At 36.8% G+C, this 66,669-nt stretch overlaps 3 protein-coding genes across 3 annotated transcripts; 1 reads left to right on the top strand and 2 right to left on the bottom strand.

Moving 5' to 3' along the window:
• Positions 1 to 10,243: 10,243 nt before the first annotated feature.
• marchf4 (membrane associated ring-CH-type finger 4) lies at positions 10,244 to 33,033 on the bottom strand. The gene is made up of 5 exons (XM_038268152.1): positions 32,690 to 33,033; positions 31,664 to 32,378; positions 16,253 to 16,408; positions 14,706 to 14,898; positions 10,244 to 10,853 (listed from the first exon to the last, which is right to left on the bottom strand). Exons 2-5 carry the CDS (start codon positions 32,093 to 32,095, stop codon positions 10,432 to 10,434), a joined length of 1,203 nt encoding a protein of 400 aa, XP_038124080.1. The 5' UTR covers positions 32,096 to 32,378; positions 32,690 to 33,033; the 3' UTR covers positions 10,244 to 10,431.
• Positions 33,034 to 39,196: 6,163 nt separating this feature from the next.
• On the top strand, positions 39,197 to 51,055 carry smarcal1 (SWI/SNF related, matrix associated, actin dependent regulator of chromatin, subfamily a-like 1). The gene is made up of 17 exons (XM_038268171.1): positions 39,197 to 39,772; positions 39,850 to 40,183; positions 40,556 to 40,606; positions 40,699 to 40,953; positions 41,042 to 41,092; positions 41,175 to 41,358; positions 41,567 to 41,717; positions 43,523 to 43,684; positions 43,793 to 43,858; positions 44,383 to 44,523; positions 44,795 to 45,013; positions 46,321 to 46,391; positions 46,575 to 46,677; positions 47,751 to 47,933; positions 50,278 to 50,378; positions 50,527 to 50,623; positions 50,706 to 51,055. The coding sequence occupies exons 1-17, from the start codon at positions 39,488 to 39,490 to the stop codon at positions 50,904 to 50,906; spliced, it is 2,655 nt and encodes an 884-aa protein (XP_038124099.1). The 5' UTR covers positions 39,197 to 39,487; the 3' UTR covers positions 50,907 to 51,055.
• A 3,266-nt stretch (positions 51,056 to 54,321) lies between these two features.
• nme9 (NME/NM23 family member 9) lies at positions 54,322 to 65,393 on the bottom strand. Its single transcript, XM_038268165.1, has 16 exons — positions 65,214 to 65,393; positions 65,020 to 65,077; positions 64,319 to 64,422; positions 64,140 to 64,211; positions 63,566 to 63,682; positions 61,272 to 61,350; positions 61,036 to 61,118; positions 60,841 to 60,933; positions 59,435 to 59,589; positions 58,950 to 59,146; positions 58,246 to 58,390; positions 58,065 to 58,172; positions 56,736 to 56,887; positions 56,504 to 56,648; positions 54,643 to 54,909; positions 54,322 to 54,478 (listed from the first exon to the last, which is right to left on the bottom strand). The coding sequence occupies exons 1-15, from the start codon at positions 65,244 to 65,246 to the stop codon at positions 54,651 to 54,653; spliced, it is 1,800 nt and encodes a 599-aa protein (XP_038124093.1). The 5' UTR covers positions 65,247 to 65,393; the 3' UTR covers positions 54,322 to 54,478; positions 54,643 to 54,650.
• Positions 65,394 to 66,669: the final 1,276 nt, after the last annotated feature.

Below are 66,669 nucleotides of genomic sequence, written 5' to 3'. Positions count from 1 at the left end.
CATCAGTGGGACTGTTGATTGTTTATTCCATGATTCTATGATGAAAGAAACAGCACTTAAAGGTTTCCTTCTATTTCAATATCCTGGTCATGAACAGACATCAATGGGTATGCGAATACACAAGTTTTTGTGTGACTTTAAAAATGTCACCTTTTCAGGGGGAATTGTTAGGATAATTATCATTGATGATGTGTGAGTTCTTACACCCTAATATTACCTGCCTGTTTAGCGTCAGAACTCATTCTGTATGTGGCAAAGATTTGCTAATGAAATGGAGCCATGTGCTTGATCTAAAAACAAAGTGTAATATTTTGATAAGCTGGAGCCATGGATGTCTTCGCATCTGCAAATGTGTATGATGTAATGATGTGAGGATGTGGCAGACTGAAGATGTATAAAATGCTTCTCTTACTGTTTATCGTAGCCGCGTCACGAGAAATGAGCCCGGTTGGCAAGCAGCTGCCTTCTGTGACCCTAAACAACTTCTCTGATCTGAGTAAGATTACAATTTCTATCAAAACCTGTTGTCATGTCTCCTGGTTATTTAATACATATAAGTTATGAAGTGTTATTTAAAGAGTTTGTGGCGAGTGGTCTCTTTTCAGGGAAAAGAACCAGAGAGAGAGAAAGCTTCAAGGTGTAAACACAGAGCTTTCAGTTCACAATGGATAAACTGATAAGAACAAGTAATTTATATTTTTAAAGTCTGTTCAGGCTATTATAAAAGCTCTGCCTTTAGCATAACAAGGTAAACATTTATTAGTTATAAAGCCTTATCATACTATTGGCTTATTTTCACAGCGTCATATTTTGCTTCATTACATTAAACACAGAAATATATAAAAATTATTGCATTTAATGCTGACTGATTGTTTTGATTTTATTTGTTGCTGAGTATTTATTTTTGAATATTTATTCCCATTTCTAAGTTTCCCAAGAGGAACTCTGTGTTATCTATTCTCAGTCTTTTTGCTTGGGGGCCACGTCTACATTGAAGATCTTCATCATGACTTGCAGCCACAGTTTATTACCCTGGTTACTGTGGCTCTCCATCGTTACGAGGGAAAGCAAATTATAGCTGACAAGTTACGAGAGGAGGGAGATGGTAATATTGTCGCATGGTGCAGGACATTTAGAAGGCTGTGGCCTACATTGTCTAAAAAAAAGGGGTCACTCAGTGCAGTCTGATGTTGACTGCCTTCAGGAATGCATTGGTCCGTATCGATGTTTAGAGACAGAGAGCTCAGGAAGTCTCTCATCAGGGGCTCAATTAGAGATACACAGCAATACTGACCTGCTAACTGAGCTCTGCGGCTGTTAATAGATAATAGACTATGGATGTATGTGTATGTTGGGGAGTGCGGGGGTTATTTCCAATGGGATGCTGAGTGAGCTCTGGAGCGATTAGGAAAGAAAGCAGACAATCTAAGAGCCTTTTACCTGGGAGACACTATAAACATGAACACTCACAGCATAAAGACTCTACTTCATCAGACAAACAGCCAATATCATTTTAAAAGCCTCTGATGATATGAAAAAGAAAAAAAAACAACTAACAATAGTATATTAAGGGATCAATAAAACAGGAAAAGCACCATAACTATGTAGATTTTCAGCATCCATTAAAGCTCCCATCCTCTTTTGAAGGTTATATTTCCTGAGGTTTAAATGTTTACATCATCTGAAGCTGGGAATCTATATTTTTTTCATTACAGGTCAAAAACCTGTTAACATTGAATGGCTATGTTCAATTATTTAGGATTTAGACACTGGAAAGTGTCATTATAAAAAAAGTAAAAGAATAAAATGTAACATGTGAGGAGCCATTGAGGGAGATGATGAGAACAGAATGTGCTTTTATTTTTGAAGGACCAGACAGTACTGGCACAGCTAGTTTAGCAGCGAGGGAACGAAATGTTAATTATTTAGCTCTGAAGTGACCCAGAGTAATTTAATACAATGTTCATTTGGACAGACACCTATTTGGTTTTAGCCATTAACAGTGCACAATCTGCAAACAGCTATTAAATCTGTTATAATAATAAATACATAATTTACAGTAAATAATGGACAGCATTGGATCTCCTGACAGGAATCCACCTGTAGTTAATACACACTCATTCTTATAAGATAAATATTGTATGTATGATTATAAAAAAGATCCCTAGTCCAAAAAGAAGGAATATAAATACAAATCACCCTGATAGTGCTTTAGAATAGCTCATTTGCTTTCAGTAGAAGCAACAACTTTGTATCCAGACTCTATAAACGAGCGAAAAAAGCATCTCTATTTAAAAATAATCTCAACAATTTGCTCCTCTATTCTCCTGTGCATTCATCATCTCCGTTAATGTGTGAAAATAGGGCATAGCGATGCGAATAGCATCTGTTTTTCTTTCCTCGGCAGTCACCACTTCTGACGCTAAGAGTGGCTCAGCAAGCAGCAGCAGCTACACTTATCTGTTTACTTCCACTCATGCATTATTTATAGGCCGCATCTACTAATAGCAATCATGATGACCTTATCGAATGCTGGTCATTAGTATGCGCAGAAATATTTAAAAAAGGGTTGGGGTGGAAATCATACATGTAACATTGGTTGTTTTCTCTAAAGAAAAGGAACAAGCTGGAGGCATAATGGACAAGCTCCCTCTGCACAGTGCTGTGTGTCTGACATGATGATGGTCTACAGTGTCAGGATCTCAGACAATTCTGCAATAGTTGGCCTTATCACAGATGAGAATAAATCAGAGTACAGACACTGCACAAAGGACAGAGCCATTTCCTGAAGAATGCAGGGAAAACTGAGGAGCCAGTGATGGGCGTCCAAAGGAGCAGAGCCACCATACTGACTCTGGTGAATATCCATGGACATGACACCGGGATATTTGACTCCCATAATAATCTGGTGTTCACCCTGACATTACACAGAACTATAGTCACACAACTGATGGAGACTGAAGAGCTGCATCCGAGAGGAACAAAAGAGCATTTTTGCAGATTCCGCCTCATAGTAAACTTTCTCCACTAACAACAAAATTGAAAACCCATCCCTGCAGTTTTTTTTGCAGTGTTTTTATTTCTTGTTTTGTTTGCACAGACATACATGCACATATTTGATATTTTTTAAATTAATCTACTCCCTTACACACTTTTCTTATACAGTAAATATTTTGTAAAACTTCACAATACTCCAACTTTAAAAATACAATGTTAAAATTGCTCTTACTGTACAGTCTATTATAAGTACTACACTTGTGAATCTGCATGCTTCAATTTCCCATTGTTTTGCACTGATATTCCTGAATTTCCACATTTGGAGAAGGATGTTTATATTCTATTCTATTCTATTCTATTCTATTCTATTCTATTCTATTCTATTCTATTCTATTCTATTCTGTTCTATTTGAATAGAAATGTGGTAATTGTTTGCAGGTTAGCAAGATCTTTAATAGAGGCAAATGCAAAGTTTAAAAAGTTATAATTATACAAAGATCCTTAAATATTCCTTTTTCAGCTTCTGCTTCTGGTCCTTTTGAGTTGTCTCTTTAAAAATACATGGGCCTCAGCACTTCTAAAGGTCTACTACAGCTCAAGATGAATGTGAATTGTAAAGCACTGAAGCTGTATGTGCATTAATATGGTCATGTGAATGTGTTAAGAAGGGTTTTAATAAACATAGCAGAAAAGCTGAAAAGATGAGAATTATGTTACAGGATCCACACTAAGAGATGATTTGTTAAATTTACTTCCTCCACGAATACAAGTGATTATTATTTTTGGCATTAAGTTAAAAGAGGATTTGGTATTTTAGATGCTCCTTTTTTGCATGTTGTCGTAGGCAGTATATAAAGTAGCCACCAGGGGGGAACAAATGCAGCATAAAAACATGTCACATATAATCAATTCACTGACAGATGAAAAGTCCTGATAGGTTATGAAAATTTTTGCCTTCCTATTTATTCCTCTCCTGTAAACATCTCTTTTAGAGAAAAAGAAATCATAAAGAATCAGTTCTTCTTTCTTTTAATGACATAAAGGTACTAAATGCTTGGATGATGCAGTCTCTGTTGTTTGCTTTGTCATCCTCACAATCTGTCCTGGGCGTGATTCTCAGCTCCAGATTTCCTGTTTGTGCGTGCTGAGCATTCCTCAGGGTCCTTCGATTTCCTCCCACAGTCAAACTGTAAACTCCAAATTGCCCATATGTGTGTTTTTTAGAAAAAAAAAAAAACATCTGATGAAAGCTTGATCAACCTTGAGCTGCCTTTGACCCTGAATAGGGAAAAAGACAGACAGAAAGCATATCTTTGCTTCCAGCCGCTGAAACCAATCAATTCATCTCACCTGAACGAAAAAAAAGTATCCTGAAATGCTCCTTTTCATCTTCAGAATCAAGAGGTCCAGAGAGAGAAAATACTGTAGGCTTTGTGCTGCTCAAATCGCACGTTAGTCACATGCAATTTATTCACTTTTCAAAACCAGCTCTCATTCTACCCAGAAAAAATCATTTTATGTTCAATTTTCTGAAATGATTACAGGGTTTTACCTCAATGAATGCCATGGAATTGCTTGATGCTGAAGAATATATTACATGCATGATAACATTGTTTTTGATCTGAATAAAGCAGAATTACTTCTGAGTAGGACTAAAAGATAATAGAACAAATATCAGGTGCTGCGGTATATGAATAGGATATATATGTAGAAAATTGTAAATAGTGAAACAATGTTTTCTTATGTGTGGAAATCATGGAAAGTCATAGTGATAACCTGAATATCTAATCAATCTATATATATATATATATATATATATATATATATATATATATATATATATATATATATATATATATATATATATATATATATATATATATATATATATATATATATATATATATATATATATATATATATATATATATATATATATATATATATATATATATATTTATATAGATATATATAGATATATATGTGGAATTAGCTGGAGGATGTCTGCTAATTGCTGAATAATACCACCTAGTTTGGTCACACAGTTGTTTGATATAGCTTGTTGATTCATGGCTGTGCATGTACTGTAACTGCAACAATGCAGACATTTTGCAAATTGTTTTAATGCTGCCAGAATGTTTAGCATTTTGATTTACATTGTTTGGATAAATTGTCTTTCTTCTATGTGATGAACATAAGATAAAGTGAATTTGTGACAGAATATCTGTCTATATTGGGCTTGTTTTTCAGATGCCAAAGCTAATTCTGTCAGACAACACGTCTTTCCACCCGTCCGATCAATTGATAAAACCCCATTTGATGCTTGACTTATAAACTCAAATCCAAACTGCTCTTCTGGGGTTTTTTTATTACCCAACTCCACTAGTTGTATATTCTGCTATACATGACTGGAGTTCAGCATCAAAAATGTAACATCTTTGGCAACGTTTGTGTTTTTAGTGTTCTAAGCTCTTCTGGTTCTTTTTTTTTTCTTTATCAGTATTTTGACATATTTTCAATTTTAGTCAGTCTGATTATTGCTTTCCTGAGCTTCAAACTTTACTAACTTTAAAAACTAATGTGTGCAACTATAAGGTGTACTTTATTCTCAAACTGAAAGCCATGGTGATAAGCGCTACCACAGAGTCTGAATTTCTTTATCAAGAGGATTATCTTCTGAACTTAGCATGAGGACAGGATGTTATTTTGCTGAATAATGATGTGACGCTGTTCATTTAACCGTCGTTTTTATGAGCTGTATCTCATCATATTCTGTCTATGCGTGAATTCAAAGAGACCTTGTGCGAAGAAAAGCAGACCCAAACAGATTCATGGTGAACTCTCTGCAACCTGCCAGCTCCTTGCAAGATTTTTCTGTGTAGCAGCTCCCTCCTATTGATATGAGCGCTTCAGGGCTTAAATTATTCAGCAGGAAATAAAGGTGCAACCTGAGTGTTTGCAGATAATTCACCCCTGGAATTTGATTACAATTGGAACTGGCAGGTTTGAAAAATAGTATAGAACCTCATACATTTTGAGAATAATTAACACTACAAGCTAAATTAAAGACAACAATACATGTTGTGAACATTTTGTATACATCCAGTTATGTGTAAATATTGTTTAGCTTTTATAACATTGTAGCTGTTAATTAAAAATATATTTCTGACCCTCTTATTTTGATAAGATTATCTTCCCCTCTTAAAAGAATCTCACATAGATGGAAAACACAGATAAAACATCAGTTATCTTAATTAATCCTTATCATCGTTTTTAAGATAATGATGTGCTTTTATGTAATGCAGGTTCTTAAAGACCTGAAGGCTTCTGAAGTGAAGCTCATAAAAAAGCTTATATCTGGGACCAGCTTAAAGTTTATTTTCCTGTAATTTAAAGCATTAAGAGGGATGTGGAAAAACAGGAGTTAAGTATTTCTTCGTTAGTCATATAGTTTTCGTGCATTTCTTTGCATTTCTTATTCAAAATAAATATTAACTCTCTTTAAGAAGATGTTGAACAAAAAGATAAATATAATTTTATAGAAATTTGAATTAGGGTTTACCTACAGCAAAAATAAACACAAGAGCATTTACATTCCCCTGAACACTTCCTTGTTATTTTAAAATGCCTTGATTTGCTTATTATATCCCTATAATAATATTTATTATGTGGAAGATAAATGTTTGTTTGATCCATTATATACTGTCATTGTTCATAGCTTGACATGATTTTTTATACCGTATGTTAAGGTATTAAGAGTCCTTTTATAACGTACACATAGGACATTCTTCAAGCATTTTTAAAAGTATGTAGTATAACTGTATTCGTTTCCTGCTCCATATAAAGTGTATTTTCATACATAGGCCATCTTTAAATGTGTAAGATCAATAAAATCCAAAGTGTGCTTTGAGAATGATGCACATACGATAGTAAGGACACTGCAAAGCGTTTCTTTTGCACTTTGCATCAAGGCAAAACATGGGTGATATCAATTTCTCCTTATCACCATCACTGTATTCTGCTTTGGGGATGTTTCCAGCAGCATTTCTCCTCCTGCAACATGCTTCAGAGATCTAGTGCCCCCTGAGATAAAAACCAATCTCTGACATGAAACTGGAGCCGTGAGGAAATATCAAAGAGCATAACTGAATCTGAGAGTCAAGAGAGGAGAGTGGAAAAAAAACAAAAACCCTTTGGCTTTGTGAGCCAAATTCGAGCCTGAATATCAGTCTAATGGACTGTAAGTAACACCACTGCTGTGGAGCAGCTATATGAGTCAGGACACAGGCTGAAATAAAATTAAACAAACCAATTATTACTTCCTTTCATGAGGTTTTCCGCAATTTATTACATATTGTTTAGATTACTGGAAATGCTCTTTTTTGTGTTTTTCTCAGGCTAGGTGGTATAAATTGAGACTTCATGCTTGCTTTGTTCATTTGCAAAATGAAAAAAAAATAATAATAATAAATAATGATTACAAACAAAGTATAAGAAAGAAAGTCCTGTATAAAACAGTGAATTTGTCTGATTTTAACCTCTTCTATCAAATTCATCTTAAAACATGGTTTGTAGCCGTCTGAATAATTCCCTGCCATACACTTTACTCTGCTGTGCCTGCCTCTGATTAAACACTAAGGATACAGAGTTTTGGAAATTATTCATGCAGGTATAACAAATCTAAAAGAAATTGTTTAAAGATCTTGGTCTGGAGACGGGTAATTGTGTACATATTTAATTTTGTTTTTAGGATTACCTGTATAATGTTTGTTGGACGTTTAAAATGTTTCAAAGAAGTAATAGCTGCCTGATTTCTTTCTCTGTTTGTCATGATCTGTGTCCTTCTGGACCTTTTGGTTTTGTGTAAGTTTTAATTTTGGGTCCTCAGTTATGCTTTATTATCTTATTCAGTATTGTCAAGATTTATATAATTTTTGAACCATTAGTGTTAGTCTTCCTTGTTATATCTTTTCAGCATTTTTTTCTATTATTTATTCTTTAGTCTAGTTTTAGTTGGCTATTCTTTCTTTTATCCTTTTTTTTTCATGGCTTCAGTTATTTACAGTTCCTTTGCTTATCTTCTAGTTTTCCCCTTGGTTATTCCTTATTTTTTAGTCATTTTTTATTTTATAGTTACAGTTACACCATGTTTCACCTGGTTACTCTTTGTTGCCCCCTAGTGCCCCTTTCGTTTCCCCTTAGCTCCTTTCTAGCTGCTTCTGTACACACCTGCTCCCAATTACTTGATTACTCCACTCCTTGTTCTGTCTCCCACATATAATCCTCCTATGAAGTTGCTCAGTGCTGCGTTCTTTTCATTTCTTCTTGTATGTTTCTCCTGAGTGTCTCTAGTTCTTGGTTCTGGAGTTCCTGGCCTGTTTATTTCTGGATTTATGCCAACATTAAATGCAAAATCTATATCTCTGCCTCCTCAACTCTGCATTTGGGTCCACAACAAAGTCCAACAACCTTGACAATGTTGTGATGTTTCTGTAACTTTTAAGTATTTAAGATAATCCAACTGGATTCAGTTCTGATTACTCTAAGTAATAAAAAAGGGAAATTATTAAAACAAAAAACATCCAAACCTATGAGGCAGTTTAATGCTTAAACCTCTTAAACGTAATAAATGGTTATGCTACCTTTGACCATGAAAAATACTTTTAAATGTTTATGATAGCTTGAGAAAAAGTTTAAAAATATCTTCTGATCACTTTTTGCCTACTCTTTTTTTATTTTATTTTGCAATATTTGGTGGTTCACAAGCTTTAGGGGCACATTTAAGGTAAAATTTTAGCTCAGGCTATTCTGTGACCTTCATTTTGTTTCCTTTAAGCATGTCAGAGGGTGACTTGCTAGGTTATGCATCATCCTGCTGCATAACCCAGATAAACACATTGTCACACACTGATTAAGGGACATTCTGTGTTTCTATTGTCTACTAGAGAGCAGAATTTATGGTTCTATTAATGTCTGCAGGTTGCCCAGGTCTTGAAGAGGTACCATCACATTGCCATCACCATGTTACACTACAATATTTGTTTATTTGAAAAGCTGTCAGTATTGCCCTATACTCTATAATTTAAAGAACTCTTCCCTCTTCACAAGTTCAACTTTTGCCTCATCTGTTCCTTAATTAGTATCCTTAAGTTTTGAAGACCATGGTAATGTTTATTTGGGGAATATGAGATGATCCTTTGCTTCTGTTTTGATCAGCATTGGTTTTGGTGTTTAAACTCCATCATGGATGCTGTTTTCCTCCGCCTTTGTTTGCTGAATTTCACATGTTGTTCTTCACTCTTTTGTAACTTCCTAGACATGTTAAGATTGCACTCATATATTAATTTGGTTAGGCTGGTCACTCCTGGGAAGGTTACCTACTTTACCATGGTTTCATAGTTATTGACTCTCATTGTGGTCTATTGGAGTTTCCAGCATAACTTTGTAATCATCTCCAGACTGATGGATGTAAACAGCTTTGTTTCTCATCAGGGCATAAAATGTCAACTTTGAAATCTTTTAGGCCACTTTGTGTTGGGCATTGGTTTTATTTAAGTGATTTTGTATTTAATTGGTTTCACCAAAAATGTGTTTATCCACAAGGGTATAAGCTAATATTACACATTGGGCCTTCCTCTGAATTTTGCCTTAACAGATAAAGTCATGCGCTGGAAACTTTTTTCTTTATCTAGAAACTTTTTTTTAGCTATCTAGAAACAATCATGCTCGACAGGAAAGGATCTTTGAAGGGAAATTGTTTATAGACTGTATCTGTATACAGTATGACCATCAGAAGTTCTGTCATCCTAGTATGATTTGTGTTAAAATCCTAATTTAGTCTTCTTCAGCTTTTGCTAAGATCCCAAACCCTTAAAAGCTGATTATATTTTCTTTGCTGAAAGTTAAATAAAAAACATGGGGTTATGCTCTTCTCTCATTTTTCTTTCTTTGTTGCCTTGCAGACAGAGTCAAGGCAAAAATGTTAGCAAAAGAGGATGAATGAACTGCTGGATCTTTGCTATAGCTGCACTTTAAAAAGTGATGTAACAACTTTTAATACTGAATAAACTGTTTTAATATACTTGAATGTTTTATTTCGACTGTTCAAAAGATCATTTTCTTTCAGCAACAATTTTACAAACAAACTCATATATCAAAATGGAGCAATCTACAAACCAATTACTCAAGAATACTCCTGTTATTTTGAAAATTCACTCCCTAATGATGAAAAAAGCTTTTTCCCAAGCAGTTTGCAAATCAGACCACTTTGACTTTTATTCAATCAATGTCAGGACATTAAAGATGCATTTCAAAATAAACAAGAACATGATGTCAGTCCAGTGCAGTTAAGACAGCACTTCTTCAGGTCTTTTTCACTGCCAGCTGGTTCAGAAATCTCTCAGCTCCGTGTTGAATAAGGCCTCAACTGACTGCTCAGACTGTGGTTACCCTCATGACCAGCTCTCTTGTGCTATTGCTGGGTTGGCTGCGAGCCTCCGGCTGCCTCAGGTGGCTGAGTAGGTGGAGGATGTTGTAGGGACAGTGTTGGTCGGGTACCGTGGTGCCGCTCTCAGGATCTATGTGTGCTCCGAATTCCCCTGGGGCGGTCACAACGGCTGTGGAAGTGGAGCCATCAGCTGTGGAGGCCACCACCATCAGGGAGGAGTTGGAGGCAGACGCTCCAATCCCATTCTGGTAGCCCTGACCGGGCTGAGACAGAGTCCTGTCCACGACAGCTTCCTTCAGGTCGTCACTGTCCAGCGATTTGTCATAGTTCAAAACCTTCCACTGCTGGTTGACGGCCTGCCAGCGGTGAAAGATGCGAAACACAGAGGGTCCTTCGTGGACAATTAATGCTGTGGAAAAGAGAGTTGCAGGGGGACAAAGTCAGTGTCTGGCTCTAGTCTTAATGACACCACAGAGTGATACCTCTGCGGTGTTAAATCCAGCAGAAACTTTAAGCCGACACAGTGGCAGAACAAAACAAACTCATTCTTCAAGCACCTCCCCATAAAGCCGAGATAAAATCTTTATTTGTACCATCAAGTAAAGCCACAGAGTGAACTTACGACACTGCAACAATCACTGGTGTTTCGGATTTAGGTCGACAAAAAACGATGCATCTGCTCTCTGCAGTTGTTCGATAACATTGTATCTTTGCCCAAAATTACTTATTGATTCATGTTCATTGAAGTCAGTATCTGGAAAATTAGAGTGAGCTTTGCCAGCAGTTGCCTGGAACCAGTGGAGCGGGGGGTGGGGGGGGGGGGGGGGGGGGGGGGGGTTGGGGGGGGGGGGGGGGTGATTTTGGGGCTTAAATCTGGAATGGTTTTCAAAAGCCCTGGATCTATTTTTTTTTAATGTTTTTTACATTTTTATTACAGCCGAAAACCCTTTTGACCCTTCTGGGTATTTCTGTAAAATACATGAAACTTCTAAGTTGGACATTGTGTACATTATATGCTGAATTTGTTTACTATCTTGCATCCATAACTGTGCTCCATCAACAGTTTTGGTGAGTGCACAGTAAGGGGGCTTGCACAGTGCCTCCTACTGCAGCCATAAGTGTTACTGTCTAACCAATGGGAAAGCTTCTTACATGAGAAGAGCAGCTGTGATTGGTTTAATTGTGTTTTCAGTGTACTCAAGGGCCTGAAAAGTCACAGAAAAGGTAGATACAAAAAGGGAAACCTTTAGGACAATGTTCAGGCCCAGAAGGGCCATGTTAAATGTAAATTGAGATGGTATTGCAAAATGAAAATACAATTTTAAAAAGAATTTGAAAATTCAGTATAAAAAGAAAATGGAAATGTAATAAAGTTTAAAAATTTTAAATGTGTGATTAGGAAAGGTATTTATAATCAGATTTGTTATTTAAATCGGATATTCGAATAGGATTTGAAGAAAAATGTTCAAATTCCAGTATTTAATAAAATTCACTGTAATATTCACTGTAATAATTTAATTTTAAATTTACAATTAGAAAATGCTTTTCAAATTGAAATATTAAATTTGAAATGGCTGTTTTTCTTTTACAGGGACTCTCTCTGTGTCCTCCATCATAAATATCTTACACAATCAAACCCCAAAGGGGGACATTTTATCCCCTTTGGTTTTGAAATGCTTGTAACTCTGTTACAATTAAACCCTGGTTTTCACGCTCACTTCACAACTTTTCCTAAAATGGATCCGACTTTTTTGTTTTGTTTTAGCTTTTAGTTCAAAAGCAGATCAGGTGAGAGAACAACTAGAGAGTTTAACTTGATCATGTGCCATATAATATTGATAGCAGTAATTCGCTCCGGTTTATGTATGAATGCAGCACAAAAAAGGACAGATGAAGCAGCCAGAATGAGGAGACAGAGGCAGAAAAAGAAGCTGGTAAGAAATTGTGAAGACAAGACCTGCTGCATGTGGCTTTTTTAGAAGCTTGACTTAAAATACTGTTTGGTTGCTCACAATATACAGTACAGTTTAAAGTTACTTTAGCTTGAATTTTGATCAATAACTGTGGATAAAATAGGTCCAATTGTCTAAAGGGGTGATGGACTGGTGACCTGTCCAGTGTGTACCTGCCTTTGCCTGATGAATGCTGGGTTAGGTTCTAGCCCTCCTGCAACCTAATAAAAGGACCAGGGGTTCAGAAAATAAATGAATGAATAAATGAATGAATGAATGAATGAATTAATTAATGATTGAATGCATCAAAGAGCAGTTTAACAATTTCTCTAAATTTTAAGAATGTTATTTTCGTAATCGAGTAGTAGTTTGAAGCTCAAATATCTGATCATTAAATGGTGTCTGAAGTCTGAATCAGCAGGTTTTGTTCTCCAGCGAGCACCAGCCTAGGATTAGTTCATTATTATTGCATTGGGGTTAGCAATCTGTGGGGCAGGGTTCAAATCCATGTCTCATAATGGACACATTTACCTTAGTTTGTTTTCTGCTTTTTAAGTTATGATATTTGAGGTAAATTAAGGTGAGGCCATACTAAAAAAATACTAATTAATATTAGTACTATTAGTGATGGTAAATAGCTTGGCAGGTGGTATTGTGGCCCCATCACTCCCTAATATGCTCAGATTTACATGTTTCTCTAATTACCCCTATAGGGTAAAACATGTAAAATTGAGAACAAAGAGGCATGTACAGTAACTATATCATTGTTTACAATATATGAGTATGTAAGATCAAGTTTCCACTTTTAAACAATCATATTTTTCATGCTGTACTGATCGATCTTCACACAGTAGCACAGAGAGGGAAACAAGAATGAGAACAACGCCTTCATTATAATGAAACATTTTTTTGTGCTATGCCCCTTATGATGAAAATATCTAGCTCTGCCCCTGCTTAGAGCCACAGGATGCTCAGGATCAAGTGGTTTAAAGGCAAACCGAAAAGGCACCGTTTTATTCCTTAAGTTAAAGACAGTTATTTCTATGTGTTTGTTCTCTCACAGGATGTTGCTGGGTGTTTAAAAACATTTTGCCTTATTGATAATTTATAGATCAGACCATAAGAAAATTTACTTAAGATTTCCTTTTTTGCAACTAAAAATCTGAACTGTGTTGCATTCATTTGTATATAGCCCCCTTTACTTTGATACTCTTAATTAAAATGCAGTGCAACAGATCACCTTTCAAATTGACATCACCTAAGCGCATTACAACCTTTTCTTTTGATAAAATGAACGTAAACATTTATTATTTTCTTTTCCTTCACAGTTAGGTAATACTTTCTTGGTTTTAGCTTCCCAATAAATTGCAATGATAAAAGAGTCATATAACACCAAGACAATATAAATTTGAATGTGTGTAGTAAAGTGTTACCGCTCTATAATGATAATAGATCTTAGTTATGATGTATCATTACTCCTTAAACCCTAGATTGGAGTCGTTACTTAACTGTGCCTCTCTACTGCTCTCTCTTCTCTGGCTAATCAGGTCTCTGCTCTTTTACGTCTACCAGGTGACAAGTTAATCTCTGTAAAGTGCCAAGTTAATGACTGCGCAGTCAATCCTCACCACCAAACCGGAGACAATCAATCTCCTCTCCCCCCCGCCTCACCCTCAAGCTGTCTTCTGCAGCACAAGTTGGAGTTTTTTTTAAATGTGGCATTCATCCAAAGCACATGGACCCTCGAGCAGCAGAGACGGAGAGCCAGCTTACAGTACAGATGGGATAAGTTTCATTTTGGACACCCACTCAAATTCTGAAAGAAACGATAAAGATGCCTCATTGCACCTTATTACCTCTGATGTTATGACAGAGCACAGCAAGCCTCAAAAGTTTCCCCAGACTTTCAGGCTGCAGCGTTTTATTAGAGATTGAAATGGGGTTCAGTTGCTGCAGGGTAGGAGTTTTTTCAACATCTAGCATTCATGTTTTATTAATTAGATGGAGTTTGATGCAGTGTCTTTGAAGAGATTAACATTGTATTTGCAAAAGTCCTTAACTAGCCAATGCAAATGGATATAAAGCAATTGACTGTGGTGTATAGATTAATTGCATTGATTCTCAAAAGTTTAAATGGTTTGCTGCATTTACAAATATTGGCTGGAGTCTGAAGCGTTTCTGACATTTAACTCTGCCTCTTAAGCACACCTGGATTAATGTGAGCAGACTGGAAGCGCTCAATATCACTCTGAATCCATGTCTGACACTTTAGAACAACAAACATCGATGATTCCTGTCTGGTTCCTCACCGATGCAGACGACATCCATGAAGCCGTACATGCCGTAGCATATCTGGAAAAGCAGGTCTTGGCGCTGCCAGCGAGCCGACGGGCTGAAAGAGGACCAGACCAACCAGGAGATGCTAGCCATCAAGAACAGGGAACCCAGTATGGCTGCTGCTATCTGCACTTTCTCTATCACAGTCAGGGAGATGGCCTGCCACTGCAAGAGGACACAACACACTTTAAGGCTTTATTTTTCTTTACAGGCCTCTGACTTCCCTGAAAAAACAAACAAACAAATGAAATAACAAAATAATAATAAATAATGAAATGAATAACCACTAGTTCAAAAGGAAATTAACTTATTTGGGACGTAAAACACTAAGAGAAAACATCAGATTTATCTGTTAAAGGTTTGGTCATGAGTCATACTTCCATAAAGGAAGTGGAAGTAGCAACAGAGAACTTTATAACTGATTAAATATGACAAATTATTTAGTTAAATCCAGGTTATTAACTGACCTGATTCTTAATGCAGTTTGCAAAACAATCAGATCATATTTATATCCAGGATTATATAATTACTATAAGGAAAATGTATGTAAGTAAATCACATACAATCAAATTCAATAAAATTTCCAAATGGAGTTAAAGTCTACTTTCATACACCAAAAAAGATTGACTACTGTACCTAAGGTAAACCAGCTAACGATGTTATGTCCACGACTTTACAGCAGGTACGTCCTTCTGAACCAGTTCATTTTTCTAATTCACTTAAGGTGAGAATTATAAACATAGACCTCACTATATAGACACAGTCCTGCATAGACATGTATATAGAATTGAATATAGAATTTTACTTTTATTGTCATTACACTGTCAAGTACAAACCAATGAAATTAATCCTCTGCATTTAACCAACCAGAGCTATGCCAGAAACTTGCTGGATGTGGTTTCTCTGCAGCTTGCAGTAGTGCATGTATCCAAATACTGTTATCATTTTTACACTCTGTAAAAAGAACAGTTTAAATGCATTCTGGAGGACCAAAAATAAAACATTTTTGCACATCATGATTATATGCCAACTTCCTATTTCACCAGATCTATTAACAAGTCCCAAACTGTCTTTCTGAAGTAACTTTTACAACAAAGTCACTCAATAACGCTCCCTAACACTACCAGAAGCTAAATCCAAGAGGAAACTGTTCTCTCTGTTTTAGGGATCAAAGAAGGAAAGACTTGTTCAATTCAAAAAGCCATTTTTTTTCCCTTTTCAGTTTATGATCAAAGCAAAACTAGAGCTGAAGCTTTTTTTTTTTTTTTTTTTTTTTACAGTGCCTGAAAACTGAGTTTTTAACGATTAACACCGACAAGCACTTTGATACGAAGGCAAAATCTGCTCCAAATTGAGACAAGGAAGAACAAATATTTTAACACCAAACATGCACTGTATTTGTTGGGGTGGTGATAGCATTATGTTTTTCTAATAATGCCTGATCTGTAAGCATTTGTGGAGAATGTGATCAAATCTGATAGGTGCTTTTGTGGAGGTGCTTTTTGCTTAGACAGCTTACCTGTAGTGGGTTCTTGGTGCTGATAGCAATGACCTGATATTTGTAGTAGCAGAGCTCACAGGCCCAGGAACCCCTCTCACTGATCCATTTGATGAGGCATGGCTGGTGGGTGCAGCGGACCGATCCGCTGCAGCGACACGGACTCAGGAGCTCTCCCTGCAGAGGAAACAAACATTTAGTCAGGAAGGGTTCCCAACAGATACATATATCTAGATGTTTGTTTCTTTAACACTCTGAACATCGGAATACAAATACCATCTTTCTGGATTTTATTATCTTTAAGTTCCAGAAATCTGATAGATACATTTGGTTCCTGTATTGAAAGTGTGCATGAATCTCACTGTTTGCATTTGGGGATTTTACGGCCAACATAATCAGCACTATTTCAAAATCCCTAACACTTTAACATGTAAAAGCTGTAAAAGTTTTCCTCAAAAATAATTATGCACTCCTCAAAGCTGAGTTTCTGATACGCTGGTGATGATTCTCAGTCATCTAGGTCATAGTCATTCCAAGAAGTTTAAAAACAAACCACTGGACTTTGTTTTCCAAGTTTGAAGACGTTTCGCTTCTCATCCAGAAGCTTTCTCAATTCAAAATGTCTGGATTAGCATTGAGTTCGAGATTTATAAAGTAGCCCAACGAAAGCCTTGTTATGGTTTAGAACAGGAGTCTTTAACGCTTTCCAGGCCAAGGACCCCCAAACTGATGGCAAGATGGAGCGGGGACCCCCTAATTATATATATTGTATGAAATTCTGTTAAATCAAACTGGTCCTATAGTCACTCTATTACAGATGGAGTCATTTAACGAAAGTATTTTAGCCCTGGGATTATTAGTTTATTTATTGTTTCTGATTTTGATTCCTGGTTGATGGGACAGGTGTTGTGAATGAAATGGTGCCCAGCTTGAAACAGCTCCTGTGTGTCGCTGAATGTGTGGATTGATGACTGAAAGACATCTTCTGCCTCCATTTATGTGATTACTAACAGATTTACTGTGTTGAATGCATGTTAATGTGTATCTAAAGACATTTCAATTAGTGGAAAAAATTTCAGGGGGCAATATAGAAAAAAATTCTCATGTCATTGAGCTACACCCAGTCATTCTATTACTGTGTGTTAAAGATAAATTATTGTATCCTAAATGTATTTATGAAATTCAGCCTGTTTTCATCCATACTTGTAGAACTGGATTTCGCTGTTCTAGATGTAAGTCCTTTAAAGTGGTATCAGTATTGTGATTTTTTCTCTCATTATCATAGGAGTACTGAAGATAAAATTTGAAGTCCAAAAATGAGACGTGTTTTTGGAATTGTTATTTTTTCCTATTTATTCTTACTGCTGTTTTTATAGGAAGCGTAATATACACAAATCATTTAGACAATGTGTTTACATGTAGTTATTGTGCCAACTATAGCTTCATGCTCATCCAGGAAGAGTACATACTGCGTCATCTTAAATAGAAAATATTTTACTAATTATAAACAGACTGCACTGATAACTGGAATCAATTTTAACTATATGTAGCTCTGAATCTGTATTGATGGGTGAAATTAACGTTTTATTTCTTAAGACGACATACAGAATGTTATGAATTAGCTCTATAAAGATAAATTAAAGTGAATAAATTTAAAACTGAGCAACTTAATGTAATTGGTGCCTGGGGTTTGCCATTACTTGGTAAAGTGTCCTTTGAAGACTTGGATTGTTTTTATGGGACTCTGATGTGCAGACTGCGACAAACTATTGCTCAAAAAGCCTGCAATGGATTTTTAAATGCTTTTATAATTGCTTTTATTGTTATCACCATAAATAACATAAAATATTGTGATAAGCTTTTAGGTCCATGTTGTGGAACCCTATATTAGGGTGCGTATTTCTATCAGCTTTTCAGATGTAAAAACCTTCCTTTACACAGCGGTCTACGTCTACTTATACCCAGCTCACCTATCCTTCATAGTGAGTCACACTCTTTCAACCCCACCCTCCCTTATCCCAAGCCTCACCTCACCTCATCTATCTTCCTCCTCTTCATCCTATCAACCTCATCCCTACTTTCAATTCTCATCATTCTCCTCTTCAAAACAAACATTTTCTTCTCTTTTCATTGCACGTTTATCCAGACTTTAGGTTTATTTTCAGGCTTGTGTATGGGAGTGTATGGGAACCCCAATGGATTCAGCAATTTTTTTTTTAGAATCACCTGGAGAAGAAAATGTGTTGTGGATAAATTTAAAACATGCTGTACTTCCTGGTTATGTAAAGCTTGACTGAAGCCTGTGATTCAGAGCAAGACGCTGCCTACAGTAATCACTGACAGGCAAACAACAACAAGTTTTCTCATCTTATTTACTCAGCCCATTATTACCCACCTACATGTAATATCCTGAATCGCTAGATTACAGATATATATCTTAACTCCGGCTTATTGATTTCACGAGGGCTTTCACTGCGCTTTAGATACAGGAAGACACATACTCCCATATATAGAGCAAGCTGCCGCCTGCAGCACAATTCAGGTGTGAAATGAAAGATTTGCCTTACACCTACTTGACAGGCAAGATACTTGATTACTGCTACAGTTGAATATGCAGGATTAGCCACATAAAGCTTTATAAAGCTCAACTAAGCTTAACTAATCTGTAAAATACTGTGCTAAACTTGCACTGATTCAGCAGCTTGTTAAATGAATGAAGTGTTTGACGAAGCATTAAAACCAGTGACAGATAAAGAACAAAGGACTGGTTAGGAGTTGCACAATGTGACTGAATATATGGTCTCCAGTAGGACATTTTACATCATGACTGCAAATGCTGTTTTGAAACATGACAGTTGGCAGATCCAAGAGTCATTAAGCATCAGACAGGGGAGCGGAGATTTGATTAGTCCAAATAGGTTACGGTCATGTAAAAATTAGACCATGAAAAATCCTTTTTGGAATACAATGTGCTACAACTCCTCTAATTTAACTGAGAAACAAACAAAACTATTAGGGGGCAAATATTTCAGCTACAACAACCTGTTCGTATCCAGGCTTCATTGATCCCTTATCTTGAAAGTATTTTCCTGCTGCAACTTGGAAAAGTTACCCAAATCTATCAGATTGTGAGGACATCTCTTGCCTAAAGCACCCTTCAGGGTATCCCCACAGATATCTTTCAGATGTAGTTCCCCTGCAAAGCAGAAAAACCTATGTTCCTCCCATGAAGTCATTCCCTTTTGGATTTTGAGATATGCTTAGACTTAATGTTATGCTAAAAAATACAAATCCTCTTTATCTCTGCTATGCATAACTTCATTTGCCTTTTGCGAAAGAAAAAGGTCCCATCTGAAGGATGTACTGTATTGGGATCATTTTGTCCCTTTATTTCTGTTTTTTGTGGACTTAAAGAATTAATATTGTAAAAGGGTTCATCAAGGAAAACAAAATACAACAAGTGAACTTAATATGGGTTAATCAGATTTACTATAACTGACAACATTAAGTTAGTTATTCTTTTTTAAGCCTTTCAAAATCAAGTATATCATAAAATTATGCATTTAGCACCATGGTGTACACGTTTGTTAAAGAATATGGTTGTTTACTGGCTAAGTGCTGGCTAAATATCTGTTTCATTAGTTTTTTTCTGGTAACATATGTTCACTCATTTTAACAGGACAGATAGAGGGCGCTCAGACAGCAGAAACCATGAGGATAAAGTTTATTATATACTCCATGAGGGGTAAGATGTTTTTTCTTCTTGCTCTAACAGCAGTAAGAACAAAATGGCGTTACTTTGTTTTGCAGCATTGTCTTGGGGGTCTTTTTGCTAGTTCTCCACTGACTTGTCTGGACAAAGCTTTTTTGTGGTTGTGTGCCTGAGAACAGTTGCACAATTGTTTAGGATTTGGATTGTCATTGTTAGTGAGGAACACCAAAACAGATTTTTTTCAGGTAATAAATAAAAGTGGGTAATAAAACAGTGGAGTTTTCCTCTCCACTGTCGCTACAAGCATGCTTGGTGTGAGGGATTGCTTTTGAGTCAATGGGAGATGCAATCAGCTGGTTTTCCTTAGTTGGAAAACTGAACCAATCTGACTGTATGATCTGGTTGACTTGTCTCTGTAAAGTGCATTGAGATGGCATGTGTTGTGAATTGGTGCTATATAAACTGAATTCAATGAAATTGAAATTGAATTAAATGATAGGTGAGCATATTTTAATATTCATATTTCACTTTTTCATTCATCTTTAGCCAGGACTTTTTGGTCTGGCTGCAACCACTGAAAAACAAAACACTGGTACTGGTAGATTATTTTACTAACTCTAACCCTGAGACGTCACTCTTACATTTCACTAAAAAAAAGAAAAAAAACTGGTTCTATTGTGTTTAATTTATAGTGCTTTCAGGTGATGGTTAAAGTTGTCAAAACATGTCATTGCTTCCATCCTTTGGGTCGGTGAGTTGAGAAAAATTTGGGTATATTTTTTCCATAACATCAAGGCCTCAGAAAACCTTCAAAATATATTTTTTATATTATATTCACTTCTAACCAAACTGCTCCAAGGCTTATTATCTTCAGACAGATAAAAGTCTTTCAGCAAATTTACATCACCGTAAAGTTTTAAACTCTCAAATTAAAACCCCAGGCTTCAATGTATTCCAATAAGTTGAGGGAGAGATCACCATAGTTATGTGGTGGAGTGTTAATTGTAAAGCAGAAGGAACACTTTCCCTCTGATCTGATCTGATTTTTTTATGCTCTTTGCTATGATACCCTTAAATGCAACCCTGTGAAGTGAACTGAAGTAACTTTGGAGGAGCAGCAGAAATCAGTAGCTCAAATATGAGAATTTATTCATAGAACCAAGAGATTTCTGAGAGCAACTTTCCTAACTTTCAAGGTACATGAAGAGGGTCAGCAAACTGGTGAGGAGAAAATTTCAGCAACACTTGAAGTACTTGGTGTTAGAGTTCTGGTTCAATTATGTTTTTCTTTGGATGTTAAGTTTTGCTTTGCTCCTTGTTTTCTAGTTTTTATGGTTTAATTCTTATTTAATTGTTTTCTTTGGTTTTTCTCACTTACTGTCTTGGTTCTGTTGTTTTCTTTTGAGTTTTCAGTTTTGCTTTACTCCTTGTTTTCTAGTTTTTGTGTTTTAAATCTTATTTTGTTGTGTTTTCTAGTTATTTTAAAAAATGTTTAGGTTTTTTATTTGCTGCCCTCTGCTTCCCTCTTGTGTTCTCCTTTTTCACTTGCTCTTTTTCCTCTCCTGCTCTGTGCACACCTGTTCCCAGTCTGCTCATTAGTCCTCTCTTTGTTTCTGTCTCCTTTAAATACTCTTTCTGTTCTGTTCTTGTTTGCTGGGTCCTCGCCAAACTTCCTCCAACTCCGCGTCTCCGAGCCTTCCACCTTGTGATAGTTATCCCCTGATGTCTCCATGGTTTCCTGTTAGTTTGGACTTTGTTTTCTTTTTGGATTACCTGCCTCTGTTTTCAGTAAACCTTCATTAAATCACCAAGAAATTCCCCTCTGCCTTCCTGTCTCTGCTTTTGGGTCAACAATCCATAACCTAATCCTGACACTTGGAATAAAATGTATTGATAAACTAAAGCATTTTGGCTTGTGGCCCTCTTCAGGGTCTTTACAAATCCCCACATAAGTTCTATGTAAATAAAAAGTACCATACAGAAAAAACAAATATATTAACTATTCATATGTTTGCACAATGTCCTTTGGAATGTTTCGTCCCATCTTTAATTGGCCAGATTGGACAGAAACACGGTGGTGGCAGCATTATGCTGCAGATATGTGGAAGCTGGTCACAGTTTACAGTAAGATGATTGGAGTTAAATAAAAAACAATCGAGATAGTGAACCTCTTAGTGGCTGCAAAAGACTGAGGACTGGTGAGAAATATGACACTTAATCTAAAGTAAGACTTTGAAATTGTTGTTTACCATTTAGACTGATTAATTTAAGCTACTTTGCAAGATAGAATGGGCAAATCTTAAAATGTGCATCATTAATAGAAATGTACATTCATGCTGATTTTTGCACAGTTTCTATCTTAGTCAGCTAAATAACATGCTGCAGTCATTTTGCACATCTCTGATGTTGCTGCTATTTTCAAATGTCCATTACTGTAAAAATGTCCACAGCTGTATATTGGTTATTAATTCTCCAGGTGCACAGTTTTTATATTGTTAAAACACTTTGCAGTACAGTATATTTTTATACACTCTTCTAAGGTCCACATTTGTGTGACCATTTTTTCTATAATTTTTTTGCTGCTATAAACACCAGAATTTCCACATTGTTGAACAATAAGGATTTTCTACTCAATTCTATTTTTTTATTGTATTGTATTGTATTCTATTCTATTCTATCTTAGACTTAAGGGGCTTAAGGGGATGCAGTAAAATCATGGTTCCATATATGCAGAATATTTAAAACAACACCTCTAACAAACCTCAAAGGGCTTTATAAAACAGCTGTTTCATTACTGAGAAAAACAGTGAGGTTCTCGTTACTAATTAGGTAACATGTAAATGCAGTCACTTTCATTGGAATACATTTAGCAGACAGCAGGTGAAATAGGCTGGATGAAAAGACATAATTTTTATACTTGCATTTGTAGAAAAAAATCTTACTTTTTAAGCTAATGCTTTGTAGTACCATGAAAAAATGTGAAAAGATCTAAGAGGTATGACTAATTTTGCAAGATAAACTGATCTTTACATCGATGGTGCTCCACCTTAAGTTTACCCATCAAAGCAATGACCTACCCTGACAATAGTAATAAAACAAAAAACAATCATAAGTTTCCTCTGTTTTCTTTTCTTAAGGTGGCGGCAAAAAAAGCTTGTAGTAAATATCTTTTCTCTTCTTTTAACCTTATCAGTGTTAAACTCAGAGGTTAAATCAGCGTTTGAAAAAAAAGATGCAAGTTTCAAATATATTTCCCCATTATTGTGCTGACATCTCCAACAGATGGAGCAGCACCCCGGTTTGAAGGGAAGAGAGGAAAATCGAGTGAGTTGCAGGAGAAAAGGCTCATCTACAGATGGCCAGGGTGGGAGTGTATTGGCAGGAGCAGCAGAACACTTCTGTCGAGTCCAGTGGGACTCAGGCCGCTCGCTGCGACTGGCCCGATCGCAGCCAAGACCTGAAACCTGGATCACTCCTATATAACAGTGGCTGGAGAAAGCAGGGGAGTCTGATAACAAACGATAGCCCACGCATGCAGAAAGTGGTAACCTACTGTTTTTTTTTTTTATCAAAGAGAAATAGGGGGAAATATGCAGACAGAAACTGAGCATCTAACTATCTCCTTATAAAATTAGCTCCTTATGCTATGTATGTATAATGGAATGAAAAAAAAAAAATTAGGTTAGCTTTTCACATAAGAGCCTAGAATCAATACAAGTGAACTCTATTAACTCTAAGGGAACCTGTAGTATAATCATCTAGCTCACACTGAAACTAAATGGAAGGATTTTCATAATGGCCAATAACATCCAGGCTGCAACCATCTGTTCTATAAAAACATGAAAAATAGATTCTTCTATAGATTGTATTGGTCTACCAAAAGGAAAGGAAAGGTGTAAATTCCAGTGAAGATCACATCATTTCAGCTTTATGTAGCTATATTGATGCTGTTATGAAAACCATTTCGACAACGATAATAGGAATTGGAAAAAGAAAAGAGAGAGCTGCTTCTCATCTAGCTTCATATCTTCACAGCCTCTTTCCATTTACTTCTGCAAATGCAAACATCAATAGAAAAAAAGGTGCTGTGTTTATGTAACTTGTTTATATCCTATTCCCAACAAATGGCTGAGCATCCATTCCTGCCAACAGACAGCATTAAGAGTGCCTCCATGCCAGAAGGCCATGTAGAAATAATGATGCCAACTTGACCCTTTAGGCCTCTCTTTGTGCTCTGACAAAACATATTATTCAAGTGCATTATCCCTGTTAGGATTTAGGGATGAAAGCCTGCTTTTTTCCTAGTAATTCAAAAAATATCACAGTTATACCATAAACTTGTAGTCATTTGCAAAAGGACATGGAAAGTAGGATCTTTCAAGCATGTAAATATTCCTCAGTAATTAAATATATGTTCATTGCAGGAAAAAATCCAGATAAATGTTCTGGATCTGTTCCACAAAAGCAGTAAAAGTGATATTTCCGTATATGATCCACATTGAGGTTAAGGTTAAGGTCTTAAAACGCAGACTGTGATAAAGCAAACGATGTAAGCAAAAAAGGAAGAGCCAGTACAACCAAATTATCTTAAAAAGAATCCTAATTTATCAAGTAAGCTCATGTCTGTAATTTCATCTCGGTTTAGATCCAGCTGTTTTTTTAAGGAACAAACAGCATCAAAAGGATCATATAATAAAGGAAAAGGTAGAAGATGAAGATATATCCCAATGCTCCTCAGTGCCCTGTTCAATTCATCATATGAAAATAGTAAATATATAGAACATGGAGGATCTATGAGATCCACAGCTGAGACAGGAGAATCTACTGGCAGAACAACTATCAGTCCAAATCACAGTTTCCCACATTTGTTCTGAAAAACCTCAGTCTATATATGTGCAAAGCTGGTATAGACACTGACAGCTGACATTTGAAAATATGAAGAATTTCACACAAGTGCATACCACACTTTAAATATTGGATTTGTTAAAAGAAAATGATTAACCCTTGAATCAGTTTCCTGCTATGCACCATTTTACATTAGTTTATCACATACACAATTTTTAAACTTTGTGGTTATAAGGTTATAAAAAGGTTTATAGAGTTCAAAACCTTTTCAAGGCAACATATTTTTTTATTTTTTATTATTTCAGATCAAGTGAAGCAGCTCATACACTGTATTTGTATCAAAAGGGTTGTTGGTGAGGTTTTCTGCATAGTTTGTCATAGAAGGTTATGTAAAACACCCAGTTTTTGAATTTGGAAGATTTTTATTTCCTGAACATTCCTAATGATCCTTTCTAAATGAATGCATGCATTTACACAATTATCTTTCAATTGTGCTAAAAAAAAAAACTCCTTATGACAAAAAATCTTCCCTTTAACAAAGCAAAATCCAAACTGTAAAGCTCAACTTACAAAAAAAATGGCATTCAAAAACACTGAGAGTGGTTCTATTACATGGGTTTATTTCATTCTGTGGTGTCATATTAAATCAGAATGCAATCATCTTTCAATGGCTTCCTTCCTCAGACGTTCAAGGCCCTTTCTTAGTGGGATGCTGGAATAAAATAGCCTCGTGCCTCCTTAAATCTTTGTCAACTGTCTCAACCATGAGGATGGACGGGTTTAGAGGTGGACTGTCAGATCAGATGCTGCCTGACGTAGTCTGGGTGATATTCCAGAGGCTTAAAAAAAACTGGATAATAATGTGTGCGCTATTTGTAACATACAGGGGTATGAAGAGAGTTCACTCATCTCTCTTTCCAAACACAACCTCGTTCTCCTTTACACCTCAGCAGATCCATATCTGGATTCCACCCATAGAAACGGCTCACAGACGGCAGAGAAAAGGAAGATATAACCATGCATATTGATAGGACGCAATGAAATCAAGTGCTATCGATGTGGTGCAGTGATTCAGGGAAGCTTTAATGAGACTTGTTGGAGGAGACCATGGGAAATACTGTGGTTTTTTTTTTCTTGCAAGGCAGTACTTTGTATGCAGTGCAGTGTGTAGCCAACTATCTGTGGAGTTTCTGAGAAAACAATGAGGACGCCTTGTCTCCAGGTCTCATAATGGACCCCATGCCAGTAATGATTACAAAGGCTAAGCCCAGAGGTGGACTGATATGCAAAATTAGTGTTGTAGTAATTAGCAGATGACACATAGAGAGATTATACCCAGTGGAGGGGGCATGAAGTGATACAGTAAATCTGTTGCTGAGTTATAGGAGAAAGAACAAAGAGCTTGTTCAGATAAGAAGTTCTCTTCTTCACCTTAGTTGTCTCATTCTTGAGAAGCTTCAGGAAATGATGAGGAAGGACATTTTCATCAGTGCTCTTAAAAGCTCTGACAAAAAGCTTGGGTGATTTGTATGAGACTCTTTCTAGATTATTGTGAAAAAAAATAAAGAAATGTTTCCCTTAACTGCTTCCTTTCTTTTCTGCCACCCTTAAAGGTTGTAGATTATGGGTGGGCAATTCCAGTTCCTTAGGGCCGGTATCCTGCAAATTTTCATAAGTGCCTTTGGTTCAATACACCCGAATCAAGTAATTAGATGATTTTGAGAAGACTCAGGACGAACTGACTGTATTCTGAGCAGGTAACTCAGCCGTTTGATTCAGGTGTGCTGGACGAAGGATGGATCTAAAATTTGCAGGACACCGGCCCTCAGGAACTGGAATTGCCCACCCCTGTTTTAGATGATTAGGAGAGTGGATAGTGAAAGCGAAGAATAACAATGTTTATTAACTAGAGACCATATTAAAATAGAGAAGAAAGCCCTGCTGATGACTTTTTTTTCTAAAAAAAGGGGGGATCTTTGTCAATTTCTGCTTGACCTTATAACTGGGTATGTGAACCTGCTATCAAGGATTTGTAATAAGTGTCACTGAGTATTTTTAGATTGTTATGGAGGCGTTGTGGCTGACTCCTAATTGTAGAGCTGTTTCAATTCAGCAACTGAATGGGCGATCCATATAAGCTCATGTTGCAACATCTAAGTTAAATTTAAGCCCAGACACTAAACCTTAGTTTTTTGGAGCATTCATTTATCTTATCAGCTCATGTAATGTGATTAGAAAAGTCTTGGGGATGATCCGGATGACGTTTTGCAAAAGTCAAACTCACAGTTTTTGATATATTTCTCATGATATCTAATTCTTCCCTAACCTCTTTATCATCACTGAATCATAAACACTGACCTTAACTGAGGAAAGTGAAGCCTGAGGTGCATTCACTGTGGTTCTGAGTTGTTTTGTGATGTCCTGCCTGAGTGTTGATGTTCTCTAGGAGTATTTTTAATGGCCCTCCACATCTGGGATTTCCAAAGCCATAAAACTGGTTTATAAGAGTTTCCAGTCGGAAATATGTCAATAAATAAATGTTCATTTTACAGGCCTGGGTATGTTTAGAGTAGCTTTCTACAAAGAGATGTCTATATTTTCACAATTGATTTATGACTTACCAAATACCAACACTACATTTTAATAAAGATTTCGGTATTAATACGGCTAGTTTGTTTTTTCTGAAGTTGGCATTTACTGAAGTTTACTTTATCTGATATTAAAATCCTATTGATGTAAAAAAAATTACATAGCTACAGTACTATACTTTGGGTCATTTCAACCATTTATTCATGGTCTCTACTTTGTATGATTTTGTCATCTACAAATATTCGATATCTTTAAAGAAATGTTTCCATATGTATAGAAATCATGCACAGTTGTCAATCATTATTTGACTTCTGTGTTATGATTTCATTTAAGCCAGAAGCACAAACTAATATTTGAAGAGATGACAGAGTAATTGAATGCTAACAAATCCTTAAGTTCTTTTATATGTAGTTATTGATGTTATAAAATCACAGTTATGCGTTTCATGTCACAGATTTTTGTGACATTTTGATCAAATGCTGCTTGTTCCACCAGAAAGCTGAATTAAACTACTTCATTTAAAAGCCAGACTTTTTTTTTTTTTTTTTTTGAAATTCTTTTTACTGGCCCATAATGAATCTCTAGTAATTTATTCACCAAAACACAGGAAAATTTGTCTACTTTTACACAGTGTGACTTACAAATAACAGCGCCTTGAGGAATTTGAATCGCATGCCTCTAAAGCAAGAGGCAAGAAAATCACAACCAATTTCCAGAAGAAGCCATGTAAGAATCAGTTATGGTTTCAAGGGAAATAAAATAAGGATCTTTTCCTTTTAGTTTGTTGCTTTGCCTGGATTTCTGACATTGGTTTGAATGGATTTCTACCATTTTCTAATATTTCAGCTATTTCGTACTCTTTAAAATATATTTCTTCAGCAGGTCATTTAACCCATCCAACATTTTTTATCTTTTTTTTAATCTCCTTTCACATATTTTCCTGCACTGTTTGATGTTAGCACAACATCATCATCAGCATGGTTCCAAACGTGAAGATGTGCAAGGTAATTAACCTGGAGGCTCTTTCCTCCTGCTTTCAAACATCATGTTACATCATTATTATCAATATTTGTCTGTTGCAGGATGGCGGACACTAGAAGCAGAGCAGAGGTATTATTTGATTTTGTCATGCAGGTAACGCTTTGATGTGTCTGACTGTAATGAGTTGTTTCTGCATCTCTGTGTATCCTCCACACTTGTCAGCCGAAAGGACAAGGTCTTTCATTATCCCTCCAGCAGCAGTAGCTATCTTTACAAGCCATGCAGTGGGATAAGAAGAGTAACAGGTCCAGCCTGTCAGCTGTGTGGCCGTTTTAATAACATGCTGAAAGTCAATTTGATCCTTTTTAATTTGGAAAAGAAGTTGGAGCCTTAAACCCAAGAAATTCATATTAATTGAATACTCTGATTATTCTAACCCTTATGATGAAGAAAAGGTTTAGGGGGCTTTCTAGCTACTGCATATTTTTTTTCCTTACGTTTTTTGTAATAACTAGCTTTCTTTTTAAACAAATCTGTGATAAATCTGAGTATTAGTGACATCTTTTTAGGGTTATACTAGTGTCTTTTAGCCAGTGGTGCCAAATGAGGCGATTTCCATGTAAGTACAAAGGCTAGAAAAGAATAAATAACCTTGAAATGTAAAAATAAAATAAAAATTAAGCTGTCTCTGCATGGACCTGTATTTATTGTATTAGTTGTGCTTTGCTTTGCTCGTAATTAGGTCCCAGTAATGTGATCCAGTGATGCAGCCTCTTTAGAGTTAAATCATAATACACCCAGAATAGCTGTGCAAAAACTTGAAACACTGACAACCACTGGCAGAAGTTCATTGCCATGTGAAAGTATTCAGTCCCCTTGAAATTTTCAACCTTGTCATTCCACTTTATGATTGTTTCCCACTTGTTGATTTTTCACAAAAAAATTTAATTTTATATCTTTATGTTTGAAGCCTGAAATGTGGTGAATATATATTTATATATCTATCTATACAGTAGCAGCCATTCAAAATGGCCCTTACCAGTCAAACACCAGGCGAATGGCAGTCCACCTCCCTGCAACTAGAAATCCCCTCCAAATTCCAGCCACTGGAGTGACCCCCTCTTGCATATTTTTGTACTCTGACTCCAGTCTTTCACTGAATTACAGGGTCTGACCAGGAGATGATGCTTCTCTTTAGATCTTAATGTCCACAAATCATGACGGAAAGAATATGTTAGTGTTTTCTGGGACCGTGGCGCTCGCCTCATGTCTTTCCGAAGCTTGGCCGCTCATGGGGGTCAGAGGAGGCAGCGATGTCCGTGGTGCTTGTGGCTCAAGAAGGAATACCCTCAAGTCACCACTACTACTGTCTGTCTGTCTGTCTGTCTGTCTGTCTGTCTGTCTGTCTGTCTGTCTGTCTGTCTGTGTATGTATGTATACCTGTTGTAAAGCAAGCAAAGTATGGAAAAAATAGATTTAAGCAACTCTAAACGTGGCTTGATTGTTTTAAATGATCCTGTTGATAATGTATCAAAAGGTATTGAGCAAACTAACCTCAGATGACAGGCAGCAGCAGTACAAAAGATTACTTGTTATAACTGAAGTATCTGGAATACATTCTCTGAAGGAACAAGACGTCAAACCTCGACCATGGCCTACCGCAGAAGAAGACCACATAGGGTCCCCCCACCTGTCAGCTAAGAGCAGCAAGCTGGGGCAATAGTCACACAGGATCAACAAAGCTAGACAATGACAGATTGGAACAGTGTTTAATAATTCTTCAGCTGCAGCATCAAATACATGAAAGCTTGTATTCAACAGTTTTTGTATGCACACTTTAGTTCCCTTATATCACCTGAGAATCTTTTAAACACAACAGCCCACCCTTTAATAGTTAAATTGACTATTTTTTTGCAGCAGTTTTGTTTTGTATGTGAAAAATACCAAATACCAGTTCCTGGAATACAACAAACTAGACATCACATTGAATGATTATTGAGGAAAATGTCTATATTTTAGTAGGGTACAGCTTCTATCGTAGCTCCTACCCCCTTTTTTATTGTGCCACTGAATAACAGACATTTTAAGGGTTAGAAAGCTATCTTCTTGTGTTCCAGCAAACTGACACAAGTTACTAAAAACATGTTACTATTTAATACTGAGTTCAAGAGCTAAAAACGAAAGCTAAAGGGTGAAATGGCATTTAGACTTTGGCTGTCCCATTTTAGGGTTCTGTTGAGTCATTAATTCCATGTTTGTCTCAGAACCTAATTTAGATCAAAGTTACAACATTGTGTTAAAAGATTTGACTCATATTCATGAAGTTGAACATCTATGTAGAGTCTTCGATTGCATGAACATTTGTAACTTCATATGTATGTGTATGTCTTTTTTGTGTGTGTCATCAAAAAACATCATAAGCATGTGTGGCTACTACAGAAGTAATCAGGAGCCTTGAAAACAAGGGGCTGAGGATGAAAGAGAGCTGTGGCAGGAAAACATTATGCTAATTGTTTTTCTTTGCTTTAAATATATATATATATATATATATTCCTCCCCAAACAGATTTCTTTAGCTTTTTTTTCCGTTTTTACACTCTTATTCTTGTCAACAGTGTTATCACTTTATACAAAATTAACCCTTTTCTAATTTTACTTTATCAAGGAATATTAAAGCTATCCATTCAGCCCAATATGTGAAAGCAATTTGCGTCTTTGTAAATGTAAACTTACTGTGATTAAAAGTTAAGTTCAGATTAATTGGATGCACACAGACATCATGGAGTAGGCTATAAGATAAAAAGAAAACAGCTAAAGTAATTGCCCCACACTCAAAAAGGAAAACAAAACAAAGAAAAAAAAAAAAAACTGAATTTGCAATAACCTGCAATCCTTTGCTGCTAATGTTATTTAAATATTTTTTTTACAAATTCTCTGGAATGGTTTGTTGCCTGCTTCATGGTGTCAGAGATGTTCTAGGAAAGTGGTTGCTTGATCTGGAAGTAACCACAAACAATGGTTTATAACATCATGCCATAAAACATCATTCTATAACTGCATTCTCTATTTGAGGATCTCTTTGTCTATATTAAACATTTTTATGTTTGAAACATTTACGTGACTAGGAGGAGGAAAACTGAAGAAATCTGTAAAATATTTTAAAGCTCTGCATGATATAATTCAGACAGTTTGTCATGGTATTTGCATGTAATTAAACATTATCCCTTGGTATTAGCGCCTATAGGCGTCCTATGAGTGTGTTAATCCAGCTTTGATCTGTAGAGGAACATTTTTTCCAGGACTTACATGTTCTGGTCCCTGGAAGCAGATCCTACAGACAGGCGTCCTGAAGCCGCTCTCTGTGTAGCTGGTAAGAGAGAACCTCTCCTCCAGCTTCCCCTTTGAGCAGTCATCAGATGAGCTGCTACACCCTCGGAGAGCCGCGGACAGCTCCGCTGCGTCCACCCAGCCCCCAACCGGCCGCTCTCCACCTGGGGCCCCGGCAGCAGACGGCACAGTTCGGTCCCCTCCTTGCTGTTGCTGCTGGTGGCTCCGCGTTAAGGTGTTGTTGTTGTCGGGGACCGTGGCGCTCGCCTCATGGCTTTCCGAAGCTTGGCCGCTCATGGGGGTCAGAGGAGGCAGCGGTGTCCGCGGTGCTCGTGGCCCGAGAAGGAGCACCCTCAGGTCACCAAGCAGGACGCAGCAGCGGCTCTTCAGCATGCCCCGGCCGCGCTGCATCGGGCTGTGTCCGGCCAGAAGATCACAGCACCGAGCCCAGGTGCTGGAAGACGTGTGCTGTTTGTGTCCCCGGCATAAGCAAACACTTCTGCATACGTGGATGGATGAAGCACGACTCTAGGGTTTAAATGGCTCCCTTTTTTTAATTTTTATTTTATGTTGAATTGGATCACTATCCCAGATGTTTGACTTTTATTGCTTCCCAATGAAGACGTAAGCAGAAAATAGAAATAAATCCCATCGATGCAAACAAGTGTCTGAAGCCATTAGGTCCATAAAAAAGCTAGAATAGGAAAACCAAACATTAGACATACAGAAATATCACATTATTTTATTACGCTATATTTTCACTCCTCTAATGGCCTTATAATTAAAACTATCTGCTACAATATTTACTATCTCGATTGACAATATGCCTTTACAAAAAGACTAGAAAACAAAAATATGTATTACTTCATGTTTACATAAAATTCAAAAGAGAAAGCCACCGATTTAAACTAGTGCAGCTCTAATTGATTTCGATGTCTTGTTAGGCTTCCTAAACAAATTAAATTAACCGATGGTTTACCATAAAAGAAGTAGATTCACTCTTACCTGAAGAAATATAAACCGATTTCAAGCAACGCGATCTGCAGTTGCTTTATTTCCCTCTCAGATTCTCATCCAGACTGCAGGTCTGAGCTGCACGTCTCTCCAGGAAGCCTCTACATTCCCGAATCATTAAATCGACCAATATCTGAGGACCCAGCAAATTAGGAATCGAATCCATCCGTCATAAAGGAAAACAAAATCCAACAGGACCGGACCGTCCTGCTCCGGGTGAAAAGCGCACCGCACAGAGCCCCCGGATCCTCCTGTGATCATTGGCTGCTGGACGGGTGCTGCAGCTTCAGCACCATTATTCCTGGGACAGCTCCCAGACGCCGCACGTCACCGCCGCACAGTGATGCAAGCGGCCAACTCATTACTACAAGTGTGGCAAAAACACAGGGACATGCATAATAAGCATGGACTTGTTTCTAATAAGGCAGCTTTTTTGACATAAAGGAGCTGCTATATATCCTAGAGCTGAATTAGACTGCTTTGAAATGCATGAGTGTAGTTTAATGGTGGCATTTGATCTGGCAGAGAAATGCGGTTTTAAAAAAAAAGCTTAAAGTGCAATATATAGAACTGTGTTATGGCTTGATTATATTGGGAATCTGATTACACTAAGAGGATTACATGAAATCCATCTACAACCTTTAACAACAAATTAAATTGACTATTAACTCCCAATATAGACTGGATTAATCAGAAAATATAGCTGCGTTATATTGCATTGCTATACATATGAATAATGTACAATAATCAGCTCTGTTGATCTAATTACCTTCACCATCTAAGCTTTTAAAAATGATGCATTGCCTGTTTCCTTCACTTTGTGGATTTGGGATGTTTGCAGACAATGGATGGGAGCTGACACCTGAGCTCAGGTCTGATGGGCTCATGGATGACAGATGAAGAGTGTAAACAGCGGGTGGCAACCAGGCAGGAGAAGAAGAAAACAAACAAGGATATTTCAGCAACACAAAACTCTGCAACGATGCAACAACCTGACAGAAAGGGGCTAGAATCCTTTTTTTTTTAGGGCCTGGATACATAATAATATACATTTTGCTATCAGTCTCCATAAGATGTTGGTTTTTCATATTTATTGGCTTAAGAAAATATTTTCATTCATACAGTTTTTGTCACATTATGGCCACCCCATTAAACCTGCTTTCTTAGGTTTTATTTGAGAGAAAAAAGTGCAGAGTTGTGAAGTAAAAGGTAAGGATTGCTTGTTGATGGTTTTACCTTAGTCCCAGATTATTTTGAACCTCTAACTGGTTTTCTTTCTGGTTTGAATTATATTTAGCTGCATCTGTCTCCTCTCCAATTCAAGCTGCCATTTAGCCCCTGATAAAAACACATCAGAATAAGATGCTGCTGCCACCACACATTTCACATTGATGATGACATTTAAAGTGACGTACAGAGTTTATCCCCCCATCCCCAGATTTGTTTAGGCTGTGACCAATATCGGCCCCATTAAAAGGTTTTCTCACATGAGCTATGGATCTTGAAGCTCCTCCTGAGTTATTATAGATCTCTTGGCCGCTTCTCAGATTAATGCTCCCTTTGCCCAGCATGCCATTTTAGCTGGGCAGCCGAGTTTTGGCCTTGCAGTTGTGCCATACTCTTTATTTTCAAGGTAAAGATTGAACAGTGCTCAGTGAGATGTTTTTAATTTATGATCAGGGGGACTATCACAAAGAGGGCAGATGCAGGTCATGCAATGTTAAAGGGTATTTAATAAAAACTAAAACCAAAATTTACCTGAGGCCATAGACTGAAAAAAACAACAACAAAAAAACAAAATAAGGAACAACCTGCAGGATGCAGAGAAGATAAAAGTTACTGTATTGGGATGATATAACAAGGAATGGCTCAGGAGACAGGCCTAAATGAAAGACTTATTACAGCAGGGAGCTACTATCAGGGAAAGCAGGGGACTAGGGAAGAGGTCACAAATTCTAGTCCTCAAGGAATGGTTGCCTTCTACGTTTAAAGGAGCTTTTTCTTGCAGACATAGGAAACATAGGTGATTAGTTTGACTCTGAACTGGACTGCCTGCGTAGGAGGTAATACGGTCATTTGATTCAGGTGGACTGGGGATGGATCTAAAGGTTGCTGGGCATTGGCCCCTGAACAATAGAATGTGAAGGGAAGAAGAGTGGGGAAGAATGCTAAGCTGATACAAAGTGAAAAAAAAAAAGAATCTAACAGAAACACAAAAGATTATTTATTAAATGTAATGTTTCAAATAAACAAAGTTCCAAACAAAACATAACTAAAACACGTGTCCTTTTTGTTGGCCTATCCACCAAAAACCCTCAAAAATAAATTTTTGTTTGTGGTTGTAAAGTGACACACTCACAAATTTAAATATTCTCTGTCAAAATTCGGTTTATGATTTGGTCATTGTGTAAATGATGTTCAATGACCCCACATATCTCAGATACTATGATTCAGTCCATCATATTAGCACTTGGCTCATAGCTTCGTGTCTTAACTTAATTTTTAGTTTCTTTCAAAGACAGCAAGGCACAGCCAATAATGTTTTCTTATGTTAAAAGAATGATTTTTTTTGAATATCTTTTGATCTAAGTCATAATTGCAACAAAGCCACTGAAACTGACCATAAATACGTTTACTCAAAGGTACTTAAAAAAACCTTTAAAAAAAAAGAAAAAAAAAAAAAGAAAATGTCATGACTCTGAGAGCTGGCCTAATTGATCATTTCATTCAACTGCCTGACTCTGCCCAGTTTCCAATTACCACTGTTCTAATCCACCTACTCCTGATCCTTTATATATGGCTCAGTCCCGGTAATCTGGGCCAGACCATTGAGATTATTGATGTTGTTACTGATGCCACAGTTTATGTTCTCGTACTCGGGGGGCAGTGGTGAGAGAGGGTTTTAGTGTTTCATAGTGTTCCTGATTTCCTGATCATGTTCTGCCTCTTATCCACTGAGCATGCCCTGTTCCTGTCTTGGTTCAGTGGAAAGAGTGGTTTTAGTTTTTCTTAGTGCTCCTGCTAACCTGACCTTTTCTGCCTCTCAACTACTGAGCCTGCCTGTTCCCACCTGAATGTTCTGCCTGAACTCTCTGTGGACTCCTGGAACTCTGGACCATCCTGTTATTATTCTGATTGGTATCCCTGACCTGGCTCGGACTCCTGCTTGCCCCAAAGACTGCAGCACCTGGTTCACTCTGGGCGGCACCCGTGGCTTCTAATTGGCAGCCCTCCGGCTGGATCATATGCCGTTCTTTGGAGGTGGACTGAACAGTCAAACCAGAGTTTCCAGTGATGGGAGGTGCACAGCCGCAGCCACTACAGATCCACAGTCCGCTTCTGTTATTTGTTTAAAAAAACAAGTGCTTTGAGTTATCCCATTGTCTGTCTTGCCTGAATTCTGGGTCCTACATTCTGAGTTATTACAACAGAAACTTCTACTAGTACAGTAGAACTATTCATAATCCAACACCTTCCAATTCCTTAAGATCAGTAAAAGGAATCACATTTCTGGATATCTCAATAAGAAGTTTCGACAGTTTGTATTTAGAAAAAATAACCTAAAACAGAAAGTGTTCAGATCTATTCTCAGTTAAATGTTATCCATATTGAATCTATAGAGTTTTACATTTCCTGTATATTTTTGAGGCGAATGCCATTTAAAAAGAATCATGTTGAGCAAAACATCCCCAAAGTAGTTTAAAGATTTAGAGAAAAACTTGTCTGAGGAAAGTAAAATGACCCAATGGACCATCTGGTTTGGAAAAAATCCTTTATCCAATATCCATAAAACAGTCAACAGAAACTCTGAGATCCTGGTAAAAATTCAAAGTATGAGTAAGGTCTTAAATGTCAGCAATTTCTGAGCCAAAAGCTTGGCATGAAGATACACAAACTGGCTCTGCAAGACGTTTGTTAGATGATACAACATCTCCCTGCAGGGGGATCTGTTATCTTTGGATATTATAGAATGCAATTTTAGGTTTAAATATTTACAACAAAGAAAGTTAAAGTTTCAGAATATCTGCACCCTAAGAGCTGCTACAAATAACATAGATTTTTTTTTTCTTCTGATGTGTTAAAAAAGTATAGGTTGCAGGCAGTGAAAAAGTATAGGAGTTGAGAGTTGACCAAAGTTCTGGACAGGACATGAGCATCTAACAGGCAACAAACCCATAGAAGAACCAGTCAGTTCAAAGATTCAGAACCTGATATCTTTTTACCTAAAATTAACACATGTTACTGTTAAAAGTTAATTATTTAAACAACCAAACCACTGGGCCACCATTTTTTTTTTAAAGAAAGGATAAATAATATTTAAGATTTATGTGTGGAGCTATCTCTATTATGCCAACTATTAACTGTTCTAAACTGGGTTTTGGTGTAACTTGCAATCTTTACTTTTTTCTAAAAAGAAAAAAAAATGTTAATAAAAAGAATTAACATTTTAAGGAGTGTTGAATAGCACGGTGAGACTAAGAAGGGTAGCAATTAACACCTGTAGCTGTACTGTACCAGTCGGCTAAACTCTGTGGGTGAACTCAAATATAACAGCCGTCAGGCTGTGAACATTAATGAAGGACCAACAGCAAACTGCCACACTGAGAGCTTACTCATGCTGCTTTTCTGCACTGGTGGAAAAGTGCAACTGATTACTCTTACATAACACGTTAAGTCTAAAGTGGTCCCTGATTAAAAACAAGCTGAAAATAACATTGAAACCGCTCATTATTTTAAACTTTTAGAGACAAATCACACAGCATCTCTACGAATGTTCAGTTTTTTTTTGCCCACCTGTTAAGTTTTTTAATGTTTTGTTTTGTAATCACCAATATAAAATGCAGCACTGTGCAAAAGTGTAGATTTATCCCTTGTTTTATTTCGATTTCACTAACAGACAGTGAAGTAGTGAAGTGTATAAACCTGATTTAGTTACACCAGCTGTGTCGGGAGAAAAGAGCTGGTGTTTCAGAAGCTTATGGAAGGTGTGCTATTTGAAATGCAGTGCTGCTATATAGTAAGAAAATGTGTGCATATCTGAATTTCAAGATTCAGCTAGTTTAAAAACAAATAGAATGAGTCTACTTTTTAGCAAACAGAAATTATTTTTAGTCCAAAGCACATTTTAGCCTATTTTTAATTTGAAACAGCAAAAAAGTTTGTTAGTTTAATCTATGTTGTATTTATACATCTTGGTTTAACTGTGTTCATAAAGTTGCAATGCAACAATTATAGGTAATATAGTTACCCCAAACAGTCAAGTTTTAGCCATCTTGAATAAAAAACAAAAAAAAACAAAAAAAAAACAATCAGTCTTGGTGTTTTTGGGCACTAAAAATCTCAGTTTTTTTATTCATAAATATTTTTAATAATGTTCACAAATTAGTTATTATTAATAGTTATTCTAGCATGTCTGAAATTTTTTTGGCATATCCTATATTTTAGTTGGAAATTATTGCTAATGTTGGCTGTTTTTAGACTGTAGTGTGCATAAAAAAATTGAATAACTGTGTTAAACAAAAAAAAAAAAAATCATATATGTTTTGTTATAGTAATTGCATATAGTGTGCTGTTTACTGCTGACATACTTAAGAAGGCCAACATGATTAAACCCAGAGCATTTTTTGTAGCTGACCTTTTCATAGTGAAACAAAAAGAGTAGGTACCAATAGCAACAACCAAATATTCAGCTGTGAATTTATTTTGATAGGCACACCATGTAGCCAATAATATGATTATATATGAGCAGTATGGCAGGTAGAAAGGGCCTCCAGTCATCTCACCTATTCACCGCTTGATACCATTAAAATGAAGCCTAATAAATCACACATCAATTTGTAGCTACAATGAGGATGTTTTGTTCCCCACTCTGACTACAGACAATTTAAAGCAAATTTCTAGGTTCTAAATATAACTAGGGCACTGAAATGCATTTTTTATGCAACATTTGCTCTCAGAAGATTACTCAGAGTTAGTCATTTAATTGGGGGTCTTAATCATATATATATATATATATATATATATATATATATATATATATATATATATATATATATATATATATATATATATATATATATATATATATATATATATATATATATATATATATGAGCAGATTAGAAGGCTACCTATTTTTCTTTTTGTCTATTTTATCTAAGAATACAAGGAGTCATATGACTGCAAACACAAATATGTTGGGTATAATGGGCAAAAATGGTAAGCAAATGACAAAAAAACAAAACAAAAAACAATTTATTTGTTTGGATTTTTATAAATCCAAACAAATAATCAATTATTCCCAAATTATAATGTAACAGATTTCAATTGATCAATACCAAAAACAAAGAGTTATTGGAAACCTTATTATCCGTTTAAAAACGAATCGAGCCAAAAGGGTCCAAATGGAACGTCCCCATACACTTCCCGTCGCCCTTAGCAACCGCTGTGTGTGCACGTGACTAGTTTGTTTTCATGCGTCACTTCCTGCGTGGCAGAGCCTGAAACAGCTAAAAAGTTAGCAGCTAGTGACAGATAGCTCAGCTTGTTTGATATTGTGACCATGCTGTTAGCTATATAAGCTGGGAAAACAACCGAAGTGTTTTAGTATCACATATTTAATGCTGTTTTCTTCGATGGCTGTTTAGCCCCGGTAGCTGGTAGCAACAGTTTGTTTAGCAAAGCTAAACGCTTGGTCCTGCCTTTTTTTTCTTCCTTTTTTCAATGGATCACTTATTTACAGGTAACCGCATGCTAAGGTGAGGTAAAATACTGTAGAAATCCTTCACTATGTCCAAGCAGCTGACTGCAGAGCAGCAGCGGAAGATTGAGGAGAACCGACGGAAGGCTTTAGAGCGAAGAGCCCAAAGACAGCAGCCTCCAGCGGGGGTTAGTGGGGCTCCACTGCAGGCAGATTTATCAAATCAGAGAGAAAATTACAGAAACCCAAATTTCTCTCTACCAACAAGGGTTGGTCCATCCTCTAAAATAGAATCTCAGATAAGCAGTAACCAGACCCATCTACCTATCAGCTGTCAAATTAACCAAAACACTCTGAATAATCCACCCAGACAGGTGAGCAGCTTGCTTAAAGATCTAATCTACAATATGATTTTTTTTTCGTTCATCTAATTAATAACTTGCATATTTAGATCAATGGCCCCGCTTCTTGGACAAGTCAGCAATTGAACAGCCCTGGATCAACTGCTGGAGGAATTGTTGGTATCAAGCCAGTTCAGGGCATCTCTGTCACATCTGGGAGCACATCTGCCTCCTTCTACAAGTCATCCAGCAAACCTGGAGTCCAGGTCTCTACAGCACAGCCTCCTTCAAGCTCCACCTTATCGGCTCCTTTACCTGCCAAAAAGGCTGCCATCTCTGTGAGGGGGAAATGTGTGCCTCATGCAGAGAATCGTTTCAAGGTTGAAGTAGGATACAATGCAGAGCTTATTGCTGTTTTTAAGTCCATCCCATCAAAGACCTATGGTATGTATCTGGCATTGCACCCACCCTTATACTTATCACCTTAGATAGAGACTATGAAACGTTTTTTCTTGTTATGTCATTGGTTAATAATATTCACCAAGTCTGGATTAGTGTGGGAAAAAAATTAAAATAAAGGGGGAAAACAATCTATCTCTCTCTCTCTCTCTCTCTACACACACACACATATATATATATATATATATATATATATATATATGTGTGTGTGTGTGTGTGTAGAGAGAGAGAGAGAGAGAGATAGATTGTTTTCCCCCTTTATTTTAATATTAATGTTTAACAGATGGATAATCAGTCTATTTCAGGACTTGGATCTAAATAGTTTTGTACTGATGGAGTATTTTTCCTTTTTCTTAGACCCTGCCACAAAAACATGGAGCTTCAGTCTGGATGACTATACACAGCTAAGTAAGAGCACAAGTACAAAAATAATATAATTTCCTTCAAGTAAACTTAAAGGTTAAAAGAACAGTTTGTGCCTTTTTGACGTCCTGTTGCAGTGGAGGAGGTAGCTGGCATTCCCTCCGTGTCTCTCAGACCTCTGGAGGGAATCGCAGCTTTGGACTCTACGTCCAGCCGACCCTATGATGGTGCAGCATTGGCAGCGCTACTAAAGCTCTGTAATGGCTGGCAGAAACCTGGCGCACCGACTCGAGGGCAGTGCATCCTGGTGTCTCGGAAGAAGTTTGAGGTGGACATCTCTTACGATCCTGATGTGATCGCGGCTTTTAAGCAGATTCCAACAAAAAACTATGGTAAAAACTGCTTTTTTTTTAAAGTTTATGCTTTGTTAACGTTTTTGTGTTGTTCTAAATGTTTTCCCTTAATTTGCAACCATTGCAGACATGACCACACGAACGTGGAGCTTTTCACTCGAGGATTACAAAAGACTGAGTAACTACATTTTTCTTGTTCTCTTTTCTTTCTCTGTGGCATCCTCCATCTTGTTTCTAACCATGCTGTGTTTCCTGCTCAGTGGACCTGCTCAGTGGGATGGCAGGAGTGGAGGTGGAGCCTCTTCCCAGGGCAGTAATACAGGCCTTCGCTGCCAGCTTTGATGGGACTAAAGCCAAATCTTTAGACGTCCCTGAGGCGGACCTCTCAAGCATCGACCCCACCCTAACCTCCAGCCTCATGCCCTTCCAGAAGGAGGGAGTCAAGTAGGTGTCTCTGGGAAGCTGCTAATGCTTTCTCAGCATATTATCCCCAATAAGTCAATACTGCCTAACACCACGAGTCATTTCTCAAAGTGTTAGTTTTATGGAGATTATTTGTTGGTGTTGGTTAAATTTTGAATCTAAAAATCTGTATAGAAGTGTAGGCATTAAGCTTTAGCTGTAATTTTGAATATTCTTAACATGCCTGCAGCTTTGCGGTGTCTAAGCAAGGCCGCCTGCTCCTGGCTGACGACATGGGCTTGGGAAAGACTGTGCAGGCCATCTGTATAGCAGCATACTACAGGAATGAATGGCCTTTATTAGTGGTGACACCTTCATCTGTTCGCTTCACCTGGGCTGAGGTACAAACCAGACATTTACTGTTCATATATAAAATGTATTTGTTTTCATTACCTTCTGCTCCTTTATTTAATTTTCCATAAGCATCACAATAGCAAAGCTGGACACTGAAACTCTTTAGCTGAAATATTAGGCAAATCTTTTACTAACTATGTTTGCTGAGGAATTCATTAGTTAGATTTTCTTTGGGGTTCATTTAAATTTCTACCTGCGTGTTTCCTGTAGCATTTATTTCGTTAATTTAGCAGCGGCGAAACTGTTTTTTTATGCAATTTCAATTTCCTGACTCCTGTGTTTACATTTTTCAGTTTTTATTATTTGTCATCTGGAATGATAAGCATATTTTATATATTTATAGCAAGTTACTGTAATCATGGATTTATACTCTACATACATTATTTAAAACTAGCAGATGATAAAAAGTATAATTTTAGGCACTTGCACATCAGTAAGGATAATCAAACACTTTTCATTGTCATCACCTTATTTAGGTTTTTTGCCGGGGAATTTAAAAACACGAATCTGTATCAGAACTTAAATAAAATCTTGTTTGGACTTTTGTTTGGATAAAATGTCTTTGGGATGAGACTTTGGAACTTTCTAGGCTGTTAACTCAGTTAATTGAATCAGCTTCCTGGTAAGAGAACAAAAATAAGCTTCCTTTTTAAAGAAAACATTTTTTTTTTTCTGTAAGTCTAACAGGTTACTGACATGATAAAATGAAAATGATGAGTGATTTGTCAGAGCCAGAGACGGTGGTCTATAAAGGGTAGGTTGACTAACACTGAGCCTGAGCGGCTAGGGATTTTTAACTCTGTATCGCTTGTAGGCTATGAAGGTATGATGACTAACGGCCTTATTCCAGTTCAAAAAGACCATCCGATTGTCCGTTGTCTATAAATACCCGCTAGTAGAACAGAGGGGTTGGGGCCGGCTATCTCCTGTGGTCATTGGGTGTAAAGTGGAGTCTGATTTTTGGGACCTAACTTTTTGTTTTTTGTTCAGATGACAGAGAACCAAAAGATAAATGCACTTTCTACCCTCTAAGATCAGGGTTTCAGCTTGACCTGTCCGGTTTAAATTAAAAAATTGAAGAACTGGAAGTTTTTTTTAATGCCACAGATCACAATCCCTGCCTTTAAGGATCTCTATTTACTGTACAGTGAATTCCAGATTTGACTAAAATGCATGAAAAAGATCATCTTGTTGGACTAGCCCTTTAAACTGCTGAGAAATCAAACCCTGTTTTATAAAAGTTGCAACTAAAGCTGAAACAGTTATTTGGATTAATCATGATCGATTGATTATGGAAATAATCTTCAATTTAGTAATCGATTAATTGTTAACACGAATGTAGAGACTCTAAAACATGCCTTTAACTGACAGAGCAACCCACCTTGAGCAACAATTATACCAAAATTGTAAAACAAATGTAAATATTTTTCATTTAATATAAATATATTTTTCCTCTGTCATTATGCTGTATCCAGAGGTCCTCAAGTAGAAAAGTTTTATTTTCACCGGATTTGTTTTGCAAAATTCTTGTTTAAGGACCTTTTTGCCACCAGATTACTAATCTATTATTCAAAAAAAGAATCGAAAGATTAATTGATTTGCAAAATAATGTGTAAGTTGCAGCCCTAGTTTCAACTCTTAAATACCCAGAATGTTGTTAGTCTGGAAATAGAAATGCATTTGAAAATGAATTGGTAGTTACACTGCTTAGAGCGGTTCATTGCCAGAGATGAAAGTGAATTAAGTCTTATAATGTTGGTCCATTTATTTTATTAATGATTGATGCCTTTAGGCCTTTAGACGCTGGCTCCCCTCACTGAGTCCCGCCAGCATCAATGTTGTGGTGAAGGCCAAGGAAAACATACGGTCTGGTTTGGTCAACATCGTCAGCTACGACCTACTGAGCAGGATGGACAAACAGCACCCGGGACAACCCTTCAATGTCCTCATTATGGTGGGCTGCTATTGAACTGGCTCCAGTTTAACCAGTTCCTGAAACCCTCATGATGTCTAAAGATCTGGTTTCTGTCTTTAAACAACAAATCTCCCTCTCTCTGTGCAGGATGAGTCTCACTTTCTGAAGAACATGAAGACTGCTCGTTGCAAAGCAGCCTTACCTCTGCTGAAGGTAACGATAGAGAACAATTAATTTATTGCTGGCAGAAGGTGGAGTCTGTGTGTTTAGTGTCATAATTGCACTTATAATGAATCTACATTCTGAAAACATCACATAAACACAGCGAAACATGGTGGTGGGAGTATCATGCTGTGGGAATACTTTCCAGCAATAAGAAGAAAATAACTGATTAAAGCTGATGGGAATATGTTAGTGGCCTGCTCAAAGTCCATTCTATGGAAAGACTTTACAGTTGATGTTTTCTCTCCATCTTGGGCCCCTTTGCTTAAATTTTAGATATTTTGCAAAGATTTTTGCTTTTTCCTCCACAAGATGGAAAAGGAAAAATCTTTTTAGTTCTGTTTTTATTGATTTTAATGCTGTTCTGTTCTTATTCTCTTCTTGTTTCATCTTGAAGATGTTTATTCGTTTTACATGTTCAGGTCTTTATCAGAATTATGGTTCTATGAGCTGGATTATCTGTATGTATAAAGCTGATAAAGCTATGCCTCAAAAAACCTTTTTTGTTCTTCCAGGCAGCGAAGAGGGTGATTCTTCTTTCAGGGACCCCTGCGATGTCCAGACCCTCTGAGCTCTACACCCAGATCCTGGCAGTCAGACCTACACTTTTTCCTCGCTTCCATGAGTTTGGGGTGCGCTACTGTGATGCTCAAAAGGTAATTTCAGTCTAATGAATCAACACTTGAAGGCAGTTAGTTTATTTAAATGCACTTTTTCAGATTGGGTTGTTTATTTACATCTAAATCCATAACAGTTTTCTTTAGTAGAACCAAGTAAGGGGCTCATGATGAAAAATAGATTGTTGGATCATCACCAACCTTAATTAATACGATTTACTTACTAAACTGATTTTCTTCAAACACCCAGTTTGTTCACTGACTTTGACCTTTCTTGATCTTTCCCGCCATCTTGTTTGTTCACCTGCAGCAAAACTGGGGCTGGGACTACTCCGGCTCCTCTAATCTCGGAGAGCTTAAGCTTTTGTTGGAGGAGTGTCTGATGCTGCGCCGCCTGAAGTCTGATGTCCTCTCCCAGCTTCCCTCCAAGCAGCGAAAGGTTGTCACCGTGACGATAGATGGGGTCAGTACCAGCACCAAAGCTGCTCTCTCAGCTGCAGCCAAGCTTCTAGTCAAAGATCATCGCAGTGTAAGTCTTCTTTGTTTTACCTTTAAGGTTTCTTTCTCATTAAACCTATGTATTTCCTTGCAATGTTCTGCAACAAATATTTTCTGAACATTATTATTTATTCCGTGTAATCCTTGTTTTGTTAAGCAATTGTTTTTAATTTGCTTCCCAGATCTTCCATATTTCTCACCAAAAATCCGTTTTTAATTACATATCCTGTTGGAAGCATGTCATAAAGACTTAAATATAAAAAGTTATTTTCATCTAATGCCTTAATATTTTTACTATTTTAAATTTGTTAAAAGGAGAGCTACTGATTCTGATTAATAGAAAATTAATGATTACTAAAAATAAAATCATTTTTTTTTAGATATTCTTGATGACTTAGAAATGTAACTGATTATTATTATTTTTTTTCTTCTTGTTTTTTTTTTCTTCTTCTTTTGTTTGAATGTAATGTAACTGATTAAAGTAAATATATTTACTAACAGTATCAACTTTTGGCACAAAGTTACAGAGCTTTTCTCTCTGTGCTGCCAAGAAGACGTGTTAGTGCTGTAAATACAGTCTAAAAGCCAGCATGGTGGCCGAAGAGGTACTACAGGGTGGTCTAAAACTGAATTAAACTATTGAAGTTTTTGGTTGAGATGTGATAAAATGTGCAAAGTTTTCAAAAGAATGATTACTGTTTTTATAGATTAGCTTTTTTAACCACTTTTAATCGCCAACTGAATATTTCTAATAATTGCGTGCAGCAATGCAATCCAGTTTCTTTAAAAAACAACAGAAGCAGCCTGTTTGTTGTTATCAAAAAACAACCCTATTTTTTTTTATAAAAAGCAAATTTTTTTTCCTTAAGATTTTTTTCAGATGATTCCACCCCTATGTTTTTATTTATTTTATCCATAAAACTGTTAAAAATTACATTCAACACAAGCTGAACAAAAAACAGTTTGACTATTGTTGAATATTTCTGGATCTAACCGTCTCATGAGTATAGCTCATTGTTATGACAGTGTTTAAAATGAAAGGCTGTGTGAATAAAAGAAAACGTGAAGCTCATAGTTTTCTTTCGGCAAAGGAAAACAGATGTTTCGGTTTTATCTCTCTCAGTTCACGAGGGAATCGGTTCAAGCTTCAAACACAGAAGTGGCTTTAAACGCCGAGGAGTGCTTCAGTCAAGCTTTATTTCCCTCTAATGGGGGCGAGTTACAGAGCATGATTGTGCATAATCACAGTGCTCATCACAGTAATGGCAGTCCTATCAAATCATCAAGCAGAATCCTGTCACTTCTTATCTTTTGCACTTTTCTTGTCTTTTCTTTCAGAAAAAAGAGGAGAAGGAGGCCCTTCTTATCTTTTACAACCACACAGCTGAAGCCAAGCTGCAGGCCATTATGTGAGTACACTCCCCCCTGATAAAGGAGATCAGGGAGTCAGAAATAAAAATGTTGAAATGAAACTGGATAATTTGTATGATGAATCTGATCAAAGTGATTCAGAAATAAGAAATGACGTCCAACACAAATATTGCTATGAATCCGTCTTATTAAATGTCTCTGTGTGTTTTTGTCATTGTCAGGGAGTATATAACAGACATGCTGGAGTGTGGCAGGGAGAAGTTTCTTGTCTTTGCTCATCATAAATTAGTCCTGGATCACATCTCTGCCGAACTGCTGAAAAAGGTAAATTATTTATTGGAAATTATGTTTTCTTGGACAGTTTTTTTTTTTTCTTCAGCATTTTGTCTTTTTACATTCATAACCTTTATTTATTAGGATTTCTGCCAACACGCTACTACAGCCAATACAAAGTAGTGCTTGATTGTGCTTGGGATCATAATGATTTAACTGGATTCATTTTTTTTCCTCCTAAAACATAAATCTGAAAAGTGTAGCTTGTATTTATCTCCAGTTCCTCTGTGTTCATACATTTTCCCTACCAGCTCACGTCTGGGGACAGATTATGTTGCTTCTAATAACTCAACAGGAATGAGCAACATTAAGCTCAATCAGGTGGAAGCCGAGCATCTGTGACCATCAGGTTTCAAGTCTTGTTTCAGAACTGGGATTTGACTAGGATATGAGTTTGCTTTGATTTGATCCTTTCATTATCATTATTGCAGCTTTGGCTCCAGTGCAAGCCCCTTCATGGCTTCTAGCTAACAGCAAAGGGACTTTTTCTGACTATCTGTCTGCAGTGCCTTTCTTCGTGCCGCTCTTCTATCAGTGATGACTGGTGGATCTCTCCAGAGTTACCGCAGGGTTCATGGTTGCTTCTCTGAGAGATGCTTTATTTGTCTGAGTTGTCAGTTTAGATAGAAAGTCATGTTGCGGTACATTTCCAGCTCTATCCTTTTCTTTACATTTTCAGATGGTTACATGAACAGTGTTTCAAAACTTTGCATATTGTTCTAGAAGTTAAACCTGTTTTAAACAGCTCCACAAGCTGATCCCTGTTCATAATGCTAATCATAATGCTAATCCTCATTTTCCTTAACAAACTTCCTATATCTTCACAGAACATTTTAATTTGTAATGGGAATAAACTACTCACAGGGTTTTTTAATGTGTTTTAAAGCATGTGTAATGTTTATTACATCTAAATATTAGTTATATAAATATTAGTTATAAAGAGTTCTGCCAGACGCTGTTTTGTTTCTTTATCGTTCATATTAATGATGGTTGAGTGGTATTTATTTTTCTTGATCCTTTTTTTTTTGTCAAAAGAATATGATTAAGCTTTTTACCTTCAACAGAACGTCAGCTTCATCCGCATCGACGGAGGGACTCCGTCCGCAGAGCGGCAGCATCTGTGTGAAAAGTTCCAGTATTCCTCCAAGTCCTGTGTGGCTGTGTTGTCAATCACTGCAGCTAATATGGGTCTTACCCTGCACTCTGCAGACCTGGTGATCTTTGCTGAGCTCTTCTGGAACCCAGGGGTAAGCCATACCCGTCAAACACGTCTAAGAATTACATATTTCTGTTTAGGACTGTTGTTTAGTAACAGCTGTTTGGTTCATCTTACCTTGGGCTCATAGACTCACAATGTAATAGGAAAATCTGTGTTTCAAACTCCTGACAGTGTTACTTTTTACGTATCACTCTGTGGGGCACCAGGCAAAGCTTTGTTGTCTTGTGGCCATAAAATATATAAATGCTTCCCAAAGGATCAATAATCCATTATTATGTGATAAATTAAGGAGAAACGGTGGATCCAAGCTTTCAGGCAGTAGATTGAGGAGACTAAGGATGTCCATGTATCAAAAACCATCCTACAAACTGTCCTTATTAATAAATTAGGTTTTGTTTTAGACATTATCAGAAAAGAAATCTGATTACCAGTAATTATTATGTACAAAAGAAAAGAAAAGAAAGATCCAAGAATCTCTAGAGGAAGAAGTGAAGGGGCTATTGTCCAAGAGGTTTGCATCCATCACCTATGGAGAAAGAGTTTTCTGACCTATGTTTCTTTCCATGTTTTGCATAGCAGAGGCATTTTGTTATGAGGGTTAAAACCATTTTCTGTATTTTTATTAACAAATTAATTCTTTAAACTCCAGTTTCAAGACTTGCCATTACCTACAAGCCTTTGAAAGGTTTTAGACTTTATTGAGAATTCTTTTCAAAATCAAAGTCTGCTTCTGGTTTGCGTTTCAATTAGTGAGTCCTGGAAGAAGTGAAGGCAGAAAAACTGTCTCCATTTTTGTTCTTCTAGGTGACATCTTTTCTTCAGTGCAAGTTATTCCTGTAGCTTGTTCAACCACCAACTTTTTCCTCCCACTTAATTTTCATTGAAATTGCTTGGATGTAGCTCTCTATAAACTGTTTCTTCAGCCATAGTAAAATAACATTAGGTCCTTCTGTCATTAACCAAACCAACTAGGGGTTGGAGTTATGATGGTATCAGCTGATGGTGGAGTAAAACATAGCATGGATCTAAACCAGGAAGATTAGGGGATTTATAAAGAAAATTCTGTTGGCTTGTTTTTGTTTTGTGCTTTTCTGTACCTCTAATTTCAGCTTCATAACCTAATGTTTCTGTAGCTGGCTTCCACTTTGCTTACATTTTTTTATGAAAATACAGATTTTATCTTTGCGTCAAAGGTCTGAGACTGAATATTCTTTTACTATTTAGAGTTGAAATATAATTGTGAGGAACACAAGTTAGCTAAACTACACGAGGGGAAAAAATAATGTTTTCTAAAAAGAATGTTTTCTAGAGGGTGTTTGTAGGGATGAACTATATATCAGTATTAATGTTGGTAACAGCTAATGTTTGTAATTTTTAAGCATATTGGAATCAGTTGGATAAGTAAAACCTGGGTTATATTTTAAGAACTGATGTTAATTTCCATTAAGTTTCTGCTTTAGTTTTGCAGGTGTTTAACTGAAGCTGAGGTCAGTTCATGGTCTCCAGAGGGTTGAAAATCTGTCGGTCATTTTTTAATTTATCAAATAATAATCAGATAGCCAAATTTTCCTTAAAGAAGATTTTTATAGAAATTAAACCAGGTGAAACTCAAGCTTTCTACTTGAGGAGTTTTAAATAAAACATATTGACAGATAAAATTGTATTTTAATCTTAAATACAAACTGTTTTTTGTTTTTGTACGATTTTGATATAAGTGCTGCTCTAAGTGGGTTTGTTTGTCAGCTAAAGACATGTTTTACAGCCTCTATACTCTATTTAACGAACAATCGTAACTGAATTAGTTGACGATTATTTCAGTAACCGATTAATTGTTTCAGCTCTAGTTATCAGCCATAAAAGAAATTATAATTATTTTAGGCCCAAATCTTTATATCTTTGCTTCTGTAGCTGTTTGGCCTAAAGTATTGCTCTCCAAATTGTTTGGTAAACTGGTTAAAATCTCAAATTTGAAAATACTGAAGGGGTGTTATTATTGTCTGGATGTTAAACCGTCCTCAGAGGCTTATAATTAATTTTTACAGTAATAAAATACACATTTTTAATAATTATTTTCATGTGTTCTGTTCTGTATAAGAAATGTTATTACAATTTTGCTTGAAAATGTACCATACTTCCATTTAAGACTGATAAAAATCAGCTGCCAGTAAAATAAATAGAAATTGGAAAAAGTTAAAATTGAGAAAATAAAAAATGAGATACATTTAGAATTATCAGCAGCAGATTTGTTGACTTCTGTTAATTTGTTTTTGTTTAATGTTGATGTTCATTGTAAGTAGAGCTGTGGGTGAGCCGTTCCAGCTTGTTAAAGATGAAAACCACTGCAGAACTTTGCAAAAATGTTTTTTCTTCAGGTTCTCATTCAGGCTGAGGACAGGGTTCATCGTATCGGACAGACCAGCAGTGTCAACATTCACTACCTGGTTGCCAAAGGGACTGCTGATGATCATCTGTGGTATGTCTTCAATCATTCATTCCCTTACATTAACTGACCCTGAAGCTAAAAAGTTAGAGGTTGGTGGGTGGGGTAATGTGGGCTGAGTGATATGCGTGTCATGAGAAGCTCAAACCTTACTGCTCCAATTATTTTTGTCCTGATCCAGGCCAATGATTCAAGCTAAAATGAACGTGTTGGAACAGGTGGGTCTGTCTGAGTCGAACCTTTCAGACAACGCTGTGAATGCAAGCTTCCACTTAAAGGTGGGTTTCATACATGCTGCTCTGTGAAACACATTTACATGTGATGATCCAATGTCCAACCTTATCGCATGAATTTACCCAGGACCCGAGTCAGAAGAGCATCATGGAAATGTTCCAGAGATCTTTCTCTGAGGAAGACGACTTTGACGAGGCCATCCTAATGGAGGCTGCAAACGACTGGGAAGACACGCCCCCAGAAACGACCCCTGCTCCTTTCCCCAATATCACCAATGTTACAGATGGCCCCAACAAAAAGACTATTAAAGACTTTTTTAACAGATGACTCCAGAAATGCTTTATATCACCTTTGTTTGTTCACTAGAGTGGGATATTTCTCCTTCGTTATGCCTATCATGACCAAAGTTAAATGTTCCTGTTTTTCTGCAAAAGTAAAATATGTTTAAGTTCTGCTAATAAAGGAAATACATTTAAAAAAGCTGACAGTGTTAAATCTCATTATTTTCTCCGTTAATTAATAATAAAAAAACATTGAAGATAGAAGGTGGATCACCTGAAGCTCTCAGATGTTGTATTTCATTTATTATTGTTCAAGATATTTCCATAATGTGTTTGTTTAGTGTTATACTTACATTATCTTTAAAAAACAGCTAAAATTTAATGAAAACTGACAAGGTCATCATAGATTACTCATCTGCAAATTGAAGAAGATTGAAAAAAACTTGGTGATATATATATTTTTTTTTATAGCTCTATGATGGAATCTATGTTTATGTTCCTGTTACGTTTAGGTCAACCTGTCAATGATACAAAAATAGGAGGAAAAGCGGCTGAAAAAAATATTGGCACTGAATTAACTGAAGCAAAAGAAACATTTTTAATCAGAGATGAACAAAATAAATCTGCTCTTCATATCTCCAACTTTATGGAGAATTTGAGCATCTAGAAAGTTTTCCGAAGCCTAAATCAAAGATTGATGCATGGAAAATCTATTTCCCAGACCGTTATTTAGACGTCAAAGTGTTATTGTTTGGGGCGTGCTTTGGTGGTGGTTGGCGCACATGACCCATGTATGGAGGTCTTAGTCCTCAACGCGGGCGACCCGGGTTCAGAGCCAGCTTATAGTGCCTTCCCACGTCTCTCCACCTGTCTCCCTACTGTCCATAAAACGAGCTGTAAAAACTCAAAAAAAAAGAAAAAAAAAAGGCTATTGGTTGTCTGTCTGCTTTTTTTTTTAAATTGATCTATAGACTGTTCTAAACTTGTAATTGAGTGACTGCATCTGTGTTTTTAATGTCTACCTTGCAGTAACACATTGTTTTCAGGATTTCCCATTTCAGTCTATAAACACTAGAAACCAATTGTGCAGTTGTTAAACCAGGAATACCACCTTCCATGATTCCTCCAGCCCCCTCATATTTGATTAGATTTTTTCATACAAATTGTTGAAATGAAAGAAGTCCCATTCTTATGATGCCACACATCACTGCTTCAAGGGAAAGTGGGATGATTTTTGCTTGGAACGGTTTAGATTGTCCTTCCGTCTCCGGTCCTTCTGACCAGAGATGGATGGGATTTAAAATCTGAAGATCATCTAAACAAGAATGAAAGGAAGGGCATGCAGCTGGCGCAGTGGTTAATGCGCACGACCCATGTACGGAGGCCTTGGTCCTCGACACGGCCGGCCTGTGGTCCTTTGCCAAGTGTCTCTCCCCCCCTCTCATACCCCCTTTCCTGTCAGCCTATTGTCACAAAAATTAGCCACTAGTGCCGTAAAAACTCAAAGAAAGAAAGAAAGAAGAGAACAAAGGACTGATCAAATATGTGCTGTACTGTCCTGCAACAAGGAACTTGATTGTGCCGTGAGTCGATCATCTGACATGTGAGTGTTCTTGTTCAGGTCTAAATGTTTAATTAAAACCATTAGGGTCATCAGTAGCTTCTGTTTCTACCATCTTCACATCCAGCTGCTGCCTGAGACAATGGGAGAATAAACATCAGTTTTCTTTACAGAGCTCCAAAGGCTTAGAGTCAATGCAAAGATAACATTTTCTGTGCATTATAGTCATTTCTAAATTAGTAATAAAAACAGCTGTAAGCAAGATTTTTCACCCTTGTACAGTTGGTAGCTTCCCAGTAGGTAGACTTAGAGACCTAGACAACCTTTATTGTCATTTTGTATACACAGAGTGTATACAAAATGAAATTTCTTTTTGAACAGCTTTTAGAACATTTCCATTCTATAAAGTGCAGCAGTGATCAAATGTGAACAGTGTGGGAGAAAAAAAGATATGTTCAGAGCATTAATATATATGGTGCAAATATTCAGTATTTTGTTTTATTGTCAGTGTGATGCAGAGTCTGTGACGTGATTTAGAGTTTCTTTACAACAGTTCAGTCTGTCTGATAGCGGTGGGGAAGAAGCTGTTTCGGAATCTGCTGGCACCTGCATTGAATGCTGCGAAGCCTCTTTCCAGAGGGCAGCAGGGAGAACAGTCCATGGTGGGGGTGTGAGGGGTCATTAATGACATTATGGGCTCGGGATACGCAGCGCTGGGATGAAATGTCTTTTACGAAGGGAAGAGGAGCCCGATGATCTCTACTCTTCTCACCTTCCAGTCTGAGGTGCTGCAGCCTCCACCCCACACAGTGAGACAGCTGGTCAGAACGTTCTCTATGATGCTTATGTAGAAGGTGGTGAGGACAGGTTGTCCAATTCTGGAGCTTTCTGTTGCCGGACGAGAACCTTTCAGTTTTTAGTTGTTTTTCTTTCCTCAAAGCTTTCTACAAAAAGGCTTTAGAGCGGTTTTCACCAACCTTTTCCAGGCTTAGGGCTACTTCAAGGATACTGAGTCAGGGGAAGGGCTACCAATAAACATATTTTTATGGTTTCTTTTCATTTTGATTTTTCCTTAGATATTTTCATTTTGAAATCTCTATAAATGCTTACATGACCTATAATAAATATTATTAAATGCTCTATAAATGATTAAAAAAAAAGCCATGGAATAGAATAAAATTCCAAACATAGCCCAGTTGTGAGTCATTCAGGAGATGCGGGGAGCACCTCCTGTGATCCTTTGGTGCCCAACTGGCACCATGTTCGTGACTCCAGCTTTACAGGATATTTATCTCCGGTAGGTATGATGGCCATAGCTCGCATAGCATTGTTTGCAACAGAAGGAGCTATTAATACGTTAGTTATTCAAGTGATTGTTTGGGATGATGGGCTTTTAATGCATATCATTTTTAATCATGTTTAAAGTGATTTCAGTTCCTCAGACCTTAATGCAACATCCAAACCAAATTGTGTTTAAAAAATGCCAGAAAAAAAAATGCAGATGAAATACAACAAAGGAAATAATGTCCTTTTTTGGTCTCATTCTTTAAAGCGTTAAATGGTCTTAGAAACAGAGACATATACACAGTTTTACCAGAACCTGACCTAAATAAACCGGCTTTATTCCTCTGACTCGCAGTCTGGCCTTTTTCATAATCAACACCTAATAGCCCTGGCTGTTCCTGTTAGCTCTACTTGTTTAATTAGATGAGAAATTGAGAGGGGGCTGTTTTTCTCATTAAGCCATTTCCTGCCTGCCTTTAGGGGACCATTTTAATATTTAACAGCAAAGGTACCAAGGTGAAGTACAGTGATTGCTGAGAAAAGGCTTAAATTTAATTTGTTATAACAAGAAGGTTATCTTGCTAAATGGAAAAAAAAAGGACAAATTTAATTGATATCCATTTTCTTTATTTCAGTTTTTTTATTCTAACCCATTGAGAAGCTTTTCAGACGTCGTTCATGCTTGGTACCTCCATGCTGACCTTATTTAGTAGAGGCTTCCTCAGTTGTAGATCTCAATGGTTTTTGTTTGTTCTTTCTTCAGAACTCTTCAGCTGAAATAAAGACATTTTAACTTTAAAGTTAAATTTACAAAATTATTTCATCAAATAAAAACATTAATGACGTTAACAACCCTTGCTTGTTAACATCAAGCACACAACCCACCGAGTGTAAATGCTTTGTAATGCCTGAGATAGAAATAAAGAATGGCTCATACCAGGATACCTAAGATGGTTCTGCTAGTTTCTCTGAGGCGGAAGCTGCATCTGTGCTGATGTCACCAAAGATGAACTGGATCTTCTCCTCTGCGTGCTGCTCATTGGAGGACCCATGCACTGAGTTGTGGAGGATATCAGCAGCAAAGCGCGCCCTCAGAGACTGCGGGGATATTTCCTTAGCTTTGTCGGGATCGCTGGGGCCCATCATGGCCCTCCACTCCTCCACTGCGTTCTCCTTAGTCAAAATGAGCATCATGCAGGGCCCACTATGAGAAACAGAAAATTCATGAAAGAAAATAAATTGTCTTTTTTTTTTTAGCTCTTTATTGTGATTTGTTTTAGAATATATAAACATTACTAATTTTAGCATGTTTTCATTTTCAGCCAAGCAATCTTTCTTCAGATATTTTAAAATTTTCTTCATAATAATTTCCTCCAGACTTTCTTAAGGTCTTTTTAACATTTCCTTTGAACTTTAGCTTCATTTTCACTCGTCTGTCGCACCTAATCCTGATAACTGCAGGTTAGGTTATGACTGCCCAATTAAGATTACAGCAGACAGAAAAGGGGACAATATTAGAATTGTTTATAACTACATAAATCAAGCTTAAGGCATGTATCATGTTTTAAAGTAAAAAATAGGAGCAAAAAAAAGAGCAATAACTTAAACAGTCCCTGAGATGTGCAGCTTCCTTCAGCGTATGCATTGTTGGCAAAAAGCTCTTTGTGAATCACCTTGTTGGTTCTAGAGCCCAAAGATTAAAGTAGTGTTTATCTTTCAAATATTTGTTTAATAAAATAGGAACAAGAAGTTTGAAATGAAGAGAAAAACAAAATTCTAACAATAGAAAAATAGTTAAAAGGCTTGTTTCAAAGTAATCTAAGGTAGTCTAGCTGATTTTTTTCACAACATATATGAAATATTAGGTGACCGAAGCAATTTGGACTGTCGTGTAACATAGCAATTATGTCATGCAAAAGTAACTCCATACATAAATAAGCTAAGGAATCACCTCACTGGTACAAAGGAGAACTTCAAAACTACAGCTTTTATTTCAGGTTTAAATATTAAGTTTGAACTCATAAATGGAAGTTAAGCTCATAGCTGGACATTCGAAAAGTATGGAGGATTATGAAGGTTTTTAAGGATATGAAGGTTTTTGCTGACAGGAAATATTTTCAATCAGCAAAACACATAATGAGGAAACCAAAGGAGCCTCAGTCATCCCCCTAATTAACATGATGCTTTTTTAAGCGATCTACCTGCAATATGTCTGTTAAGCAGCTGCCTGGCTGTCAAGTTAACATCAGTTTAAGTTTAGTATGTTTTCTTAATTTTACCTTTTTCTGAACACTGTGGATACTTGTTGCTTTTCTGTTTTAAATCAAAGCAATGCACATGTTTTTTTTTTATATATTTCTTTTAAATGTCTAACCTATGACATTTATTATAGTTTATCGCTTTTATAAGATTTCCATATCAGCCAATGTTTCAAACTCAGCCTCCCGAACTGTGGCTGCTTATGAATAAAGGTTTCCGTTTACATCAAAGCTCACATAATCTGAGGGATACGAGAATTCAATCTAAGCTCATACTGTTTAACCCACAGCCTGAGCCTGATGTGAACAGCCTCTCCTTTACCAGCACTAAGGACTGATCAGAATGTAAGGTAGGGCTAGAAACTGGACATAATGTCCAACAAAAAATGAAACTGAGATTGACTTCTATGCCTTTGGCCTGAGGCTGCCTTGACTCCTAGCTTCCAATATCACAGTATAAATTGAAGTTGAGACTGGCAGTGGAAAAAGAAGTCAGAGTGTTTGCAATGCCCCTGGGTTCGTGTGTGGTGACAAACCAACCGACACATAAAATCCACCAGCTGGATGAAGAAAGGCTTCTCCCTGTGCTCTTTGTAAAACTCCTCAGCCATTTCCCTTGACAGCACAGTCTCCTTCAGCTGCTCTACGGTGAAGCCTCTTCCACGGATCTCTTCCAAAATCGTATCTGTGAGTGTTGAGAAAATAAAACGGAAATAAACAAAAAGGAAAGAAAATCAAACCTGCTCAGTTGTGCTGAAAGTACAAGGAGAACCTCTGTGCTCCTCCAGAGCATCGGGTTTGATGACTGCCAGCGTCCTTTGTTTAGGAAAGAAGAAGCTGAGCTCTCTTTCTGCTTCCTCAGGGTTTGCACTGCCATGAAGCTGGTTTATGGGCGCGTTCTCCGCTGCAAACTGGGCCCTTAGACTGTGTGGGAGGGAGATAGAGGTTTGACTTCAACAATTTGCAAAAGTAACTATACCTGTTGAATCATGTCTTTAAAAAAACATTAAGCTTATAACAATAGACTAACACAAAGTAGTGTATAACCATGAAGGTAAACAGTTTGAAACATTTTAGTAATAAAGCTCAAGCTTCTATCACCTAAATATGCTTGGATCTAAATCGTTTTAGTTCAAACCACACCTCTTTAGTCTTAGATCTTTTTTGAAGCCTTTGAACTTTTTTTTTTCTTTTCCAGGATTTCCTTTTAATTAATCCAGTTCATCATGCTATACAAAAGCATCCCCATAGCATGACGCTACCACCACCTTGTCTAACTCATTTATTACAAAATGTGAGGCCATTTGGCAACACTGGATTTAATTTGGGCGTATGTTATCTATACATAAAATAGAATCTACTGATTATATTTTAATGCCTTATGAGAAAAAATTTTAAAACTATATATTCTACCTTGTGTTGGCCATTTACATAAAATACTTTTATTTTGTTTCTATAATGTGACGAAATGTACGAAAAAAAATGTGCATGGGTATTATTGAAGGCATAGGTTTGAGCAAACGGTTAGATTTCCCCCATGCAGAAATATTCTAATATTTCTATAATATTTTATATTATAACATTTCTGCATATAATAATAAGAAATATAAACACTTGATGTTTCCAAAATTTTCCAAGAAGATGCAGCAAATCAAACATTGTTTCAAATGTGGGTCATTTTCTGCATTTCTATTCACATCTGTTCATCCTATCCTGAACCATGTGGTCATTTTCACATTGAAAAGAAGAAAAAAAAAACATCCTCAGAAAAATCACTGAAGCTGGAGGGAATATATTGCTTTTTCCAGGTGGGAAAAGAGACAATAATAAAAACCGATAAACTGTTTTGTAGTGTAATAGCAAAGCTATTGGAAATTAAGTTATTATGCAACCGATTTCTTTCTCTGGGGCAATTGTGGCACAGCGGATGTAAAATGTCTGAGTTTTATCTGGTTCTGATAACAGGACAGGTCAAAAGAGATGCCTTATTTAACAAGCTGTCACAGTGAAAACCTACAGTGCATTTCTGCAGGTAATCATGCTGCAGTGACCCTCTACTCTCTTTTTAACTATTGAATCAGGAGGAGAAGGCATGACCAACCACTCAGGATCCTCCTCTTTGGCTTTGTGAAGGTCAGGAGGGCCGAGGATGTTCTTCCAGTGATGGACAGCCCCTTCTCTGGCCAAAGCTAAAGCAAGAACCGGTCCGCTGTAATTACAGAGATGTTGATCAAATGTTTGCTTTAGATATTTGGATCCATAGAAGAACAGGTCGAATTTACCTCCTCATGTTTTGTAGAAGGGCAGGAAAGTAGTCTTTATCCACATGCTGGAAGTAAAACTGTCTGACCTGCTCCTCTGTCAGCATCACCTCCTTTTGGAGGGCAACTGTGAAGCCTGCCTTGTGAATCTGAGCCAAGATCTCATCTGTAAGATAACAGGCATATTTTGACCAATAAGAACTGCAGAGTCATTCCTGTTATGTTAGGTGCAGCAGTCAATGTTTTGATTATTAGAAGTGCAACAAAAAATTATACCCCTTAAACCTTTCAACCTCAAATTTAAAAAAGTTGGATTTCATAGGTAAAAAGTAATGCACAAAGGAAATGATAATGGTTAGTTTTTCATTGCAAAACACCTCAAACTTAGTCAAATTGTGTTCAGATTATTAATGGTTTGTTGTCATCAGATTCCTCCTCCTGAGCTTTAGCTCTCTGCAGCTTCTCCAGGGTTTCCATGGGCTTCTGCTCCCTTTGATGCTGACCTTGCCCTCAACTATAGGTTTAAAGTAGTGCCGTATTGTAATTATTTTAGCAAACTTGATAAAACACCGGTTTGATGAAGACAAAAGGTGTTAAAGGTGAAGAGACTCAAAAGCTTTGTGTTGATAATTCATCCCAGCCCTTTCATGTTAAAGAGAAACTTTAGATATGTTTGCACTCCCGCTCTGGAGCATTTGTGATTGTGCCTTTGGCTTGAGCCCCACCTCTGTTCTCCCTGGCAACGTCAGGCCGGATAAGAGCCAGCGTCCTCTCCACATGCTCTTCCTCCCCATCCTGCTCTGCTTCGGAGGCCGTCCTAAAGTTGGGGAAAAAGAAGGCGAGCTCCCTGCTGGCCTGGTCGCTGTCCTCGCTGCCATGTACTGCGTTGAACAGCGTCTCTGTGCCGTATTGCGCCCGCAAGCTGCAGGAAGTTGGGTGGGGGAGGAAGAAGAGAGGACCAGATGGATGCTCGGCTGGTGCTCAACCAAAGAGAAGCATAATTTTTGGGTGTGTCTGATCAAGCAGGCGAGAATATGCTGTTCATTCCCAGCTCCAGACTCAGAACTGGCACCTTTTCCAAATATTCTTATCAACATTGCAGTAAAAGATGCACAAATTGTTTTTTTTCTACAGACGGAAGATTCGGCTTTATTTTTTGCATTTTTTCCCTTCTCCAAATGTCTAATATGTAGAATATCTTCCAACTGACCTTTCTGGCTTTTCTCTCCTGGCCTCCTCTATATCTGCCGGGCCAATGAACTCACGCCATGCAGGGATGATATTGGTTGTCCCCTCTATTTGAGAAAGCACCAGAATATGCGAGGGACCACTGGACATAAACTGCACCAAGTCCTCAAAGTAAGGCTGAAATAAAGCAGAACAAACACATTTACAACATTTATAAAACTTTCTTAATTATTTTATTGGATTTCAGGGCCCATGGGAGAATTTGTCGACAGAAAAACAAATAGTTCTGCACAGCCAGCATTCAGAAGAAGACGTTCTGCTAACAGAACCAGAGTATTTAGATAACAAGCAAGCATTATGTCTAGGAGAAAACCTATAACTACTCATCAACCTGGCTGAAACATTAATGGCAGCATCATGCTGTGGGGATTCTTTCCTTCAGGAGGGACAGAGCAACTGTCAGGGTTTTAAGGGGAAGATGACTGGAGTTCAACACAGAGCTGACCTGGATGAAAACCTGTTAGACGCCAAATGACTTGAGACTTGGTTGGGAGATCATCTAGCAGGACAATAAACCTTAACATACAGCCAGAGACACAGTGGAATGGTTTAGATTGAAGCATAGTTATGTTAGAATGGCCTGGTCAAAAAGCAGACCTAAATTAAACAGAGAATCTGTAGCAGAGCTTGAAAATTGATGTACGTAGATGCTCTTCATCCAATCTTGTTTTGTTAAAGTTACTTTGCAAAGAGGAAAGCTAGCATATCTTAGTCCCTAGAGACATACTCATACAAACTTGCAGATGTAAAAATAAAAGGTGTTTTTACAAAGTAATCAGTCATATGGGGCAGAAACAGAAAAGCACATCAAACTTTTACATTTTTTATAGTAAAACAAACAAACCTGGCAGCTATTTGCTTCTGCGTGTTGGTTTTTGAAAAATAAGAAACAAATGTGAGAAAAAGGCCGAGGAGTACGAAAGCTTTAGCAAGACACTGTAGAAATTTTCAACCTGGAAGACATTTTTTTTTATCTCTACTTCGAAAAAGTAACTAAAAACAACAACAACAAAAAAAATATGTTGGTTCTTATTTATTGAACAAGGCTGCTTCACCTTACAAACCATCCCTATGAACACGGCTTGGCTGAATCTCAGTTTGGTCTTGCAACAAACAGCACAATAAGCGAAAAAGCTTTGCTTACTCAGCCGCTCTATTTTAAGCCTTTGAGGAAACACAGATGGGTGTCAAATGTGTTGCATGGGTATGCTTTGCTCTCACATTGGTATGTTGATTTAGAAAACGGAGCAAACATTTAACCACATCATCAGTTTTCCTCCACTTGGATTGGGCTTGACATTGACATGTGAGATGATGTATGTGCTTTTCTCCCCCACTGCTCTCATAATGTCAGCCATTACAACATACCTCTGCTGCTTTGTGTTGGTAAAAATCTCGAGCCTCAGCCTCAGACAGAGTTCGTTCCTCGTGTGCAAAGATCTCAAACCCAGCATCTTGGATCTATCCAGAAGGAGATGCACAGACATAATAGATGAATGCCAGCAGGAAGGCTTGAGAAAATCTTGTCTTCTTGGAGTGTGAACATGGTTAATCCCTCTGTACCTTCATAATGATCTCATTTGCCTTGCCATGAGCAACTGCGTCAGGCTTAATGATGGCAACTGTGTAGGATTTACTGGCAGGAACTTTCATGGAAAGAGAGGAGAGTTTGATTGATGATCATTATTGCTGTTTAAATTCTAAACAACACAGCAAAGATGCCATTACAGTAAAAAGAGATCTGACCAAATAACTGCAGGCTAAAGAGATGAACTGTCAAAAGCATGTTTCCACTGTACCAATTATACTTTCTTCATTTTCTTGCTGCTGAAGCTTCTCCTCTTTCTCCTCTTCATCCAGCAAACCCTCATCTTTCAACTAAAAAACACAAACTGATTAAATCCACTCAGACTTAAGAACAGCTTGTTCCCTTTTAAATGCATTTATATGAATCAAATAAACAGTCCTTGTGTGATTTTGGTGGAATATGATGAAACCCAATAGGTACATTGATCATAAACAATAAAATAACAGTCCTTTCTGTGGTAAATCAGAAAACATGACTTTGAAACTGCATACTGTCTTTAGATTTACATTTCTAACTTCATGCTTGGTACTTAAGGCACTCACGCAGTATATCATAATATCATGATCTCCTTTAGTAAAAAGGTGAAGTGGAAAATTTTCCTTGAAAAAGGTGAAATATTATGATATCACTTAGTTAGCAACTTAATTAGAAACAAATACATTTAAGCAAATGTGAAACACTTGCAAAGGTTATCCTGTGCCATTTCCTCTACTCGATGATAATTAACTTATTAAATAAGTAAGGCAGTATGTCTTCGTATCTGAGAACATTTTACACAATAAAAGCATGATAAAAACAGAATCAAAACATCAGTTATCACATCAGTAACTCTACTGCTGCTGACAGGTTTGTTAGTCTGTTTATTGCAATTCCTCCAACATTTTTAATACATCCTTTCATTGGTGCTCAGGCTTGTAACTCTGCACAGTTATTCTCTTCTGTAGCTGAAAGCAACAACAGTAGACACTTAACAAACCGGCAGCCTGTTCAAGAATTTAAAAACACTCTATAGGGACCAACGTTTGCCTGTATCGCACGGCTGGGGGCGGGTAATACGGATGTGTTAGTAAAATGCTTGCAACAAAAGAATTCCCTGAAATACAAGAGATTGTACAGGTTTCATTCATTTTCTGTATAAATTATACCTTTTTAATAAATGGTGAGGGTTTGACCACACTGCAATTATTCTGCTGTTTTGCGCTATTCCTACACTGGAAAAAAAGATAATCTAGACAAGTCATTTTTTCTTAAAATAAATTCATTTTTTTCTTGAATTGAGTAGGTGAGACACTTTGCCAATGGAAAAAGACAATTTACATTTAAAATAAGAAAAAAAACAGTTGTATTGTCTAATTTCAGGTGCAAATTAAAATTATTATCTTATTTTAAGAGAAAAAACTAATTCCATTGGCAACTCATCTTATTTACTTGCTCAAATTAAGGGTAAATATACTTAATTTAAGAAATGTTTACTTATTTCTAGATTGTTTTTGCAGTGTAGCAGAGTCTGTCATGCTACTTTAACTCAATCAACAGAATCAAACATTTAGGAGGATAGTTTAGAGAGAATGGTTATTGATTCAATGTGATCCAGAGACATCAGCAGAAGTTTTCTACTGACAGAGGAAACATCTATTTATCTTCTCCTGTTTTATCCATCAGGGTCACAGTGGGGCAGGTGACGGAATAACTGTAAATGAAGGCATTTTTTTTTTTACAAAGGCCTATGTAAACATGGCATGAGGTTGCTGTTGAAGCTGTTAATTCCACCAGAGCTCCACAGCAAATTATTTAATTATTTAAGTAATACATTCATTCTGCATATTTAGAATGAGAACACTTTTTGAGATCAAAGTTCATTTAAAAAGTGTGCAACTAAATTTGTTTTAAAGTGACCTCTTTGCTTCCAAAATCAATGTAAAGGAGGATTAGGAATAATTTATGAAACATGATTTTATGGTGTCTAATTTCCACGGCTCTTTATTATAAAGCCCTTTAAAGTGATGCTGAGTAACCTGTAGCCAGTAGAGGTGCTAGACTTCCTAAGAGCAACTGGCAACACTGAAGTGTGGCAAAAACTAACAGTACCTCTCAATGTTTTGGACCACTTTGGATCAGCAGACTGAAAAGTCATGGAGTAACTGTCAAAGACAAGGGAAAATTCACCCCTAAAGATTAAATCCTACATCTACAGAACCAAGAATATGTCTGATCAGATGTCATATCTGACACCTAATAACTTTTATCTGAGTATATCTAATAAAAACCTTCAGCTTTGTCAGCTCCTGTGTTTAAGGGGAGCTCAGACTGCAGTAAAGCACTGCTCTGGGTCACATGATCCATTCAGCAACATATCCGAACCCCTACGGTTACAATTTTAAAAATGGCAACCTACACAGAGCATCATTTAATATATCTGAAATTAAGCTAATACTTGGATCAGAAGTTAAACATTGTTGTGTTAAGCAGCAGTGCTGCAGTAAATATTAATGTATCACTACTCACCACTTTGCGCTCCCTGCCTTGTTCTAGGATCAGCTTTTCTTTAGCTAGCTCCTCCACTATCATCTTCTGGAGCATCGGAGCATTGGCACCTCGCAGCACAGCCACCAGCTCCCCGCCCTGTTCATACAACTCAAACTGAACCATTCTGATAATTTCTTTTACACATTTCTAAAACCTCTGTTGACTTTGGCCTAAAGACTAATCGAACTAAACAAGGAAATAGTAAACTCTTACATAGTCTATGCAGAAAGCCACATACATGTGGAGTAAATATTCATCAGTTTATCAAACAAAAAGACAAGGGATTCTGATCAAGGAGAAGAAATGGGGAATTAGTTAATAAAACCTAAACAAAAACAGTCACAGTGCTTGGTAAGTCAATTCACAACTTTAGTAAGACTAATAAATACATTAAAAACCAAACAGTGATATAAAGTACATATCAAAATGAATACTTTTACCAGACTTAGGAGGAATTATTTGGGGGGAATCATTTTATAAAAAATACATTATTGCAAAAAGATGTAGTGAGTTCTTTTTAACATGCAATCATAAGGAATAGAAACAGACTGACTCCAATGAAAAGGAAGGTGGGTTCACATTTTCCTCTGTACTTCTCCAGGGCATCAATACTGTCAGCTTCAGCCTGCACACACACAAACACACAGACACACACAGTTAAAATACTGCTTCTCAGTAAGTGCTGCCTTCTACTTTAGATAATGTAAAATTAAAACCTAAAACAGAGCTTACGGTGGCAAAATGAAGAAGATCATCACTCAATTCATTCTTTATTTTTTTCAGGAGACTGACCACAGCTTGACAGGGACCGCACCACTGCTGGTAAACATCCACAACTGTAAGCAAAACAGAGACACTGCGCGTTTATGTAAACACAGACAATTAAATTTTTACTGATGGTAAACAGAAATTTCATTAGCATAGTTATTGGAATTTCCAAGAAAAATAAATAAATTTAAACAGTGTTAAGTATAAACAAAAAATAAATAAATAAAGGAACCTTTAATACTACAGTTTGCAGTTTTCTTAAAATAAAAAAAAACATCTTAAAAGGGATATTTTTCCTTAAAATACTTGTCTAATGCAAATGTGAAATTCTAATAAAATAAAATGCAATAACTGAAACATTAAGAGACTTTTTAAATATCTCTAATATGTGTGTAAATAGTTTTTTTTTTCGTTTCTATGACAGAGATAAAAAACTTTAGATTAATACGTCGATTCCTTCTGCAGTTATGAGAACGAACACAAGGAGGCAGCAGAATACAACACATATTATCAATGATCCACTTCTCTCACTGTGCAGCAATCAATTCATTTTAGATATAGTCCTGCTAAACATCGCTGATATAAATACAGTGCTGTACATTTTAAAGACAGGAAGGGGAAGATAAAGTAAAACAAATGAAAGAAAACAACAATTTAACGCTCACCTGTTAAACCTTTTATAGTAAGCATCTCCTCCCATTGTTCTTGGCTTGTAACAGATGCCTGAAAGAAAAAAATAATAATGCATTAAAAAACCTAAAAAAAGAAAAAAGAAAAAAAAAAGTTAATTAAATAATAGCAGGAGTGGTGGAAGATGTAAAGCTAACAAAACAATATGTTTTCTAGGCCTGTATCCAACCTGTAGGGTCGCCTCTTTCTTCTTCCCTGCCATTTATAACTATTTAGATTTATTTGGGACTAAATAAAAAAAAAAAAATAGAAATAATGGAAAGCAATAAACAAAACCCTTCACATTAGCCAGCTAAAATAATACAGTTCTTGGTCCTGTTTGCTCCTATTTGGATGGCGCAACGATTGTTTTGACGATTGGTTGCTAAGCAACAGTTTTTTAGACAACATGTAAGTTTGTAAGCATAACTTTTAGTTTTTGTTAATGTCATGGCAAAAAACCTTCGGGTTACAAAATAAAGCATTTTTAGCCAACAGATACCAACGATGAAGCTGTTCATGTTGCTTTTGTTTTTTACCCGGACCCTTTGCATGTCTCTACATGTCCACCAGGGGGCATTGTTGCTAATCAATTGCAATTTATTTACCTATATGGAATTTAAACAGACCCATCTAAACAAACTAAAACATAATAGAAGAGTTAGTTTATTGATGTAATATAATTATATATATATATATAAAAAAACTGGAAGTGATTATACATTTATTGCATGCAATGTGATGGATTTTAAGTGTTTATTTGATTTGATAATGATAAATATGGCTTACAGCTAAAAAAGGAAGAAAATAAAATAGGTTTCTAAGAAGTATAATTTAGGCTACATTAGATCAAATTAAGGTGAGAAAGTGATTCTTTGTAAATGAAGGGCCCATACAATCACTGGTATTATGCTGGGTTAATCATTGCTCAGTAGACAGGAAAGGGCATTGTATACTCATATACCTGAATAAGGAAAAAAAGAAGAAGAAAAAGAAAGACAGAGAAATAAAGAAATATCTTTAATTAGTTCCTTGTGCTTATTTTGCCATGCTGCATGGTTTTAATTCCAGTTTGCATGCTCTCTTTAGGCAACCTTTTTTTTTTTTTTTATCTTTTGTGTCTTTGTTTTGCCATGTGATGAACCAGCCCCCTGTCCAGGATTAACTCCACCTCTCACCCTGAGATGATTTGACCAGTGGCCCTGTGGTGGGCACAAGGCATGCTGTCTGTTATCTGTAAGCAGCCTTAGCCTCTTTCATGCTGTCAGATACGTTTTGTTTAAATGAAATTCATTAGACTTCTTGTATAAGTGTATTATTTTTAAACTCATGAAAGAGTTTAATAAATGGCTCTTAACACAATCTGAGATGTTGACTTTGTCTTACTGTGTTTCTTTTATTGTTTTATTACTGTTTTTATTTTATTATTACTTTTATATTGTTTTAATGATTGATTATTTGTATCTTATGATTTTGTATAGCACTTTGGTCCTGTTGGGTGTTGAAAGTGCTTTATAAATAAAATAATAAAATAAATTTGGTATGGAATAGTCCAAAGAAATTATTAAAAGCCATAAACCTACATGTATGCTATGCTTTTCTATTGCTGCACTAAGGTCAGAGAGTCGCATTGACACTTTCTTATC

The sequence above is a fragment of the Cyprinodon tularosa genome, unplaced genomic scaffold, assembly GCF_016077235.1.
Source record: "Cyprinodon tularosa strain WSP-4 unplaced genomic scaffold, ASM1607723v1 ctg695, whole genome shotgun sequence".
Classification (NCBI taxonomy): domain Eukaryota; kingdom Metazoa; phylum Chordata; class Actinopteri; order Cyprinodontiformes; family Cyprinodontidae; genus Cyprinodon; species Cyprinodon tularosa.
The sequence above is the reverse complement of the archived record's forward strand: the minus strand, read 5'-3'. Positions and strand labels throughout refer to the sequence as shown.

Bases quoted from the DNA above. Each gene is read 5' to 3' on its own strand.
- marchf4 (XM_038268152.1), bottom strand. From the start codon at position 32,095: ATGCAGCGCGGCCGGGGCATGCTGAAGAGCCGCTGCTGCGTCCTGCTT. The intron at 14,899-16,252 runs GTAAGCTGTCTA...GTCCTCTTGCAG, and splicing joins GCACCAAGAACCCACTACAG to TGGCAGGCCATCTCCCTGAC. The intron at 10,854-14,705 runs GTGAGGAACCAG...TCTTTTCCACAG, and splicing joins CATGGATGTCGTCTGCATCG to CATTAATTGTCCACGAAGGA.
- nme9 (XM_038268165.1), bottom strand. From the start codon at position 65,246: ATGGCAGGGAAGAAGAAAGAGGCGACCCTACAG. The intron at 63,683-64,139 runs GTCAGTCTGTTT...TTGTATGAACAG, and splicing joins CCACCTTCCTTTTCATTGGA to GGCGGGGAGCTGGTGGCTGT. The intron at 61,351-63,565 runs GTGAGTAGTGAT...TGTGTTTTTTAG, and splicing joins AAGGCAGGGAGCGCAAAGTG to TTGAAAGATGAGGGTTTGCT.
- smarcal1 (XM_038268171.1), top strand. From the start codon at position 39,488: ATGTCCAAGCAGCTGACTGCAGAGCAGCAGCGGAAGATTGAGGAGAAC. The intron at 43,859-44,382 runs GTAACGATAGAG...TTGTTCTTCCAG, and splicing joins CAGCCTTACCTCTGCTGAAG to GCAGCGAAGAGGGTGATTCT. The intron at 50,379-50,526 runs GTATGTCTTCAA...GTCCTGATCCAG, and splicing joins ACTGCTGATGATCATCTGTG to GCCAATGATTCAAGCTAAAA.